General features: G+C 38.8%; 2 non-coding genes across 2 annotated transcripts; both read right to left on the reverse strand.

Annotated features, from left to right (window-relative positions):
* Positions 1-4,781: 4,781 nt before the first annotated feature.
* On the reverse strand, positions 4,782-4,885 carry LOC130937131 (small nucleolar RNA R71). The gene has a single exon (XR_009068363.1). It is a non-coding gene; the product is annotated as a small nucleolar RNA R71 (small nucleolar RNA).
* Positions 4,886-38,996: 34,111 nt separating this feature from the next.
* On the reverse strand, positions 38,997-39,104 carry LOC130938018 (small nucleolar RNA R71). Its single transcript, XR_009069202.1, has one exon. It is a non-coding gene; the product is annotated as a small nucleolar RNA R71 (small nucleolar RNA).
* Positions 39,105-72,089: the final 32,985 nt, after the last annotated feature.

Genomic DNA, 72,089 nt, shown 5'->3' on the forward strand with positions numbered 1-72,089 from the left:
TACCTCCGGGCTTGGTGCTGGCGAGTTTTGAGAGGGCGTCTGCCCGGGCGTTTTGTTCCCGAGGTATGTGCTGGATCTGTATTTCTGAAAAGTGGCGTAATTGTGCCTGTGTTTGGTCCAGGTATTTTTTCAAAGTTAGATCTTTGGCCTGGTAGCTTCCATTTACTTGTGACGTGACGACCTGGGAGTCGCTGAAGATCGTGATTCTCTGGGCTCCGACCTCTTCGGCTAGCTTTAGACCTGCTAGTAGGGCCTCGTATTCGGCTTGGTTGTTCGAAGCCTGGAACTCGTATTTTAGGGATAGTTCTATCCGCGTTCCTTGGTCGCTTTCGAGTATAACCCCGGCTCCGCTTCCTGTTTTGTTTGAGGACCCGTCGACATACAGGTTCCATGAGAGTGGGGTTCCAGGGGTCTCAGTGTATTCTGCGATGAAGTCGGCTAGATACTGAGATTTTATGGCAGTCCGGGCTTCATAGTGGAGGTCGAACTCGGACAGTTCTACCGCCCATTGTAGTATTTGTCCTGCTAGGTCCGTTTTTTGCAGGATGTGTCTCATGGGTTGGTTTGTCCGGACTTTGATGGTGTGGGCTTGAAAGTAGGGACGGAGCCTCCGAGCTGTGAACACTAGGGCGTAGGCGAATTTTTCTATCTTCTGATAGTTTAATTCGGCCCCTTGTAGTGCCTTGCTTACAAAGTATATAGGGTGTTGTCCTTGATCATTTTCGTGTATTAACGCCGAGGCGACTGCTCGATTTCCAACCGAGAGGTATAGTACGAGTTCTTCTCCTTTTAAAAGTCGGGTTAGGATTGGTGGCTGCCCGAGGAATTCCTTGAATTCTTGGAAGGCCTTTTCGCACTCCGGGGTCCATGAGAAGGGTTTCCCTTTCTTTAGGAGCGAGTAGAGAGGTAGTGATTTTATCGCTGATCCTGCCAAGAATCTTGATAGGGCGGCTAGCCTTCCATTCAGTTGTTGTACTTCTTTGACACACGTCGGGCTCTTCATATTGAGTATTGCTTGGCATTTGTCCGGGTTCGCTTCGATGCCCCTTTGAGTCAGCATGAAGCCTAAGAACTTTCCGGCTTCTGCGGCGAAGGTGCACTTTGTCGGGTTAAGTCTCATGTTGTGTTTTCTGAGGGTGCCGAAGACGCTGGCGAGGTCGGTCAGCAAGTTTCTGTCTTCTTGTGTCTTTACCAGCATGTCGTCGACGTACACCTCTAGCTGTAGTCCGATGTGCTTTGAGAACACTTTGTTCATTAGCCTCTGGTAGGTTGCCCCTGCGTTCTTCAGCCCGAAGGGCATTACTACGTAGCAGTAGTTTGCCCTTGGGGTTATGAACGAGGTCTTTTCTTGGTCGGGTCCGTACATCGGGATTTGATTGTATCCCGAGTATGCGTCCATGAAGGAGAGATATCTGTAGCCTGAGGCTGCGTCTACTAAGGCGTCGATGTTTGGTAGTGGATATGGGTCTTTGGGGCAGGCTTTGTTGAGGTCTGTGTAATCGACACACATCCTCCATTTTCCGTTGGGCTTTTTTACCAAGACCACGTTTGCAAGCCATAGGGGGTATTTTACTTCCCTAATAAACCCTGCATCTAGTAGTGCTTGTACTTGTTCTTCTATCGCTTGCATGCGCTCGGGTCCGAGCTTCCGGCGTCTTTGTTGGACAGGTCGGGATCCCGGGTAAACTGATAGTTAATGGCACATCAGGTCGGGGCTTATGCCTGGCATGTCGGAGGCTTTCCAGGCGAAGAGGTCGGAATTCTCCTTTAAGAGGGTTATGAGTTCCTTTTTTAGGTCCGCTTTGAGGTTTGCTCCTACGTTTGTTACTTTTTCGGGTGTGTTCCCAATCTGGACTTTTTCGGTTTCTCCCTCTGGTTGTGGCCGAAGATCTTCTCGGGCTTGAACTCGTCCGAGTTCTATTGTGTTGATCTCTTTCCCTTTTAGGCTCAGGCTTTCGTTGTAGCATCGCCGCGCTAGTTTTTGGTCGCCTTTTAGGGTAGCGATTCCTTTTGCGGTAGGGAACTTCATACAGAGGTGTGGGGTTGAGACTATAGCTGCCAGCCTGTTTAGGGTTGGTTGCCCAATGAGGGCGTTGTACGCCGAAGTGACGTCGACTATAATGTAGTCGATGCTTAATGTTTTAGATTGCTCGCCTCTTCCAAAGGTAGTGTGTAGCGGGATGTATCCTAAGGGATGGATCGGGGTATCCCCTAGCCCGAATAGGTCGGTGGGATAGGCCTTTAGTTCTTTTTCTTCAAGTCCGAGCTTGTCGAATGCCGTTTTGAACAGGATATCTGCTGAGCTTCCCTGGTCAATCAGGGTTCGATGTAAGTTGGCGTTTGCTAGGATAATGGTGACTACCATTGGATCGTCGTGTCCGGGGATTATCCCTTGAGCATCTTCTCGGGTAAATGAGATAGTAGGTAACTCGGGCAGGGGGCTGTCTTCTCGGACATGATAGACTTCTTTGAGGTGTCTTTTTCGCGAGGATCTGGATGTTCCTCCGCCTGCAAAACCTCCATTTATCATGTGAATGTGTCTTTCAGGGGTTCGCGGGGTTTGTTCGGCCCGACCTTCGTTATCTCCCCGCCTTCTCTTCCTGGTCTTTTCTCCTTTCTCTGCTATGTATCTGTCGAGTTTTCCTTCTCTGGCCAGCTTTTCTATAACATTTTTTAGGTCGTAGCAGTCGTTGGTAGAATGACCGTAGAGCTTGTGATATTCACAGTATTCGGACCGATCTCTTCCCGCTCTCTTGTGTTTTAGCGGTCGGGGTGGTGGGATCTTTTCGGTGTGGCATACTTCTCTGTAGACGTCTACCAGGGAGACTCGGAGGGGGGTGTAGTTGTGGTACTTCCGTGGCTTGTCCGAGTTGGGGTCTTCTTTTTTCTTCTGTTCCCGATCCCGATCTCGGGGTGGGTAGGTTGATTCCTTCCTAGAAGAGTCTCTTAGTTGGGAGGTTTCCTCCATGTTGATATATTTCTCTGCTCGCTCCTGCACCTCGTATAGGGAGGTCGGGTAGCGTTTGGATAGGGATTGGCTAAACGGTCCCTCTTTTAGGCCGTTTGCTAGTCCCATGATGGCTGCTTCAGTGGGCAAGTGTTGTATGTCCAGGCAAGCTTTGTTGAATCGCTCCATGTATTCTCGGAGAGTTTCTTGGTTACCTTGCTTGATCCCGAGTAGACTGGGGGCATGTTTTGCCTTGTCCTTTTGAATAGAGAACCTTGTTAGGAATTTTTGGTTAGGTCTTCGAAGCTGGTGATTGATCTTGGTGGCAGGTTGTCGAACCACTTCATGGCCGACTTGGTGAGAGTGGTGGGGAAGGCTTTGCACCGAATCGCGTCGGAGGCGTCGACTAGGTACATTCTGCTTCTGAAGTTGCTGAGGTGGTGACTTGGATCGGTGGTGCCGTCGTAGAGGTCCATGTCGGGTGGTTGGAAGTTTCGCGGCACCTTCTCCTTCATGATCTCTCGTGTGAAGGGATCATGGTTGCCTTCGGAGGTGGTGCCGCGCTCTGTCCGGTCTTTCAGGTTGGCCTCTATTTTCCGTAATTTTTCTTCTAATTCTCTGCGCTTGCGAGCCTCCCTTTTCAGGTCTTGTTCGGTTTCTTTCTGCTTCTTTATGTCCTCTTCGAGTTGTTTCAGTCGGTCTTGTTGTGCCCGGACTGTTTCTAGAATCTCCGAGTTCTTCTCTTTTTCGGAATTTTGTGGATCTTTGTTTGGGAGTGACGTCTTTGGGCGATTCTGTTTGTTTCCCCCTGGAGTGCGTGGTGATAGAGGGCTGTCCGGTCGTTCTCCGGTGTCAATTTCGTCCTCTTGTTCAGATGCGGTGTGGTCATTGTTGAGAGGGTCGTCCGCCATGATAGAGGGATGACTTCCAGGTTCCCCGGCAACGGCGCCAATGTTCCGGGGGTTACCTGAAACGTGCAGCTCGGTCGTCTGGAGAGGCCCGAGGTGGGGGTTAGGGACCCGAGCTTGATATGTAGAGTGGTTGGTGGTTGTACCTGCAATGACACTCCGATGCTTAAGTTAGCATGGGTCCAAGCAGATATGTGTAGAATGTGGAATGTGTGTCATACCTGGGTGCTCCAGTGTATTTATAGTAGTTGGCCGTGATCTTCCCTGGATAAGATATTCTTATCTTATCTTATCTTTCGGGAGTTTTATCCCTATCTTTGTGGAACCGCCTTTGCTAGGCCTTTTCGGCCTTTAGGTTTTGGGCTGCGTTCCTTTTGATGGGCCTTCCTTGCTTTGTTGTCCGAGGTCCGACCTCTAGGCGTGGGCCTTTAGGACGAGGTCGGACTTTTCATAGAATTGCCGAGTTGGAGGAGCCCGGTCAGGGTATGAACAACAATCATGAAGGAGAAGCTCACAACCATGCCAGAGAAGGCCCTGCAAATCATGCTGGGCAAGAGAGGAGAGTTCTAGGCTCTTACATCAATCCAAACTCAAGAAACTGTGGAAGTAGCATCCAAAAGCCCACCATACATGCCAACAACTTTGAACTAAAACCCCAGCTCATCACCCTTGTTCAGAATAACTGCTCATTTGGAGGAAGTGCCCAAGAAGATCCCAATCAATATCTAACCACCTTCCTGAGAATATATGACACTGTGAAGTCTAATGGAGTCCATCCGGATGTCTATAGGCTACTTTTGTTCCCTTTTTCACTTAGGGACAAAGCATCCAAGTGGCTGGAGTCTTTCCCAAAGGAGAGCTTAACAAATTGGGAAGATGTGGTGAACAAATTTTTGGCAAGATTCTACCCTCCTCAAAGAATTAACAGGCTGAGAGCTGAGGTGCAAACTTTCAGGCAACAAGATGGTGAAACTCTCTATGAGGCATGGGAGAGATTCAAGGACTTAACAAGAAGATGCCCACCGGGCATGTTCAATGAGTGGGTTCAACTTCACATTTTCTATGAAGGTCTTTCTTATGAGTCAAAGAAAGCTGTAGACCATTCATCAGAAGAGTCTCTAAACAAGAAGAAAACCATTGAAGAAGCCATAGATGTCATTGAGACGGTAAAAAGAAGCCATAAAAAAACACCTCTCACGCGTCCGCGTCACCCACGCGAACGCGTGCCTCAAAATCGACGTAAAAAGGGTGTATGGCCGAAAGTTGAGCTAGAATTGGGCTGGACTCGTGCTAGTAGCACAAGACCTACCACGCGAACATGTTTCCCACGCGTCCACGCCGTTCTTTAAAACAAGGCCATCCACGCGATCACGTCCACCACGCGATCTTGTCACCCAATTTTTTGGCAAAATAAATTTTTCACCAGAGAGTTGTGCGGCCGCGAGGCTGCACTCACGCGGAAGGCACGAATCACTTCACGCAAACGCGTGGGTCACTTCATCGAAGCGCTACCTACGCAACCGCATGCCCCACGCGCTCGCATCGCCTGCGCCGCACAACTTATCCAGATCAACGCCAATTATCTTATTTTTTCTTTTATAATCCTAGTCTCTTCTATCTTTTCTTCTTTCTTCTTCCTTTTCTTACTTTCTTCTTCTTCATCTCTTTAACTTCTCATCCCTATTTACTTCCATTCTATTTCATTTAATTTATTTGCATATTTTTATTCATTGCATTATTTTCATTGGTTTTAGAAATTTATTTGTGTCATTATTTTGCTTGTGGATTATTAAGAAATTGTTTGACAATTATATATTATTTTTTTAGGGTTGCTTGCATGTTTAATTTACTACTTTCTATACCTTATTTAACATGCATGCTTTGTGTTTGTGAAAACGCCCATATGGCATTGTGCACTATTTTTAGTTTCTTTTAATCTACTACTCTAAATGCTTGCTTTTCACAAAACCCTTTCTCTATTTTATTAATTTTTATATAATTGTTATTACAAGCATATTGTTAGTTTGGAAGACTTGGTAATCTAACTTGGACATTGAATGCTTGATCTATGCTACTCATGCCTTTGCCAGCATGCCAATAAACATCTTGCATTTAACTGTCATCACAGGCACTTGCTATATTTCCATTGCTGACTTTTCACATGTAGTCATGACCATGTGTTAACGTTATTCTTCTTTACTATGCATTGATTACCACCTTCCCCGTTCTCTTCCTTGCTGGAACCCCTAGCTTTACCTGTTACTTTCTTTTTTCCCTTTTCAGGATGGCCACCAAGAAAGATAAAGAGAAAGCTACTCCCAAACCACTAGCAAGGAAAGGAACAAAAAGAGCACTAGCTGCGAAGCCACCCATCCACCTGTACATCTTAGCATGCACCGAGGACGGTGTAATCTTTAAGCGTGGGGAGGTCGATACCGATCTCCACGGGTTAGTTCTTCTCTTCTCAGCACCAATATTCTATTTTCTTTGTTTGTTCATTGTTGCATTGCATAATAGATTGCATGTGTAGTTGATTGTTTGCATTTAAGTACTACTTGGTTGAAAAATAATAAGTTTTTTTTTAAGACCCTATTTTTGGACATTTTCACAAATTTAAATTATAAAAAGAAGTTAATTAAAATTTTTTATGTGTTAAATTTGTTTGAAGATTGTAAATTGGAACATGGTTTTTGAGCTAAAGAACACACAACCCGTGAGATTTTGAGCTTAATTGCATGGTTACATTATTTAACCATAATATTTTATTCTTGTGTGTTTTCTTCTCTATGATTGTAATCTATATTTTGTTCCATTCTATATATCCATTATTTAGTGTATTTACATGCTTGCATATGATTGAGGCCATTACTTATTTTTGCTCACTTATCCCAAATAAGCCTACCATTTTATGTCACCCTTGTTAGCCACTTTGAGCTTTTTAACCCCCTTCTATTTCATAACCACATTACTAGCCTTAAGCAGAAAAAAAAAATAAAAATCTCAAGTTGAATCCTTGGTTAGCTTAAGATAGATATTGTGTATAATTTAAGTGTGGGGAATTTTATGGGAACATGGGATGATAGAAAAAAAAGAAGGGAATTAAATTGAATAAGATATTTAAAAATTTGGGAAGCATGCTCATGTGAAATCAAAATAATTAAATTACCATGTGCATTGATAAAAAAAATTATTAAGTAATTGAATAAGGGGATAAAAAAAATATTACCCCAAATGCAAAAAAAAAAAAGAATCAATGCACATGGGATAAAATTAAAAAATAAGTTTGATACATGAGTATGTAATACAAAAGTGAAAAAAAAATTTGGGTAGCTAGGTAAAGCATTTTAAATTATATAAAGTATGTATATGTTAGGTGAAGCATTTTATATATATATCCTTACCTTTACCTCAACCCCATTACAACCCTGAAAAGACCTCATGGTGTTTGCATTGGTATGCTAAATATTTGTTGATTGGTTGGATGAAGAACAAGGTTTAGAAAGCATGACTAGGAAAGAGTAGAGTGATTGACCCTAGACACTTGAGCGATTAGAGTGATATACACTACCAGTGAGGGTTTAATGCTTGATTCTATGTTCCCTGCTTTCATGAGCTATCTTCTTACAAGTTTACTTGTTTTCACTGTATGATTTGAATTAGTGGAATTTGATTCATATTTGTCTTGGAGAACTTATTTACTTTTAACCATGTAGGTAGAAACATTTTGCATGTAGTTGCATTCACATAGATAGGTTGCATTGCATACTCTCTTCACCCCTTTATAGCTTCTCTTGAGCTTAGCATGAGGACATGCTAATGTTTAAGTGTGGGGAGGTTGATAAACCACTATTTTATGGTTTATCTTGTCCTCAATTGAGTGGTTTTTATCAAGCCTTTGCCCACTTATTCATATGATTTGCATGGTTTTACATTCCCCTTCCTGATTTTGTGCTATGATTGAAAACATGCTTCTTTGGTTTTTATTTTCTTTTATTTAAATCATCTCTTATTATCATTCGATGTCTTCATATGTGTGTTAAGTGATTTCAGGAATTATAGGGCAAGAATGGCTTAGAGGATAGAAAGGAAGCATGCAAAAGTGGAAGGAATACAAGAAGTTGAAGAAATTGCTAAGCTATCTAGCCTGACCTCTTCGCACTCAAACGGTCATAACTTGAGCTACAAAGGTCCAAATGATGCGGTTTCAGTTGTGTTGGAAAGCTAATGTTTGGGGCTTCGATTTGATATATAATTTCCCATAGTGGCCATATAGATAGGCAATGTGAACGCGTGCTCCACGTGGACGCATCGCATCTGCGAAAATCAGCGTGACAGATTTCATAACCAGCGAATTCTGGGCTATTTCCGGCCCAGTTTCAAGCCCAGAAAATACAGATTAAAGGCTGCAAAGTGGAGGAATGAAGGGGAGAGGACTCATAATTCACTTTTCATAATTTAGATGTAGTTTTTAGAGAGAGGCTCTCTCCTCTCTCTTAGGATTTAGGATTAGGATTTCTATTAGGATTAGGATTTATTTCTTCTTCATCATAGGTTCAATGTTCCTTTACTTCAATTTCTCTTCTACTTTTATTCATTCTATTATTTTATTTTAGTTTGCCAAATTGGCTTATGAACCTTTCATGTTAGGATTTTCTTAACTAATGCAATTTGAGGTATTTTTAGATATATGATTTTTATTTAGATTTTTTACTATTGGCTTTGGTTGATTAATTGGTGACTCTTGAGTTATCAAACTCATCGTGATTGATAATTATTATCTTTGCTGATTAATTTAGATTCCTATAACTCTAGTCTTTCCTTAAGGAGTTGACTAGGACTTTAGGTGTTAAATTAATTTTTCCAGTTAACTGACCTTCATAGTTAGAGGTTGACTTAGTGGGAGCAAAAGTATAATTCTCATCACCATTGATAAGGATAACTAGGATAGGACTTCCAGTTTTCATACCTTGCCAAGAGTTTTATTAGTTATTAATTTATTAATTCCCTGCAATCTATTTTTCTCATTCAAAACCTTTTCAAACCCAAAATTACTGTTTTCCATAACCAATAATAAATTATATTTCCCTGTAATTCCTTGAGAAGACAACCCGAGGTTTGAATACTTCGGTTATTAAATTTTATTGGGTTTGTTACTTGTGACAACCAAAACGTTTGCAAGAAAGGTTGATTGCTTGGTTTAGAAACTATACTTGCAACGAGAATTTATTTGTGAAAATTCTAAACCATCAATCTTCAGTTCTTTAGTGCTCTTATCCAAACAGGGCCACCTACAAAGAAGAAGGATCCAGGGAGATTCCACATTCCTTGTGCTATAGGAGAGACAATGTTTGATAAACGGCTCTGTGACCGGGGAGCAAGCATTAACTTAATGCCTCTGTCCCTCATGAAAAAGCTTCAAATCAATGAGCTAACACCCACAGACGTAATCATCAAACCGGCTGACAAAATCCAAAAACAGGCAATAGGAGTGGTTGAGAACGTGTTAGTGAAGGTTGGGAACTACTTCCTTCCCACAGACTTTGCTATCCTGGAAATGGAAGAGAATCCTAGTCACCCCATCATTCTGGGAAGGCCATTCTTAGCCACAGCCAGAGCACTTATAGATGTGGAGCGAGGAGAGGTAGTATTGAGAATACATGATGAACAGCTCACCTTCAATGTTTTCAAACCCTCACAAGAATCAGATTATGATAACAAAAAGTCAGAGGAAGAGCACAAGAAAGAGCTGATGGAAGAGCCAAACAAAGGAGCACAAGCACCACACCACAGAACTCCTATGGTTAACAACCAATGTGATCAGAAGGAGCAATAGCCAAGTGTAACCCAAAAGGAACCAGACCCACCAGAGTCATATGAGACAAGCAACAAAATTTTCCTAAAAGAAAAAACTGCAAGTAGCAAGGTGACAGCAAGGGACAAAAAAAAGGCCCCAAGGGGATGGAAAAATAAGAAAATCCCTACAGAAGATTTCTCTCCAGGAGATGAAGTAGTCTCTGCCTACTTTTAATCTATACCACCTCATCTCCCCACCATTCCATCTCAGCTGCCTCCAGTATACACCATTAACAAAATCTTGTCCTTAGAACTTGTGGAGCTCCTTAACAAAACTAATGGAAACAGGTTCACTGCAAGGGGGGAAGATTTGAAGCACTACCAACTACCCTGACAGAGGCCGAACGTCAAGCTAATGACGCTAAAGAAGTGCTTTATGGGAGGCAATCCATGTTTTACACCCTCTCTCTTTAATCTCTAATAGTAGTAATAAAGCAAATTTTATGGATTCTAAATCAACTTCGACAAACAATATAAGAATCCCTACATGCAGCATATAGTACATGATAAGTTTGGTGTTCAAGGCACACCAAGAGGGCTTGAACACACTCAATGGTATGAGATTCTTTTTGAGTCTTGTTACACCATATGATCACAAACAAGTTTGGTGTTACCAATGTTGCATGCATGGAAAATTGAGTGGTCGATTGATTTGTATTCATGAAAAGCATTTAGTTATTTCAAAAACAATAGAAAAAGATTTTAATAGTAGCTATTTCACACTTTAATTCTTCCCACCAAAAATTCACTTAACCATTTTGCATTCCTTTTGTCATGTATAGGAAATCAAAAAGGGGATTGGTGGTACTTAATAGGACAATCAAAGAAGGGAGATTCAACCACTATACCAAGGAGACTACACACTTGTCTTCAAGGGGAGTATCTTTGGAAGTGTTGCCATTCAACATTGGGAGTTGGATAGCCTTGGAGACCGAACCAAGACCCTCATAAAAAAGGTGATCCTTATGCTCATCCAATGCCAAGCCCCAACCGTCCATCACTAAGCAATACCATCAATCCACACCCTTCAAACACCCACCATCTTTCTATATAAATGATCCTCATTCTACAACCTCTCTGTACATACTTGTTATTCTCATTCATCTCCCTTCCTTCTCTTGAACACACACATTTCATCCTCCACCAAAAGTTCCATACACACCCTCTTAGCCACGTCTTGTGAGCTGCGACCATATCAACTATCACTCATGGCATTGTCTAGCTCTAAAAGGTGAAAAGGGAAGGAACCTATAGAGCAGCCTCCATTTAATGAAAAGAAATTTAGAACCTTTTACCATGCACTACAATTTGGGTGGATGGCTGATAAAGAAGTCATATATGAGTTAGGCTTTCAAGTCACAAAAATTGAGTGCCCCAAAATCATAGAGAAGGTGGAAAAACATCGATGGGAGCTCCTCACCGATTCGATTACAAGGGTGAACACAACTCTGGTAAAAGAGTTTTATGCAAATGCGGTTAGACATGATAAGGCAGATGAATCCAATACAAGTTTCGTGAGAGGGGTAATGGTGGATTTTAGTCCCATGAGCATTATGAGAGTGCTAAAGCTGCAAACCATACCCTTTGTAGAAGAGAGCTATCACTCAAGAATAGATAACAACCCCAACCACGACTAAATTATGAAAGACATCTGTGTGCAGGGAGCGGATTGGACAGAGAGCCCCATGGGAAACCCAGATTTATAAAAAGAGGAGACCTCCTTCCTGAGGCTAAGGGGTGGTTCAAAATTATAAGGAGATCCTCCCAGCCGGAAACAACTCAGAGGTAAATCTTAAGAGAGCAACAATGGTGCAATGCATAATGAAGGGAGGAGAAATCAAGGTTCATGAACTCATAGCCCAAGGTATTCGGAAGTTGGCTGAGAAGAGTGATTCTGGAGGAAGGTTAGGCTACCCCAGCACTATTCTCCGCCTTTGCAACAAGGCTGGGGTGGTGTTCGAAGTTGGAAATCCTGAATGGATCAAAGTTGTCCTTCCTATTACTTTTCGTTGGATGCATGCTGCTGCACCTCCCCTACATCAACGAAGACTAAGAAAGAGGCCAGCCCATCGAGCTGAAGAAGGACAGCATCCACAGGAGCAAGCCCTAGCCACCTTAGACATGCACAAATTACAAGAGGCTATTGATACCTTGTCAAGGCAATGCATGGAAAATCAAGGGGCACAGAAGGAGCTTCAAATGCAAATAATGGTCCGCCAAGAAGAATCACTCTCTAGATGGATGAATCAGCAAAGGGAATGGTAAAAACAATTGATGGAACAGCAATTGGAACAAGGGAGACAATGGAGTGAGTCCTTCCATAACCTGAACCAAAAGAAAGATCAACAACAAGAAGCCATCCAAAATCTAATCAACATCCAAGCACATCAAGGTGCACACATTCATGAGATGCATAGGAAACAAAGAGAACAGGCAGATCTTTTCGATGAATACAGAGTATTTTCAGAAGGGGTTTACATGAGTGAAACTGGATATCATGTAAACACCCAAGCCAGGCTTGGGTACTTAGTCGGAAAACTACCTATATTACATCCTGGGATCACAAAATATGAGGACGTAAAAGATGAATTAGCACGAGTGGAACGAGAAAGGGCCGAAAAGAGTCATGAATCAGTAAGGAAGGCACTAGAAGATTGGAAAATAGCCAGAATAAATCGGATGAAAGGAAGCACAAGTGGACATAAAGAAGACAAGGAAGCAAAAAAACATGAGCATTCCAATAAGTGAAAGGTGGTGGAGTTCCTTCTTAGTTCTATCTCTTTCAAAGCTTTAAATAAGGAAAATCATGTATGAAATAGAACATGCTTCCATAGTAGCTTAGGAATCTTCAATTATGCTTTAAAATTTTGTTGCTTAGGTCCATGCTCACTAGTCTAATTTCCCTAGTGTTCATAGTCATCTTGCTTATATGTATGCTTGTCCTTTAAGCCAATCAAAAAGAAATTGTTAAGAAAAGAACAAGAGTGGAGTTATCTTGTAAAGTGAATTTTGAATGTTTGTGGTAGGGTGATTAATTAGCTAAGTTGGTTCACCAACAAGGTAGGAAGACAACTATCTAACCTGAATCCTATGCTTGAAACACATCCTATGAGACTAACCAAATAATAAAATCCCAATAAGAAAAGAGAAAGACCAATAAAAGTGAAAAGGAAAGAAAAATAATGAGAAATAATGCTAGGTACCAAGGGTTTGAATATTGAGGCATGTGTCTGTGGTGTTCATGTGCAAAGGATATGTTTGGATGAATAAGCTCTTAGGGGTGCCTTATCACCTGGTAACTTGGGTTAACTAATCTGGGATTATCAGCTGAAAGTCCACTATTAAGAGTAACATTTGCTACAGAGCACTTAGCAACCCAAAGAGGTGCTGGATACCAAGGTCTCAAGAAAGAAAAATAACAAACCATGTGTCTATGGTGTGTATGTATGGGGGAAAGAGACTTGAGGGAGTAAGTCCTTAGGGGTGTCTTAACACCTAGCACCTTGAACCAACTGGTTCGGGAGTGTTGGCTGAAAGCTTATCTTAAAGAGTCACCCTCTTACAGAGCACTCAGCCTAAAAATAAATGCAATAAATCCTGGAAGGGAAAGGAGAATCAATAATTAGGAAGTCTCAAAAGATGCAATCAAACAAGTGTTCAAGGGCATGATAAAGGCTTGAAACCTAGTAAAGGAATGAACCTAAGTTGCTATGCATGAAACCCCATAAACCAGGAATTTTACTTTTATCTTGTTCATCTTGTCTCGTTCATTCATTCTTCCTATGTTTTAGTACTTGCTTAGGGACAAGCAAGCTTTAAGTTTGGTGTTGTGATGCCAGAGCATCTAGGCCAGTTTCACTGACCTTTTCTTTACTGTTTTAGGGTAGTTTCATACATTTTCTTAGTGAATAAGGCAAGTTTTGGATGAAAATACACTTACACCTTGATTCAAGCAATTATTGTGAATTTTACATGATTTCATGAGGATTTTTCAAGGATTGAATGACAAATTGATGAGGCATAATCTCATGACTTGGGCTAGAGCTTTGATGCACTTTATTTGCTTGATTTCAGGACAAAGGAAGCAAGAAAGAACCATGTTAGGAGCCACGTTAATCTAATTAACGTGACGACTAACGTGGAACGGGAATGAGCTTGCAACGTTAATGAGAAAGGTGGTCGACAATAACACCTACGAAGCCATCATAAACCCACGTTAATTGCCATGTTAATTACATTAACGTGGTAGTTAACGTGGAGAAAAAGGGAGCTCCAGCGTTAGTGGTAAATGTGAACACCACTAACGCTACAAAGTGGCAATTGGCCACGTTAAGAGTCACGTTAACTTTATTAACGTGAACTCCAACGTGGAAGGTAAGACAATTCCAACGTTAGTGACACTCACCTTTGTCACTAACGTTGGATCAAGCTAGCATTGCCTATTCACGTTAAGACCACTAACGTGAAAGTTAACGTGGAGCTGAGATTGATGAGCCAACGTTAGTGACACTCACCATTGTCACTAACATTGGAGATGGCATTCACTACCACGTTAGTGGCCACGTTAACCTAGTTAACGTGAACTCTAACGTGGGGATGAGGGGCATTTGGAGCCTTAGTGACAAAGGTAAGTGTCACTAACGCTCTCAAAGATAGGCATGCCCACGTTAAGAGTCACGTTAGTTATACTAACGTGAACTCTAACGTAGGGAAAGAGGGGCACAAGGCAACGTTATTGGAAAAGGTGATTCCCAATAACGCTTGCGAAGGATCATAAGGCAACGTTAGTGGTCACGTTAGTGCCACTAACATTGAAGTTAACGTGAATATGAGGTTGGAACGTTAGTGAAAAAGGTGATTGCCACTAACGTTCTCGAACCCACATTCTCACTTAACGTTAACATCAATAACGCCCATGCCTAACTCACACTTTTCTGCAAGCTGAGCCTACTAAAGATTATAACTGCTTCAACTCAAGATCCAAGGCCCACATTCAAGACTCGAAGAACTCACTAGAAGATCAAGAAGAGTAGTATATATAGGAGTAGTTTTGAACTATAGAGAGGCTTGGCATTTTGGAGAACTACCCTCTGTATATTTACTTTTCTGCATTTTTCTAGCTAAGCATGTATTATTTTCTGCCATTTTCCATTTATAGAGCTATGAACAACTAAACCCCTTTCATTGGGTTAGGGAGCTCTGTTGTAATTTGATGGATCAATTATAGTTTTCATTCTTCTTCTTCTTTCTTTTCTCTTGATTTACTAGAAAGCTTTCGATCTTAATTCAATTGGTTTGTTGTCTTGGAAAAGAAGCTCTCCATAATTGGATCTCCTTTGAGCCTTGGAAAAGGGATGAGGAGATCATGCTAGAAATACTTTCTCATGTTGGACCAAATTGGGGTCTGGGCGGATATAGTGACATGTAATCCTCCCAACACTTTGATTCAAAAATACATGTGGTATAATCAGTGACCATACTTCATCTCTTCCCATGAGCAATTAAATCAAGAAATTGGGCAATTATTCAAGCTTAGAGAGATTGGGTTGCCAAGGAATTGGAACTCAATCACTTAACATTGCCAAGGAGATCAATAGATGCTTTGATTGAGGAAAAGATGAAAATGAATTTGATCCAGAGAATACAACATCTCCTGAGCCCAATGAATTCCCCATATCTGATCTTACCCATTTTTTTTACTTTCTGCCATTTATTTCCATGTTCATCTCCCCGATTCCCCATTTAAGATTCTGCACTTTATTTCCTGCAATTTATTTTCTTGCCATTTAATTTCCTCCAACATCAACTACACTCTGTTTAGCTCAACTAGCATATTCTTCCAACTAAGGTTGCTTGACTAATCAATCCCTGTGGGATTCAACCTCACTCTATTGTGAATTTTTACTTGACGACAATTCAGTATACTTGCCGAAGGGAAATTTGTTGAGAGACAAGTTTTCATGCATCAGGGAGGTTGGGGAACATTGGTTGGGATGAAAGTGAATTTTTGTATTTTTGTCAAATTTTGGGAATTGGGTGCATACTCATGCATTGAATGTAAAACCATATGCATTGATACTTTTGTATATACTTTATTGCAAAAAGAAAAAATAGATATATACAAAATAATATATATATATATATATATATGTCAAAAAAATAGAAAAGAAAGAAAAAGAAAAACAATAAGATGGGGACAAAATGCCCCAAGTAAATCTCAATAAAAAAAATCAATGCGTATGTGTAGTGACCAAAAATGGAATGCATGAGTGTGTGAAAAAGTGAAGAATGGGTAGTTAGGTTAGCTTTGAATTGTATAGGTTGTTATATAGGTTAGGTGGGAAGCTTAGGTTAATCAAAGATTCAAATTCTAGTCCACTTGACCATATGCATCCTTACCTTAACCCTAGCCCCATTACAACCTACGGGAAAGCCCTCATGATATTTGTATGCATGCATGAAATAATTGTTGATTGTTAGATGAAAAACAAATCTTGGAAAGCATGATTAGGGGAGAATTGAGTGAATCAACCCCATACACTTGAGTGCCTAGAGCGGATACACATCCGGTGAGGGTTCGATCGCTCAATTACGTGTTTCCACCTATTATCATCTTTTCTTGCAAGTTTGTAAAATCTTTCAATGATTCAATTCAATTGTGGGTTTGCTTTGATTGCTATGCTTTAGCCCTTGTACTTATATGTATTCTTGGAAATTGACTTATTTTGACCAAATAGTTGCATTCATTTAGATAGATTGCATTTAGTTAGTTTGCATTGAATAAATGTTGATACCCGTTACTTCTTTTTTGATTTTAACATAAGGACATGCTTAGTTTAAGTGTGGGGAGATTTGATAAACTCCAATTTTGTGGTTTATTTTGTGCTTAATTTGTGGGAATTTTATCATTTTCCCATATTTGTTCAATAAAATAGCATGGTTTTGTAATTCTCCCTTGAATTGTGCTTAAGTGTAAAAACATGCTTTTTAGGCCTTTAAATTGGTGATTTTAACTCACTTTAATTCCATCTGATACCTTGATATGTTTGTTGAGTGATTTCAGGTTCATAGGTGATGAGCGGATAATTTATATGCTTTTTGGCATTGTTTTTAGTATGTTTTTAGTATGTTTTAGTTAGTTTTTATTATATTTTTATTAGTTTTTAGTTAAAATTCACTTTTTTGTACTTTACTATGAGTTTGTGTGTTTTTCTGTGATTTCAGGTATTTTCTGGCTAAAATTGAGGGACCTGAGCAAAAATTTGATTCAGAGGCTGAAAAGGACTGCAGATGCTGTTGGATTCTGACCTCCCTACACTTGCAGTGGATTTTCTGGAGCTACAAAAGTTCAATTGGCGCGCTCTCAACTGCGTTGGAAATTAGACATCCTAGGCTTTCCAGCAATATATAATAGTCCATACTTTGCCCGAGATTTGATGGCTCAAACCGGTGCTTCAAATCAGCTCAAAACTGCCCGGCGTTAAACGCCGGAACTGGCACAAGAATGGAAGTTAAACGCCCAAATTGGCACAAAAGCTGGCGTTTAACTCCAAGAAAAGTCTTTACACGAAAATGCTTCAATGCTCAGCCCAAGCACACACCAAGTGGGCCCGGAAGTGGATTTTTATGTCATTTACTCATTTCTGTAAACCCTAGGCTACTAGTTCTCTACATATAGGACCTTTTGCTATTGTACTCTCATCTTGGTTCTTCTGGTTCCCTCTCTCGGGCCAAAGCCAATGATCACTATTATCACTTATGTATTTTCAACGGTGGAGTTTCTACACACCATAGATTAAGGTGTGGAGCTCTGCTGTACCTCGAGTATTAATGCAATTACTATTGATCTTCTATTCAATTCGGCTTATTCTTGTTCTAAGATATCACTTGTTCCTCAACTTGATGAATGTGATGATCCGTGACACTCTTCATCATTCTCACCTATGAATGTGTGCCTGACAACCACCTCCGTTCTACCTTAGATTGAGTGGATATCTCTTGGATCCCTTAATCGGAATCTTCGTGGTATAAGCTAGAACTGATGGCGGCATTCAAGAGAATCCGGAAGGTCAAAACCTTGTCTGTGGTATTCTGAGTAGGATTCAAGGATTGAATGACTGTGACAAGCTTCAAACTCCTGAAGGCTGGGCATTAGTGACAGATGCTAAAGAATCACTGGATTCTATTCCAACCTGATTGAGAACCGACAGATGATTAGCCGTGCTGTGACAGAGCGCGTTGAACATTTTCACTGAGAGGACGAGACTGTAGCCACTGACAACGGTGATGCCCAACATACAGCTTGCCATGGAAAGGAGTAAGAAGGATTGGATGAAGACAGTAGGAAAGTAGAGAGACGGAAGGGACAAAGCATCTCCATACGGTTATCTGAAATTCTCACTAATGAATTACATAAGTATCTCTATCTTTATGCTTTATTCATATATCATTTATAACCATTTGAATCTGCCAGACTGAGATTTACAAGGTGACCATAGCTTGCTTCATACCAACAATCTCCGTGGGATCGACCCTTACTCGCGTAAGGTTTATTACTTGGACGACCCAGTGCACTTGCTGGTTAGTTGTGCGAAGTTGTGATAAAGAGTTGAGATTTCAATTGAGCGTACCATGTTGATGGCGCCATTGATGATCACAATTTCGTGCATCAAGTTTTTGGCGCCGTTGCCGGGGATTTTTGAGTTTGGACAACTGACGGTTCATCTTGTTGCTTAGATTAGGTATTTTTCTTCAGAGTTCTTAAGAATGAATTCTAGTGTTTCAAGGTGATGTTCTTATCATCACCAAAGCTGATTGATTCTCATCAATTTAGCTCTTGAATGTAATGTCCTGCTGAAGCTTGGCTAGCCATGTCTAATTTCTTTAGACTAAAGCTTTAGACTAACATTGCATGATTCCTAGAATTCTCATTAAGAATTTTGATATCTTTATTTTTCTTTTCCACTCAATTTTCGAAAAAAACCAAAAAAAATTACAAAATCATAAAAACCAAAAATATTTTTGTTTCTTGTTAAGTCTAGTGTCTCATTTTAAGTTTGGTGTCAATTGCATGTTTCTTTTTTCTTGCATTTTCTTTGAATTCATTCATGTGTCTTTATTGATCTTCAAGTTGTTCTTGATGATTCCCTTACTCTGATCTTTAAATTCTCTTGTCTTGAGTGTTTTGTTGTTTCTCATATGCATTCTCATTTTCTTAGTGTTAGTAGTATACAAACTGCTAAGTTTGGTGTCTTGCATGCATTGTTTATTTGATTGCATTTTGATTATTCCTCATTATTAAAAATCCAAAAAAAAATTTTTAATTTGTGTCTTTTCAAGTCAATAATACAGAGAATTGAAGATTCAGAACATACAGCAGAGGAATTACACAGAAAAAGCTGGGCGTTCAGAATGCCCAGTGAAGAAGGAAAACTGGCGTTTAAACGCCAACCAGGGTGCCTGGTTGGGCGTTTAACGCCCAAAAGGGTAGTGTTTTGGGCGTTAAACGCCAGAATGTATACCGTTCTGGGCGTTTAACGCCAGGATGGCACAAGAGGGGAGATTCTGTTTTTAACTCAAATTTTTTTTCAAGTTTTCAAATTTTTTCAAAATAAAATCTTTTTCAAATCATATCTTTTTAATCATATATTTTCAAAATCAATTTCTATCAATTAATGATTTGATTCAACATCTCAGAATATGTTGCCTTTTCTGTTGAGAAAGGTTTAATGTATGAATCATATCTTTCTTGTTAGCCAAGTCATTAGTTTTCAAAATCAAATCTTTTTTTTTAATTGTTTTTCAAATCATATCTTCTCAATCATATCTTTTTAAAACTATATCTTTTCAATCATATCTCTTTAATCACATCTTTTTCAAAATAGTTTTCAATCATATCTTTGTAATTTCTTATTTCAAAATCTTTTTCAAAAATCACTTGATTACTTTTCCACTCTTAGTTTTCAAAAATCAATTAGTTTTTTTCAACATGTTTTTAAAATCTTTTACTTAATTTTCAAAAATTTCTTCCCCTCTTCTCACATCCTTCTATTTATGGACTAACACTCCTCCTCAATGCACAATTCGAACTCTGTCTTTGGTGATAAGTTCAAATTCTTCTACCTCCTCCTTCTATTTTTCTTTTCCTTTGACACCTTAAGGAATCTCTATACTGTGACATAGAGGATTCCATATTTTCTTGTTCTCTTCTCTTTCATATGAGCAGGAGCAAAGACAAAAGCATTCTTGTTGAGGCTGACCCTGAACCTGAAAGGACCTTGAAGCGAAAGCTAAGAGAAGCTAAAGCACAACTCTCTATAGAGGATCTAACAGAAATCTTCAAAAAAGAAGAACCCATGGCAGCCGAAAACAACAACAATGCCAACAATGCAAGAAAGGTGCTGGGTGACTTTACTGCACCCACTCCCGACTTCTATGGGAGAAGCATCTCTATCCCTGCCATTGGAGCAAACAACTTTGAGCTTAAGCCTCAATTAGTTTCTCTAATGCAACAGAATTGCAAATTCCATGGACTTCCATTGGAAGATCCTCATCAGTTTTTAGCTGAATTCTTGTAAATCTGTGACACTGTCAAGACCAATGAGGTTGACCCTGAGGTCTACAGACTTATGCTATTCCCTTTTGCTGTAAGAGACAGAGCTAGGATATGGTTGGACTCACAACCTAAAGAAAGCCTGAACTCTTGGAAAAAGCTAGTCAATGCCTTCTTGGCAAAGTTCTTTCCACCTAAAAAATTGAGTAAGCTAGAGTGGAAGTCCAAACCTTCAGACAGAAGGAAGGTGAATCCCTCTATGAAGCTTGGGAAAAATACAAACAATTGATCAGAAAGTGTCCTTCTGACATGCTTTCTGAATGGAGCATAATAGGTATCTTCTATGATGGTCTGTCTGAACTGTCCAAGATGTTATTGGATAGTTCTGCTGGAGGATCTCTTCATCTGAAGAAGACGCCTGCAGAAGCTCAAGAGCTCATTGAAATGGTTGGAAATAACCAATTCATGTACACTTCTGAAAGGAATCCTGTGAGCAATGGGACGAATCAGAAGAAAGGAGTTCTTGAGATTGATACTCTGAATGCCATATTGGCTCAGAACAAAATATTAACTCAGCAAGTCAATTTGATTTCTTAAAGTCTGTCTGGAAAGCAAAATGCACCAGGCAGTACTAAGGATGCCTCATCTGAAGAAGAAGCTTATGATCCTGAGAACCCTTCAATGGAAGAGGTGAATTACATGAGAGAACCCTATGGAAACACCTATAATTCTTCATGGAGAAATCATCCAAATCTCTCATGGAAGGATCAACAGAGACCTCAACAAGGTTTCAACAACAATAATGGTGGAAGAAACAGGTTTAGCAATGGCAAGCCTTTTCCATCATCTTCTCAGCAACAGACAGAGAATTCTAAGCAGAGCCACTCTGACTTAGCAACCATGGTCTCTGATCTAATCAAAACCACTCAAAGTTTTATGACTGAAACAAGGTCCTCCATTAGAAACTTGGAGGCACAAGTGGGACAATTGAGCAAGAAAATTACTAAACTCCCTCCTAGTACTCTTCCAAGCAATACAGAAGAGAATCCAAAAGGAGAATGCAAGGCCATTAACATAACCCACATGGCCGAACTTGGAGAGGAGGAAGAGGCAGAGATCGCCACTGAGGAAGACCTCAATGGACATCCACTGGCCTCCAATGAGTTCCCTAATGAGGAACCATGGGAATCTGAGGCTCACACTGAGACCATAGAGATTCCATTGGATTTACTTCTGCCATTCATAAGCTCTGATGAGTATTCTTCCTCTGAAGAGGATGAATATGTCACTGAAGATCAAGTTGCTAAGTACCTTGGAGCAATCATGAAGCTAAATGACAAGTTATTTGGTAATGAGACTTGGGAGAACGAACCTCCTTTGCTCACCAAAGAACTGGATGACTTGTCTAGGCAGAAATTACCTCAAAAGAGACAAGATCCTGGGAAGTTCTTAATACCTTGTGCCATAGGCACCATGACCTTCAAGAAGGCCTTGTGTGACCTAGGGTCAAGTGTAAACCTCATGCCTCTCTCTGTAATGGAGAAGTTAGGGATCTTTGAGGTACAAGCCGCAAGAATCTCACTAGAGATGGCAGACAATTCAAGAAAATAAGCTTATGGGCTTGTAGAGGATGTTCTGGTAAAGATTGAAGACCATTACATCCCTGCTGATTTCATAGTCCTAGAAACTGGGAAGTGCATGGATGAATCCATCATCCTTGGCAGACCCTTCCTAGCCACAGCAAAGGCTGTGATTGATGTGGACAGAGGAGAATTGATCATTCAAGTGAATGAAGAATCCTTTGTGTTTAAGGCTCAAGGATATCCCTCTGTCACCATGGAGAGGAAGCATGAAGAGCTTCTCTCAAAACAGAGTCAAACAGAGCCCCCACAGTCAAACTCTAAGTTTGGTGTTGGGAGGTCACAACCAAATTCTAAGTTTGGTGTTGAACCCCCACATTCAAACTCTAAGTTTGGTGTTGGGAGGTTCCAACATTGCTCTGAGTATCTGTGAGGCTCTATGAGAGCCCACTGTCAAGCTACTGACATTAAAGAAGCGCTTGTTGGGAGGCAACCCAATGTTATATTTATCTATTTTTCTTTGTTATTTTATGTTTTTTGTAGGTTGATGATCATGAGAAGTCATAAAATCAGTTGAAAAAGCAAAAAACAAAATGAAAAACAGAAAGAAAAACAGCACACCCTGAAGGAAGATCTTGCTGGCGTTTAAACGCCAGTAAGGGCAGCAAATGGGCGTTTAACGCCCAGTCTGGCACCATTCTGGGCGTTTAACGCCAGAAAGGGGCACCAGACTGGCGTTAAACGCCAGAAAAGGGCAAGAAGTTGGCGTTAAACGCCAGAAATGGGCACCAGCCCGGCGTTTAACGCCAGAATTGGCATGAAGAGCATTTTTGCTCACTACTTGGTGCAGGGATGAATTTTCCTTGACAACTCAGGATCTGTGGACCCCACAGAATCCCCACCTACCCCACCACCCTCTCTCTTCTTCTTCACCCATTCACCAATCACCTCAACCACTCTTCCCCAAAAACCCCTCACCTATCGAATCCCATCTTTCTCTTCACCACTCACATCCATCCTTCATAAAACCCCACCTACCTCACCATTCAAATTCAAACCACTTTCCCTCCCAAACCCACCTATTCATAACCAAACCCTAACCCTCTCTCCACCCCTATATAAACCCATCTTCACTCCTTCATTTTCACACAATCTAAACACTACTTCTCCCCCTTTGGCTGAACCACAAAGCCATCTCCATCTCCTCTATTTCTTCTTCTTCTACTCTCTTCTTTCTTCTTTTGCTCGAGGACGAGCAAACCTTCTAAGTTTGGTGTGGTAAAAGCATTGCTTTTTGTTTTTCCATAACCATTTATGGCATCCAAGGACGGAGAAACCTCTAGAAAGAGGAAAGGGAAGGCAAAAGCTTTTACCTCCGAGTCGTGGGAGATGGAGAGATTCATCTCAAGGGTGCATCAAAACCACTTCTATGAAGTTGTGGCCATGAAGAAGGTGATCCCCGAGGTCCCTTTCAAACTCAAAAAGAGTGAATACCCGGAGATCCGACATGAGATTCGAAGAAGAGGTTGGGAAGTTCTTACCAACCCCATTCAACAAGTCGGAATCTTAATGGTTCAAGAGTTCTATGCTAATGCATGGATCACCAAGAGCCATGATCAAAGTGTGAACCCGAACCCAAAGAATTGGCTTACAATGGTTCGGGGGAAATGCTTAGATTTTAGTCCGGAAAATGTAAGGTTGGCATTCAACTTGCCATGATGCAAGGAGATGAACACCCTTACACTAGAAGGGTCAACTTTGATCAAAGGTTGGACCAAGTCCTCATAGACATTTGTGAAGAGGGCGCTCAATGGAAGAGAGATTCAAGAGGGAAGCCGGTTCAACTAAGAAGGCATGACCTCGAGCCCGTGGCTAGGGGATGGTTGGAGTTTATCCAACCCTCAATCATTCCCACTAGCAACCGGTCCGAAGTTACTATAGACCGGGCCATCATGATTCATAGCATCATGATTGGAGAGGAAGTAGAAGTTCATGAGGTTATAGCCGAAGAACTTTATAAGGTAGCGGACAAGTCCTCTACCTTGCAAGGTTAGCCTTTCCTCATCTCATCTGTCACCTCTATTATTCTGTTGGAATTGACATAGAGGGAGACACCCTCATTGATTAGGACAAGCCCATCACTAAGAAAAGGATGGAGCAAACAAGAGATCCCACTCATCATGAAATCCCTGAGATACCTCAAGGGATGCACTTTCCACCACAAAACTATTGGGAGCAAATCAACACCTCCCTAGGAGAATTGAGTTCCAACATGGGACAACTAAGGGTTGAGCACCAAGAATATTCCATCCTCCTCCATGAAATTAGAGAAGATCAAAGAATCATGAGAGAGGAACAACAAAGGCAAGGAAGAGACATTGAGGAGCTCAAGCACTCCACAAGATCTTCAAGAGGAAGAACAAGCCGCCATCACTAAGGTGGACCCGTTCTTTAATTTCCTTGTTCTTTATTTTCCTATTTTTCAAATTTTAATGCTTATGTTTATCTATGTTTGTGTCTTATGATCATTAGTGTCTTAGTGTCTATGCCTTAAAGTTATGAATGTCCTATGAATCCATCACCTTTCTTGAATGAAAAATGTTCTTAATTGAAAAAAAAGAGAAGAATTGCATGAATTTTGAATTTTATAACAGATTAATTATTTTGATGTGGTGGCAATACTTTGTTTTTTGAATGTATGCTTAAACAGTGCATATGTCTTTTGAATTTGTTGTTCATGAATGGTTGGCTCTTGAAAGAATGATGAGAAAGGAGACATGTTACTGAGGATCTGAAAAATCATAAAAATGATTCTTGAAGCAAGAAAAAGCAGTGAAAAAAAAACAAAAAAAAAAGAAATAAAGTTGTGATCCAAGGCAAAAAGAGTGTGCTTAAGAACCCTGGACACCTCTAATTGGGGACTCTAGCAAAGCTGAGTCACAATCTGAAAAGGTTCACCCAATTATGTGTTTGTGGCATGTATGTATCCGGTGGTAATACTGGAAGACAGAGTGCTTTGGGCCACGGCCAAGACTCATAAAGTAGTTGTGTTCAAGAATCATCATACTTAACTAGGAGAATCAATAACACTATCTGGATTCTGAGTTCCTATAGAAGCCAATCATCCTGAATTTCAAAGGATAGAGTGAGATGCCAAAACTGTTCAGAGGCAAAAAGCCAAAAGCCCCGCTCATCTAATTAATACTGATCTTCATAGATGTTTTTTGAATTCATTGCATATTATCTTCTTTTTATCTTATTTGATTTTCAGTTGCTTGGGGATAAACAACAATTTAAGTTTGGTGTTGTGATGAGCGGATAATTTATACGCTTTTTGGAATTGTTTTTAGTATGTTTTTAGTATGTTTTAGTTAGTTTTTATTATATTTTTATTAGTTTTTAGTTAAAATTTACTTTTCTGGACTTTACTATGAGTTTGTGTGTTTTTCTGTGATTTCAGGTATTTTCTGGCTGAAATTAAGGGACCTGAGCAAAAATCTGATTCAGAGGCTGAAAAGGACTGCAGATGCTGTTGGATTCTGACCTTCCTGCACTCGAAGTGAATTTTCTGGAGCTACAGAAGCCCAATTGGGGCGCTCTCAACTGCGTTGGAAATTAGACATCCTGGGCTTTCCAACAATATATAATAGTCCATACTTTGTCCGAGATTTGATGGCCCAAATCGGCGCTCCAAATCAGCTCAAAACTGCCCAGCGTTAAACGCCGGAACTGGCACAAGAATGGGAGTTAAACGCCCAAACTGGCACAAAAGCTGGCGTTTAACTCCAAGAAAAGTCTCTAAACGAAAATGCTTCAATGCTCAGCCCAGGCACACACCAAGTGGGCCCGGAAGTTGATTTTTATGTCATTTACTCATTTCTGTAAACCCTAGGCTACTAGTTCTCTAGATATAGGACCTTTTGCTATTGTACTCTCATCTTGGTTCTTCTGGTTCCCTCTCTGGGGCCAAAGCCAATGATCACTATTATCACTTATGTATTTTCAACGGTGGAGTTTCTACACACCATAGATTAAGGTGTGGAGCTCTGCTGTACCTCGAGTATTAATGCAATTACTATTGTTCTTCTATTCAATTCGGCTTATTCTTGTTCTAAGATATCACTTGTTCCTCAACATGATGAATATGATGATCCGTGACACTCATCATCATTCTCACATATGAACGTGTGCCTGACAACCACCTCCGTTCTACCTTAGATTGAGTGGATATCTCTTGGATCCCTTAATCGGAATCTTCGTGGTATAAGCTAGAACTGATGGCGGCATTCAAGAGAATTCGGAAGGTCTAAACCTTGTCTGTGGTATTCTGAGTAGGATTCAAGGATTGAATGACTGTGACGAGCTTCAAACTCCTGAAGGCTGGGCGTTAGTGACAGACGCAAAAGAATCACTGGATTCTATTCCAACCTGATTGAGAACCGATAGATGATTAGCTGTGCTGTGACAGAGCGCGTTGAACATTTTCACTGAGAGGACGAGACTGTAGCCACTGACAACGGTGATGCCCAACATACAGCTTGCCATGGAAAGGAGTAAGAAGGATTGGATGAAGACAGTAGGAAAGCAGAGAGACGGAAAGGACAAAGCATCTCCATACGCTTATCTGAAATTCTCACCAATAAATTACATAAGTATATCTATCTTTATGCTTTATTCATATATCATTTATAACCATTTGAATCTGTCTGACTGAGATTTACAAGGTGACCATAGCTTGCTTCATACCAACAATCTCCGTGGGATCGACCCATACTCGCGTAAGGTTTATTACTTGGACGACCCAGTGCACTTGCTGGTTAGTTGTGCGAAGTTGTGATAAAGAGTTGAGATTTCAATTGAGCGTACCATGTTGATGGCGCCATTGATGATCACAATTTCGTGCATCAATAGGGCAAGTATTGGATGGAAGAAATGAGAAGAAAAGCATACAAAGTGGAGAATGCATGAAGAAACCAAGAATTGGGAATGCATCAATGGGCACGCACGCGTACAAGGCGCGCGCGTAAAAGTGAGTTCGCCTAAGGATACTCGCACGTGACTCACTTAAAGGCAAATTGCTGGGGGCGATTTTTGAGCAGCCCAGGCCCAATTCCAACCTGTTTCTGAGTGTATTTCATGCAGAATTGAAGCCCAAGCAAGGGGGAGCAATTGGTTGAAGTGGTAGCATCATGTAGTTTAGTTTCTAGAGAGAGAAGCTCCCTCTTCTTTCTAGAATTAGGTTAGGTTAGGTTAATCTCTTCTAGATCTAGGTCTAATTTCATGTTTCCATCTCATTTCCTTTATGATTTCTTGCTTCTACTATTTTATTCTCATGGTTTGTAGTGTTAATTTTCCTCTTTTCTCTCTTTTATAATCATGCACTCATGATGGATTTGGTTTATTTTTAATGCAATTTAATATTTGATGTTCTTTTATTGTTCATTTGAATTGTGATTTTATCTTTCCTTACAATTGGTAGTTGGTAGATTTATATTTCTTGCACTTTTACTATGCTTTCCTTGTATGCCTTCCAAGTGCTTGACAAAATGCTTGGAAAGATGTTAGAGTAGAATTTTATGCTCTTGGTTTGGGAAGGTAACTTAGGAACTCTTGAGTTACTAATGTCCAAGTGATTGATGATTGGGATCCATTGACCTTAGATCTCACTAATTGAATTGGTGGAGAACTAGGACTTATGGACTTGGATTGACATAGCTCATTTGACTTTCCTTTTATCATTTAGAGGATGACTTAATGGGGTTGATCCTTGCTAATTCTCATGTTGTGGTTAGTGATAAGGATAGAGATCCTTGACCACCAATCCTTGCCAAGGCCTTTTTGTTATTTGAATTTCCTTATCATTTACTTTTCATGTCTTATATTCCAAAAACCCCAAAATATTCCCTGACAGCCAATAATTGACCATTTCATTGCAATCCTCGTGAGACGACCCGGAGTCCAAATACACCGGTTAAATCTTATTTGGGGTTTGTTCTTTGTGACAACCAATTTTTTGCATGAAAGGATTATAGTTGGTTTAGAAACTATACTTTACAACGAGACTTCATTTGTGAAATTCTAGACCGTCAAAAATTAGTTCATCAAGAAGCTCTGTTTATTCAAATGAATTGATAGCTTTTCTTTTGTTATCAATTCAAGTGGGTTTCTCCAAGAGGAAACTCTTGTTCTTCACAGATCCAATCACTACCGAGAGGGGGTTGGATCTATTTGAATTTTGTGATGAACTTGAGAAAGGAGTCATAGAATTCACTTTAGAGTTCATCTTTTCGTAATTCTCTTGATTGATATACTTTGGGTTGATATGTGAGATGTAACCACCCTTGGTTGAGATCTTGAGAATTGTGTGGCATGAAGGATTAGCTATTGAGCTTTATCTCTTCTCATGAACAATTAGATCACAAGAGTGGCAATTGATTATGTTGAGAGAAATTGAGCCACCAAGAGATTGGGGCTCAATTATTCACAATCCGCCATGGATCTATCCCCATGATTGAGAAGGAATTGATCATCATCAATTCATGAGAATTTACACCTCTGATCCTTAGTGATCTCTACCATCAATTCTCATTTCCTTTGTTCTTTAGTTATTTTGAATGCCTACTACCCAATTCCCTTTTATAATCAAGCAATTTAACATTCCTACTCTTTAAATTCAGCTTTCAATTACTTGCACTTTACTTCTTTTCTCTTTAAAAATTTTCACTCTATTTTCTTGGAATTTACTCTTGATGTCATTTAAGTTTCTTGCCATTTAAGTTTCAGTTATTTACTTTCAGTCAGTTAATTTGCTTTCCTTACTTTAGTTCTTTTGATTACTTGTCATTACATTTCCAGCAATTACATTCAAGATATGAATTCTCATGAAACAAAACAATGTTTGCCTAACTAAACTACCATTTAACCGAAGTTGCTTAAGCTACCAAGCTCCGTTGGATCGACCTCACTCCGGTGAGTTTTACTACTTGATACAATCCGGTATACTTGCCGGTTACGTGAAGAATCTTAATTTTCAATGATTAAGTGAATGGTAGTCTAGATTAGGCATTTTCCTTTTCTTTGTTAAGCCCACTAACTGTTTAAGATTTTGTTTCACTAACTTTAACTTCACTCTAGCAATAGAGTGCTTCACTTGTGTTGTTGATTTGTGTGTGTTGTATGTCAGAGGCAAGGAGAGAAGCATCCAATTTTTTTGACCCTGAACCTGAGAGAACCCTCTGGAGACTAAGAAGGGAAGTAAGAGGAAAGAGGGTAATTGGTGAAGAGGACTCAGAAGGAGAGGACCAAGTCATGGAGGGTAATTTGCATAACCCACCTGAGGGAGTTGCCAACAATAATGGCCCACCTCAAAGGAGAGTTATAGCTTCCTACACATTCCCAAATCCAAGAAACTGAAGGAGTAGCATACTCACTCCTAATGTTCATGCAAACAAATTTGAGTTGAAGTCTCAGCTCATCACTTTGGTACAAAACAATTATTCTTATGGAGGGGGCCTCTTGAAGACCCTAATCAACACTTGTCTGTTTTTCTGAGGATACCTGATATTGTTAATACAAATGGAGTACATCCAGACATTTACAAGTTGTTGTTATTTCCATTTTCTTTGAGGGACAATGCATCTCAATGGCTGGAGACATTCCCCAAAGAATGCATCAACACTTGGGATGATTTGGTGAACAAGTTCTTATCTAAGTTCTATCCACCCCAGAGGATCATCAGATTGAAGATATAGGTGCAAACATTCACTTAAATGGATGGAGAATCATTTTATGAGGCATGGAAAAGATACAAATCTTTGATTAGAAAATGCCCACCTGAGATGTTTAGTGAATGGGATAGACTTCAGAATTTCTATGATGGTTTGACTCTAAAAGTTCAAGAGTCCTTGGATCACTCTGTAGGAGGCTCACTACAATTGATGAAGACAGCCGAGGAAGCCTAGAATCTCATAGACACTATGGCCAACAACCAATACTTCTATGCACAATAGAGGCAATGCCAACCAGTTCAAAAGAAGGGTGTGTTGGAACTAGAAGGAGTGGATACTATCTTGGCACAAAACAAGTTGATGCACCAATAAATCCAACAGCAGATAGAGTTGATGGCGAAAAAAATAGATGACATCCAATTAGCCTCAGTGAGCACAACAAGTCAACCTTTAATTGAATGGAGTCAAAGTGAAGCAAGCAACATTGAGCAGTGACGAACGGGTTTTTACTAGTAAAGAATTTTACAAATAAAGTCTCATTGGATTTTTGAAAGGTTTGAACATGGAATGTAAATGATAAGGAAGTAAACTAATTATCATGAAAACCCTTGCAAGGTATAAGAACTGGACGTCCTATCCTAGTTATCCTTATCAATTGTGATGAGAATTGGCTTTTGCTCCCACTTAGTCAACCTCTAACTATGAAGGTATGTTAAGTGGATAAATCAATTTGATTCCTCAGGTCCTAGTCAATTCCTAAGAAAAAACTAGAGTTAGGGGAATTCAAATTAAATAGCAAAGAATTCCAATTTTCAATCAACAAGGAGTTTGATAACTCATGTGTCTCCAATAACTCAACACAAGCTAAGAATGTAAAAAGCTAAATTAAAATCATGAATATGAAATACCTCAAACTGCATTAAATAGAGAAATCAAATTAAACATGAGAATTCATAAACCAAGTAGCAACATCAAATAATCAACAAAGGAAAATCATTAAACTAGAGTACTAGAAGAATTAAAAGTAGAAGAGAGATCCTAATCCTAAAACCTAAGAGAGAGAGTAGAGAGTCTCTCTCTCTAAAAACTACATCTAAAACCTAAAATTGTGTGAATAATGAATATTCTCCCAATGAATGGATGCATTCCCCCACTTTATAGCCTCTAATCTGTGTTTTATGCGCCAAAAATTGGGTCAAAAATAGCCCAAAAATCGCCTCCAGCGATTTCTGATACGTCCAGCACGTGGCAAAGTCACACGTACGCGTCGTCCACGCATACGCGTAGATTGAGTTTTCTCCAAGTCACGTGTGTGCGTGATCCACGCGTGCGTGTTGCTTATCTTCAGAGCAGCTATAGCAAATTATATATCGTTGCAAAGCCCCGGATGTTAACTTTCCAACGCAACTAAAATTGCATCATTTGGACCTCTGTAACTCAAGTTATAGTCGATTTAGTACCAAGAGGTCAGGTTAGACAACTTTAGCAGTTTCTTCAGTTTCTTGTATTCCTACCACTTTTGCATGCTTCCTTTCCATTTTCTAAGCCATTCCTGCCCTGTAATCACTGAAATAACTTAACACAGATATCACGGCATTGAATGGTAATAAAAGAGGATTAATATTAGCAAATATAAGGCCAAAGAAGCATGTTCTCAATCATAGCACAAAGTTAGGAAGGGAAAATGTAAAACCATGCAAATAGTATGAATAAGTGTGCAAAGGCTTGATAAAAATCACTCAAATTAGCACAAGATAAACCATAAAATAGTGGTTAATCAATCTCCCCACACTTAAACATTAGCATGATCTCATGCTAAGCTCAAGGAGACAAAAGGAATGAATGGGGGAAAGTAAGACTCATGAAATGCAACCTATATATGAATGCAACTATATGCTAAGATGGTTCTATCAACTTGGTCAAAAGTAAACAAGTTTTTCAAGACAAAAATAGATTAGGTTCCACTAATTCAAATCATACAATAAAAGACAAGTAAACTTGTAAGAGGATAGCTTATGAAAGAAGAGAACATAGAATTAAGCATTGAACCTTCACTGGTAGTGTATATGCACTCTAATGTCTCAAGTGTCTAGGGTTGATCACTCTATTCTTCTCTAGTCATGCTTTCTAAAACTTTGTTCTTCATCTAACCAATCAATAAATATTTAAAATACCAATGCAAACATCATGAGGTCTTTTCAGGGTTGTAATGGGGCAAAGGTGTGGGTGAGGATATATGTATGGCTAAGTGAGCCAAAATATGAATCTTTGACTAACCTAAGCTTTCACCTAACACAGACACATATTCTATGTAACTCTAAAATCATGCCTAGCTACCCATAATTTCCACTTTTGTATCACATACTCATGTACCAAATATTTCTTTTGATTTTATCACATATGCATTAACCTTTCATTAAACTTAACATTGGGATAATTTTGTCCCCTATTTATTTTATTTTGTATATATATATTCTTTTTCTTTTTATTTCTCTTTTTCTTCTTTTTTGGTCTTTTTTTTAAGGAAAATAAACATAACTTATTAATGCATATGAGTTTTTAATTTTTCTGGTCTCACATGAGTAGGTACCCAAATTCCCAATATTTTATCAAAGTAAAAAACATAACACATTCATTTACTAATCCATGTTCCCACTTTTTTCCACGCTTAGTTGATACACAATCTCTGTCTTAAGTTAACCAAAGATTCAATTAAGGTTTTTAATTATTTTTCTGCTTAAGTCTAGTGATCTGCTAAAATATAGAACAAATGGGGATTAATAGGCTCAAAGTGGCTAACAAAGGTAAATGTAAGGGTAGGCTATTTGGGATAAGTGAGCTAATAATCAAATAATGGCCTCAATCATATGCATGCATATAAATACACTAAACATTGGACATCTAAGATGGAACAAAATATAGATTACAATCATAGAGAAGTAATCACACAAGAATAAATTTTTATGGTTAAATAATGTAACCATGTACTTAAGCTCAAATCTCACAAGTTGTGTGTTCTTAGCTTAAAATCATGTTCCAATTTACAATCTTCAAACAAGCTTTTAACACAAAAATTTTTAATTTAAATTAGTGAAATACTATAAAACGGGTCTTGAAAAGAAACTCATTACTTTAACCAAGCAAAACATACATGCAAGCAATTATTAACATGCAATCTATCCTAACTAACAAAAGAAAAACTAAAAATGTTGGTGTTAAGAGAGAAAAGTTACCTCCAGAAGTCAGGTACTGACCGACCTCCCCGCACTTAAAGCTTGGCACCGTCCTCGGTGCCATCAGTCAAGAACAAAGGGGGGCTGGTAGCAGCATCTCCACAATCGGGACCGTCATGGCTCCCGGTGCTGGTAGGTAAGGTGGAGTCCGGAGTGTCCTTTGGTCTTCCTTAGGTGGGTGGTTGCCAACAATCAGCTCCTTGAGGTATGTAAATTGGCACTTGTTACGGTGCTCCATTCGCTTTACCTACCGGTCCAGTCAGTCCATCCTCTAAAGTATCTGAGGGAGCAGTTGATTTGTTGAAGGTGCTTGTGCTTTTTGTTTTTTTCCTTGCTGGTGACTTGTTAGAGGCTCTCTCTGTACCCTTCTTGGTGACCATCTTGAAAAGGGGAAATAGAAAGGGACATGAATTCAAAGGGATAGAGCAAAGGATAGGGCAGTACGAATGATAATCATGCCAAGGTAAAGAAGAATGTCGTTAACACATGGTCGTGACTCCATTTAATTAGGACATCAATGGAAATATAGCATGATATATTGAGGCAATTAAATGCAAGATGTTTATTGGCATGCTGGCAAACGCATGAGTAGTATAGATCAAGCATGAAAGGCCAAAATGTATTATTAGTCGTAACAAAACTAACAATAACGTTTGTATTGACAATTATATTTAATTAATAAAATTTTGGAAGGGTTTTGTGAAAAACAGGCATTAGAGTGAAAGGATAAAATAATTAAGAGTTCATAATGCTTATACGGACTTTTCACAAAAACTTAGTATGCGTGATAAATATGTTATTGAAAGTATTAAATTTGAACATGCAAACAATACAAAAATAATTAGTGATTATTGTCAAACAACTCCTTAATAATCCACAAGTAATTATAGAAGAAAACAATCACCCAATTAGATTTCAAACACCAAGTAAAATAATGTAAAAATAAATAAATAATAAGAAGAGAAGAAAGAAAATAGAAAGAAAAAAAAACCTTGAGAAGAAGGGGACAAAGAGAGTAAATGGAGAATATGAGATGAATAAGATATGATGGAAGGGGGAAGAAGAAGAAAAATTAAAGGAAGAAAAAGGAGAAAAAGAATGGATAATAAAGAAGAAAGAAGAGAAAGAAAGAAGAAAGAAATAAGGATTAGAAAAGATAAGATAAGAAAAGTGGCGGCGCAGGGATCTGATGGTGTTGCGCTAGTGACGCGCACGCGTACTCCACGCGTACGCGTGGGTCGCAAAAATTGGAAGGTGACGTGTGGGCATTGGTCACGCTTACGCGTGACCGTGTTTGTGCTACTCGCGCAAAGGCATCCTTGCCCGCGCACAACGCTCTGTTTGTCTTGGGGTGTGTGCCAAAATAACATGTGATGCGTGGGCATCATTGAAGCGTACGTGTGAGTGGTCAGAATTTGAAAATGGCGCATACGCGTCAGGGACGCGTACGTGTGGGTGAATTTGTGCCTTGGGCACAGTGCCCGCACCAGGCCAGCACAACTTTCGGCCTGACACCTCTTTACGCCGATTTTCCTAGGTCACGTGTGCGCGTCATTGACGCGTACGCGTGAAGTGCCAAATTTTCAAAATGACGCGCACGCGTGACGGACGTGTGCACGTGGTAATGCTTGTGCGATTGGCACACTTTTTGCATTGCTCCCACGCAACTCTCTGCCGCTTTTTTTATGCAATATGCAGATGCGAATGCAGAATGCATGTGAATATGCAGAAATTATGATTGAACACTAGTAAAAATAAAATAAAATAAGATTAAGAATAAAAAGGAAAGATTATACCATGGTAGGTTGTCTCCCACCTAGCACTTTTAGTTAAAGTCCTTAAGTTGGACATTTGGTGAGCTCCTTGTCATGGTGGCTTGTGCTTGAACTCATCTTGAAATTTTCACCAATGCTTGGACTTCCATAAAGCTCTATCTATTCCAAGTAAATTCCTCATGCTTTGATGGAGTTTTTCACAAGCTTTGAGATCCCAAAATTGATCTACATATATTCCCGGATCCCAAATCTTGACTCTACACCAGTCTTCAGGTTGATCATCATGATTCCTTCCAGGTGGTAAGCGATCTGACTTCTCACTAAGGCATCAAAACAGCTTCCTAGACCCATTCATTGGAGCTCTACACCAACCATTGCATTTAGATTTTGAGCTCCCAACCACAACAAACCTAGGATTGTGTCGCCAACAACTAACCATATCTCTCTTACTCTTAAAGCCACAAAGAGCTCTAAGCTGATCATCTGTCTCAAGTAAACCATATTCAAGTGGGAAAGTAAAGATCAAGTATAAGAATTTTACCCACTTGAATGTTGTATTGGATGGTAATGGCTTTGGGAGAGTTGTTTCTAATGATCTTGCAAGCTTGATGAGCGGATAATTTATACGCTTTTTGGCATTGTTTTAGTATGTTTTTAGTATGTTTTAGTTAGTTTTTATTATATTTTTATTAGTTTTTAGTTAAAATTCACTTTTTTGGACTTTACTATGAGTTTTTGTGTTTTTTCTATGATTTCAGGTATTTTCTGGCTGAAATTGAGGGACTTGAGCAAAAATCTGATTCAGAGGCTGAAAAGGACTGCAGATGCTGTTGGATTCTGACCTCCCTTGCCCCTATCGAATAGTCTATACTTTGCCCGAGATTTGACGGCCCAAACAGGCGTTCCAAGTCAGCTCAAGAATTCTGGCGTTTAACGCCGGAACTGGCATAAGAATGGGAGTTAAACGCCCAAACTGGCACAAAAGCTGGCGTTTGACTCCAAGAAAAGTCTCTACACATGAAAGCTTCAATGCTCAGCCCAAGCACACACCAAGTGGGCCCGGAAGTGAATTTTTATGTCATTTACTCATCTTTGTAAACCCTAAGCCACTAGTTATCTACAAATAGGTCCTTTTGCTATTGTATTTTTATCTTTCAATCTTAGAAGCCTTTTGATCATGTTTTTATGATTGAACCCTCTTTGGGAGGCTGGCCATTTGGCCATGCCTAGACCTTGTTCTTATGAATTTTCAACGGTTTAGTTTCTACACACCATAGATTAAGGTGTGGAGCTCTACTGTACCTCGAGTATCAATGCAATTACTATTGTTCTTCTATTCAATTCGGCTTATTCTTGTTCTAAGATATCACTTGTTCCTCAACTTGATAAATGTGATGATCCGTGACACTCATCATCATTCTCACCTATGAACGTGTGCCTGACAACCACCTCCATTCTACCTTAGATTGAGTGGATATCTGTTGGATCCCTTAATCGGAATCTTCGTGGTATAAGCTAGAATTGATGGCGGCATTCAAGAGAATCCGGAAGGTCTAAACCTTGTCTATGGTATTCTGAGTAGGATTCAAGGATTGAATGACTGTGACGAGCTTCAAACTCGCGATTGTGGGGCGTTAGTGACAGACGCAAAAGAATCACTGGATTCTATTCCGACATGATCGAGAACCGACAGTTGAATAGCCGTGCTGTGATAGAGCGCGTTGAACATTTTCACTGAGAGGACGGGACTGTAGCCATTGACAACGGTGATGCCCAACATACAGCTTGCCATGGAAAGGAGTAAGAAGGATTGGATGAAGACAGTAAGAAAGCAGAGAGACGGAACGGACAAAGCATCTCCATACGCTTATCTGAAATTCTCACCAATGAATTACATAAGTATTTCTATCTTTATTTTTATGTTTTATTCATCTTTTAGTCATTAATCCTCCATAACCATTTGAATCCACCTGACTGAGATTTACAAGATGACCATAGCTTGCTTCATACCAACAATCTCCGTGGGATCGACCCTTACTCGCGTAAGGTTTATTACTTGGACGACCTAGTGCACTTGCTGGTTAGTTATGCGAAGTTGTGATAAAGAGCTGAGATTGCAATTGAGCGTACCATGTTGATGGCGCCATTGATGATCACAATTTCGTGCACCAAGTTTTTGGTGCCGTTGCCGGGGATTGTTCGAGTTTGGACAACTGACGGTTCATCTTGTTGCTCAGATTAAGTAATTTTATTTTATGTTTAAGCCTTTTTACTTTTTATTTTCGAAAAATTCCAAAAAAAAATTATTTGTTCTTCAGAGTTTTTAAGAATGAATTCTAGAGTTTCATGATTATTTGTTGAAGCCTGGCTAGTTGTGAAACCATGTCTAATCTTTTGGACCGAGGTTTCAACTTATCATCACGAGAGCTTGTTGATTTCTATCAATTTTGCTATTGAAAGTAATGATCTGCTAAAGCTTGGCTGGCCATTAGCCATGTCTAGTGTTTTGGACCGGAGCTTTCCTTGAAAGCTTGGCTGGCTAGTAAGCCATGTCTAATTCCTGGACCGAAGTTTTAGACTAACATTGCAATGATTCCTGGAATTCTCATTAAAAACTTTGAATCTCTTTATTTTCTTTTCCATATAATTTTCGAAAAAGCACAAAAAAAATTTATAAAATCTTAAAATAAAAAATATTTTATGTTTCTTGTTTGAGTCTAGTGTCTAATATTAAGTTTGGTGTCAATTGCATGTCTTTATTCTTCTAATTTTCGAAAATACATGCATTATGTACTTCATTGATCTTCAAGTTGTTCTTGATGATTTCCTTGTTCTGATCTTTAAATTCTCTTGTCTTGAGTGTTTTGTTGTTTCTCATATGCATTCTCAATTTGTTAGTGTCAGTAGTATACAAACTTCTAAGTTTGGTGTTCTGCATGCATTGTTTATTTGATCTTAGTGGCATTTTGATTATTCCTCATCATTAAAAATTCAAAAAAAAAATTAATTTAATTTGTGTCTTTTCAAGTCAATAATATAGAGAATTGAAGATTTAGAGCATACAGCAGAGGAATTACACAGAAAAAGCTGGGCGTTCAAAATGCCCAGTGAAGAAGGAAAACTGGCGTTTAAACGCCAGCCAGGGTACCTGGCTGGGCGTTTAATGCCCAAAAGGGTAGCATTTTGGGCGTTAAACGCCAGCATGTATACCATTCTGGGCGTTTAACACCAGGTTGGCACAAGAGGGAAGATTTTGTTTTTAATTCAAATTTTTTTCAAGTTTTCATAATTTTTCAAAATCAAATCTTTTTCAAATCATATCTTTTCAATCATATATTTTCAAAATCAATTTCTTTCCATTTTCAAAAATACTTGCTAACAATTAATGATTTGATTCAAACATTTCAAATATGTTGCCTTTTCTGTTGAGAAAGGTTTAATGTCTGAATCATATCTTTTAAATTTCTTGTTAGCCAAGTCATTAATTTTAAAAATCAAATCTTTTTAAATTGTTTTTCAATCATATATTTTCAATCATATCTTTTTTAAAACTATATCTTTTCAATCATATTTATTCAATCACATCTTTTTCAAAATTAATTTTCAATCATATCTTTTTGATTTCTAATTTCAAAATCTTTTTCAAAATCACTTTATTTCTTTCCCAACTTTAATTTTCGAAAATTCTTCCCCTCTTCTCACATCCTTCTATTTATGGACTAACACTCCTCCTCAATGCACAATTCGAACTCTATCCCTCTTGATAAGTTCGAATTCTTCTACCTCCTCCTTCCATTCTACTTTTCCTCTGACACCTCAAGGAATCTCTATCCTGTGACATAGAGGATTCCATACTTTCTTGTTCTCTTCTCTTTCATATGAGCAGGAGCAAAGACAAAAGCATTCTCGTTGAGGCTGACCCTGAACCTGAAAGGACCTTGAAGTAAAAGCTAAGAGAAGCTAAAGCACTACTCTCTGTAGAGGACCAAACAGAAATCTTCAAACAAGAAGAAGACATGGCAGCCGAAAACAACAACAATGCCATCAATGCAAGGAAGGTGCTGGGTGACTTTACTGCACCTACTCCCGACTTCTATGGGAGAAGCATCTCTATCCCTGCCATTGGAGCAAACAACTTTGAGCTTAAGCCTCAATTAGTTTCTCTAATGCAACAGAATTGCAAGTTCCATGGACTTCCATTGGAAGATCCTCATCAGTTTTTAGCTGAATTCTTGTAAATCTGTGACACTATCAAGACCAATGGGGTTGACCCTGAGGTCTACAGACTTATGCTATTCCCTTTTGCTATAAGAGACAGAGCTAGGATATGGTTGGACTCACAACCTAAAGAAAGCCTGAACTCTTGGGAAAAGCTAGTCAATGCCTTCTTGGCAAAGTTCTTTCCACCTCAAAAATTGAGTAAGCTTAGAGTGGAAGTCCAAACCTTCAGACAGAAGGAAGGTGAATCCCTCTATGAAGCTTGGGAAAGATACAAACAATTGATCAGAAAGTGTCCTTCTGACATGCTTTCTGAATGGAGCATCATAGGTATCTTCTATGATGGTCTGTCTGAACTGTCCAAGATGTCATTGGACAGCTCTGCTGGAGGATCTCTTCATCTGAAGAAGACGCCTGCAGAAGCTCAAGAACTCATTGAAATGGTTGCAAATAACCAATTCATGTACACTTCTGAAAGGAATCCTGTGAACAATGGGACAAATCAGAAGAAAGGAGTTCTTGAGATTGATACTCTGAATACCATATTGGCTTAGAACAAAATATTGACTCAGCAAGTCAATATGATTTCTCAAAGTCTGTCTGGAATGCAAGCTGCACCAGGCAGTACTAAGGACGCTTCATCTGAAGAAGAAGCTTATGATCCTGAGAACCCATCAATGGAAGAGGTGAATTACATGGGAGAACCCTATGGAAACACCTATAATCCTTCATGGAGAAATCATCCAAATCTCTCATGAAAGAATCAACAGAGACCGCAACAAGGTTTCAACAACAATAATGGTGGAAGAAACAGGTTTAGCAATGGCAAGCCCTTTCCATCATCTTCTCAGCAACAGATAGAGAATTCTAAGCAGAGCCACTCTGACTTAGCAACCATGGTCTCTGATCTAATCAAAACCACTCAAAGTTTCATGACTGAAACAAGGTCCTCCATTAGAAACTTGGAGGCACAAGTGGGTCAGCTGAGTAAGAAAGTTACTGAACTCCCTCCTAGTACTCTTCCAAGCAATACAGAAGAGAATCCAAAAGGAGAGTGCAAGGCCATCAACATGGCCGAATTTGGAGAGGAGGAAGTGGCAGTGATTGCCACTGAAGAAGACCTCAATGGACATCCATTGGCCTCCAATGAGTTCCCTAATGAGGAACCATGGGAATCCGAGGCTCACACTGAGACCATAGAGATTCCATTGGATTTACTTCTGCCATTCATGAGCTCTGATGAGTATTCTTCCTCTGAAGAGGACGAAGATGTCACTGAAGAGTAAGTTGCTAAGTACCTTGGAGCAATCATGAAGCTAAATGACAAGTTATTTGGTAATGAGACTTGGGAGGACGAACCTTTGCTCACCAAAGAACTGGATGACTTGACTAGGCAGAGATTACCTCAAAAGAGACAGAACCCTGGGAAGTTCTCAATACCTTGTACCATTGGCACCATGACCTTTGAGAAGGCTCTGTGTGACCTAGGGTCAAGCATAAACCTCATGCCTCTCTCTGTAATGGAGAAGCTAGGGATCTTTGAGGTGCAAGCTGCAAGAATCTCACTAGAGATGGCAGACAATTCAAGAAAACAAGCTTATGGACTTGTAGAGGATGTTCTGGTAAAGGTTGAAGACCATTACATCCCTGCTGATTTCATAGTCCTAGAGACTGGGAAGTGCATGGATGAATCCATCATCCTTGGCAGACCCTTCCTAGCCACAGCAAAGGCTGTGATTGATGTTGACAAAGGAGAATTGATCACTCAAGTGAATGAAGAATCTTTTGTGTTTAAGGCTCAATGACACCCCTCTGTAACCATGGAGAGGAAGCATGGAGAGCTTCCCTCAAAGCAGAGTCAAACAGAGCCCCCACGGTCAAACTCTAAGTTTGGTGTTGGGAGGCCACAACCAACTTCTAAGTTTGGTGTTGGGAGGTTCCAACATTGCTCTGAGTATCTGTGAGGCTCCATGAGAGCCCACTGTCAAGCTACTGACAATAAAGAAGCGCTTGTTGGGAGGCAACCCAATGTTATATTTATCTATTTCCCTTTGTTATTTTATGTCTTTTATAGGTTGATGATCACGTGAAGTCACGAAAACAATTAAAAAAGCAAAAACAGAATGAAAAACAGAAAGAAAAATAGCACACCCTGGAGGAAAACCTTGCTGGCATTTAAATGCCAGTAAGGGCAGCAAATGGGCGTTTAACGCCCAGTCTGGCACCATTCTGGGCGTTTAACGCCAGAAAGGGGCACCAGACTGGTATTTAACGCCAGAAAGGGGCACCAGACTGTCGTTTAACGCCAGAAATGGGCACCAGCACGGCGTTTAACACCAGGATTGGCAGAAGGAGCATTTTTGCTCGCCACTTGGTGCAGGGATGAATTATCCTTGACACCTCAGGATCTGTGGACCCCACAGGATCCCTACCTACCCCACCACTCTCTCTCTTCTTCACCCATTCACCAATCACCTCAACACCTCTTCCCCAAAAAACCCCTCACCTATCAAATCCCACCATTCTCTTCACCACTCACATCCATCCTTCATAAAACCCCACCTACCCCACCATCCAAATTCAAACCACTTTCCATCCCAAACCAACCCATAATGGCCGAACCTTACCCCTCTCTCCACCCCTATATAAACCCATCTTCACTCCTTCATTTTCACACAACCTACACACTACTTCTCCCCCTTGGCCGAAAAATAAAGCCACCTCCATCTCCTCTATTTCTTCTTCTTCTACTCTCTTCTTTCTTCTTTTGCTCGAGGACGAGCAAACCTTCTAAGTTTGGTGTGGTAAAAGCATTGCTTTTTGTTTTTTCATAACCATTTATGGCATCTAAGGCCGGAGAAACCTCTAGAAAGAGGAAAGGAAAGGCAAAAGCTTCCACCTCCGAGTCATGGGAGATGGAGAGATTCATCTTAATGGTGCATCAAGACCACTTCTATGAAGTTATGGCCATGAAGAAGGTGATCCCCGAGGTCCCTTTCAAACTCAAAAAGAGTGAATATCCGGAGATCCAACATGAGATCCGAAGAAGACGTTGGGAAGTTCTTACCAACCCCATTCAACAAGTCAGAATCTTAATAGTTCAAGAATTCTATGCCAATGCATGGATCACCAAGAACCATGATTAAAGTGTGAACCCAGACCCAAAGAATTGGCTTACAATGGTTCGGGGGAAATGCTTAGATTTTTGTCCAGAAAATGTAAGGTTGGCATTCAACTTGCCCATGATGCAAGGAGATGAACACCCTTACACTAGAAGGGTCAACTTTGATCAAAGGTTAGACCAAGTCCTCAGAGACATTTGTGGAGAGGGCACTCAATGGAAGAGAGATTCAAGAGGGAAGCTGGTTCAACTGAGAAGGCATGACCTCAAGCCCGTGGCTAGGGGATTGTTGGAGTTTATCCAACGCTCAATCATTCCCACTAGCAACCGGTCCGAAGTTACTATAGACCGGGCTATCATGATTCATAGCATCATGATTGGAGAGGAAGTAGAAGTTCATGAGGTTATATCCCAAGAACTTTATAAGGTGGCGGACAAGTCCTCTACCTTGGTAAGGTTAGCCTTCCCTCATCTCATTTGTCACCTCTGTAATTCATTTGGAATTAACATAAAGGGAGACATCCTCATTGATGAAGACAAGCCCATCACTAAGAAAAGGATGGAGCAAACAAGAGATCCCACTCATCATGAAATCTCTGAGATGCCTCAAGGGATGCACTTTCCTCCACAAAACTACTGGGATCAAATCAACACCTCCCTAGGAGAATTGAGTTCCAACATGGGACAATTAAGGGTGGAACACCAAGAATATTCCATCCTCCTCCATGAAATTAGAGAAGATCAAAGAATCATGAGATAGGAGCAACAAAGGCAAGGAAGAGACATTGAGGAGCTCAAGCACTCCATAAGATCTTCAAGAGGAGGAACAAGCCGCCATCACTAAGGTGGACCCGTTCTTTAATCTCCTTGTTCTTTGTTTTTCTGTTTTTCGAATTTTTATGCTTATGTTTATTTATGTTTGTGTCTTATGATCATTAGTGTCTTAGTGTCTATGCCTTAAAGTTATGAATGTCCTATGAATCCATCACCTTTCTTAAATAAAAAATGTTCTTAATTAAAAAAGAGAAGAACTGCATGAATTTTGAATTTTATAACAGATTAATTATTTTGATGTGGTGGCAATTCTTTGACTTCTGAATGTATGCTTGAACAGTGCATATGTCTTTTGAATTTGTTGTTCATGAATGTTGGCTCTTGAAAGAATGATGAAAACAGGAGACATGTTACTGAGGATCTGAAAAATCATAAAAATGATTCTTGAAGCAAGAAAAAGCAGTGAATACCAAAAAAAAAAGAGAGAGAGATTATGTGCGAAAAAAAAGAGAGAAAGCAAGCAGAAAAAGCCAATAGCCCTTTAAACCAAAAGGCAAGGGTAAAAATAAAGTCGTGATCCAAGGCAAAAAGAGTGTGCTTAAGAACCCTGGACACCTCTAATTGGGGACTCTAGCAAAACTGAGTCACAATCTGAAAAGGTTCACCCAGTTATGTGTCTGTGGCATGTATGTATCCGGTGGTAATACTGGAAGACAGATTGCTTTGGGCCACGGCCAAGACTCATAAAGTAGCTGTGTTCAAGAATCATCATACTTAACTAGGAGAATCAATAACACTATCTAGATTCTGAGTTCCTATAGAAGCCAATCATTCTGAATTTCAAAGGATAGAGTGAGATGCCAAAACTGTTCAGAGGCAAAAAGCTAAAAGCCTCGCGCATCTAATTAATACTGATCATCATAGATGTTTTTGGAATTCATTGCATATTCTCTTCTTTTTATCTTATTTGATTTTCAGTTGCTTGGGGACAAGCAACAATTTAAGTTTGGTGTTGTGATGAGCGGATAATTTATACGCTTTTTGGCATTGTTTTTAGTATGTTTTAGTATGTTTTAGTTAATTTTTATTAGTTTTTAGTTAAAATTCAATTTTTTGGACTTTACTATGAGTTTTTGTGTTTTTCTGTGATTTCAGGTATTTTCTGGCTGAAATTGAGGGACCTGAGCAAAAATCTTATTCAGAGGCTGAAAAGCACTGCAGATGCTGTTGGATTCTGACCTCCCTGCACTCGAAGTGGATTTTCTGGAGCTATAGAAACCCAATTGATGCGCTCTCAATTGCGTTAGAAAGTAGACATCCTGGGCTTTCCAGAAATGTATAATAGTTCATACTTTGTCTGAGATTTGATGGCCCAAATAGGCGTTCCAATTCAGCTCAAGAATTCTGGCGTTTAACGCCGGAATTGGCACAAAAATGGGAGTTAAACGCCCAAACTGGCACAAAAGCTGGCGTTTAACTCCAAGAAAAGTCTCTACACATGAAAGCTTCAATGCTCAGCCCAAGCACACACCAAGTGGGCCCGGAAGTGGATTTTTATGTCATTTACTCATCTTTGTAAACCCTAAGCCACTACTTATCTACAAATAGGACCTTTTGCTATTGTATTTTTATCTTTCAATCTTAGAAGCATTTTGATCATGTTTTCATGATTGAACCCTCTTTGGGAGGCTGGCCATTCGGCCATGCCTAGACCTTGTTCTTATGCATTTTCAACGGTGGAGTTTCTACACACCATAGATTAAGGTGTGGAGCTCTGCTGTACCTCGAGTATCAATGAAATTACTATTATTCTTCTATTCAATTCGGCTTATTCTTGTTCGAAGATATCACTTATTCCTCAACTTGATGAATGTGATGATCCGTGACACTCATCATTATTCTCACCTATGAACGTGTGCCTGACAACCACCTCCGTTCTACCTTAGATTGAGTAGATATCTCTTGGATCCCTTAATCGCAATCTTCGTGGTATAAGCTAGAATTGATGGCAGCATTCAAAAGAATCCGGAAGGTCTAAACCTTGTCTGTGGTATTTTGAGTAGGATTCAAGGATTGAATGACTGTGACGAGCTTCAAACTCACGATTGTGGGGCGTTAGTGACAAACGCAAAAGAATCACTAGATTCTATTCCGACATGATTGAGAACCGACAGATGAATAGCCGTGCTGTGACAGAGCGCGTTGAACATTTTCACTGAGAGGACGGGATTGTAGCCATTGACAACGGTGATGCCCAACATACAGCTTGCCATGGAAAGGAGTAAGAAGGATTGGATGAAGACAGTAGGAAAGCAGAGAGACGGAAGGGACAAAGCATTTCCATACGCTTATCTGAAATTCTCAGCATTGAATTACATAAGTATCTCTATCTTTATTTTATATTTTATTCATCTTTTAGTCATTAATCCTCCAAAACCATTTGAATCCACCCGACTGAAATTTACAAGATGACCATAGCTTGCTTCATACCAACAATCTCTGTGGGATCGACCCTTACTCGCATAAGGTTTATTACTTGGACGACCCAGTGCACTTGCTGGTTAGTTGTGCGAAGTTGTGATAAAGAGCTGAGATTGCAATTGAGCGTACCATGTTGATGGCGCCATTGATGATCACAATTTCGTGCACCAAAGCTCCACTCCCTTGTGCTCTTCTCTGACAACTTCTACCTCTTTGCAAGCTTCTTCAATATCAACCTCTTCTTGTTGGTAGCTTTCTTCCAATTCAATCTCTTCTTCATTGCTCACCAAGGGCATGGGAGGTTGTGCTTCTTCTTTTTTAATCTCCATCTCTGATGCATGAAAACTTGTCTCTCAACAAATTTCCCTTCGGCAAGTATACCGAGTTATCGTCAAGTAAAAACTCACAATAGAGTGAGGTCGAATCCCACAGGGATTGATTGGTCAAGCAACTTTAGTTGGAAGAGTATGCTAGTTGAGCTAAAGAGAATGTAGTTTGAGAATTGCAGAAAATTAAATGGCGGGAAAGTAAATAGCAGAAAATAAAGTGCAGAATCTTAGATGGGGATTTGGGGAAATGAGCATGAAAATAAAGAGCAGAAAGTAAAGAGAATGGGTAAGATCAGAAATGGGGGATTCATTGGGCTCAGGAGATGTTATATTCTCTGGATCAAATTCATTTTCATCTCTTCCTCAATCAAAGCATCTATTGATCTCCTTGGCAATCTTAAGTGATTGGGTTCCAATTCCTTGGCAACTCAATCTCTCTAAGCTTGAACAATTGCCCAATTCCTTGATTTAATTGTTCATGGGAACAGATGAAGTGTGGTCATTAATTATACCACATGTATTTCCAAATTAAAGTGTTGGGAGGATTACATGTCACTATATCCGCCCAGACCCCAATTTGGTCCAACATGAGAAAGCATTTCTAGCATGATCTCCTCATCCCTTTTCCATGGCTCAGAGGAGATCTAATTATGGAGAGTTTCTTTTCCAAGATAACTAATAAATTGAATTAAGATCGAAAGCTTTCTAGTAAATCAAAAAAGAAGAAAGAAGAAGAGGATGAAAACTATAATTGATCCATCAAATTACAACAGAGCTCCCTAACCCAATGAAAGGGGTTTAGTTGTTCATAGCTCCAGAAATAAAAAATGGCAGAAAAGAATACATGCTTAGCTAAAAGAGCAGAAAAGTAAATATACAGAGGGTAGTTTTCCCAATTGCCCAGCTTCTCTATAGTTCAAAACTACTCCTATATATACTACTTCTCTTGATCTTCTAGTGAGTTCTTCAATTCTTGGATGTGGGCCTTAGATCTTGAGTTGAACCAGTTACAATTTTTAGTGGGCTCAGCTTGCAGAGAATTATGAATTAGGCATGGGTGTTAGTGAAGTTAACGTTAAGTGACATTGTGGGTTCGAGAACGTTAGTGGCACCAACGTGACCACTAACGTAGCCTTGTAAACCTTCGCAAGCATTATTGGGACTCACCTTTCCCAATAAAGTTGCCTTATAAACCTTCGCAAGCATTATTGGAACTCACCTTTCCCAATAACGTTGCCTTGTGCCCTTTGTCCCTACGTTAGAGTTCACGTTAGTGTAACTAACGTGGATCTTAACGTGGTTATGCCACACCTTCGAGAGCGTTAGTGACACTTACCTTTGTCACTAACGCTCCAAGTGCCCCTATTCTCCACGTTAGAGCTCACGTTAACTAAGTTAACGTGGCCACTAACGTGGTAGTGAATGCCATGTCCAACGTTAGTAACAAAGGTGAGTGTCACTAACATTGGCTCATCAATCTTAGCTCCACGTTAACTTTCACGTTAGTGGTCTTAACGTGACCACTAACGTGGGCAATGCTAGTTTGATCCAACGTTAGTGACAAAAGTGAGTGTCACTAACGTTGGCATTGTTCCTCTCTTCCACGTTAGAGTTCACGTTAACTAAGTTAATGTGACTCTTAACGTGGCTTATTGCCAAATCTTGGAACGTTAGTGGTGTTCACGTTTACCACTAACGTTGGAGCTTTCTTTTGTCTCCACGTTAACTACCACGTGGGCTTATGATGGCTTCGCAGGCGTTATTGGTGATCACTTTTCTCATTAATGTTGCAAGCTATTTACCATTCCACGTTAGTGGTCACGTTAACTAGATTAATGTGAGTACTAACATGGTTCTTCCTTGCTTCCTTTGTCCTGAAATCAAGCAAATAAAGTGCATCAAAGCTCTAGCCAAAGTCATGAGATTATGCATCATCAATTTATCATTCAATTCTAGCAAAAATCCTCATGAAATCATGTGAAATTCACAATAGTTGCTTGAATCAAGGTGTAAGTGTATTTTCATCCAAAACTTGCCTTTTTCACTAAGAAAATGCATGAAACTACCCTAAAATATTAAAGAAAAGGTCAGTGACACTGGCCTAGATGCCCTGGCATCACAACACCAAACTTAAAGCTTGCATGTCCCTAAGCAAGTACTGAAACATAGGAAGAATGAAAGAAAGAACAAGAAGATAAAATAGAAGTAGAATTCCTGGTTTATGGGGTTTCATGCATAGCAACTTAGGTTCTTTCCTTTACTAGGTTTTAGGCCTTTATCAAGTCCTTGGTCACTCTCTTCATTGCATCCTTTGAGACTTCTTAATTGTTGATCCTTCCTCCTTTCCAAGGTTTATTACATTCTTCTTTTGGCTAAGTGCTCTGTAAGAGGGCGACACTTTATGATAAGCTGTTGATGACTACGCATCATGTTATGTTTTTCTATGCTTTTTCATATAAAAATCAATTCATAATGCTTAATTATGGGAGTGTTTTGGTGATTAAATTGAATATTGCTTTGATTGCTTGAGTTAATAAATTTTGTAGGAAATTATGGAAAATGAAGCAATAAAAGCACTAATAGAGGAAGCACACTCCCAAGGTGGCAAAAAGTTGGAAACAAACTCAAAGAGAAGCAAAGAGGATTTGCAACCCTGACCTCTTCACACTCCAACAAGAATAACTCGAGCTACAAAGCTCCAAATGAAGTGATCTCAGTGTCATTAGAAAGTAGACTTCTAGAGCTTTCCAACCATATATAACACTTTATAGTTGACACTGATTTGAGGGGACAAATTGCTATTCGTTTAGCTTCACAATTTCAGCGTAAAACAAGTCCCTGCAGTTCGCCAGACTGACCTCTTCACCTTCAAAAGATCATAACTTGGGCTAGAGAAGTCCAATTGACATGCTTCCAGCGGCGTTGGAAAGCTGAGATCTAGGGCTTTCCAAAGATATATAATAGTCTATAGTGGACATTCAATTTGGAGACCCAAACAGACCAATACTTCAGCGTGTAAGGTTTTTCCAAACCTTCAAAAGCCCAAAATGCCACTTCAATGACACTCCACATTGGGCCACTTCCAAATACTCCAATCCCTTCATTTATTCTTCAATGTTTCAAGCTTCTATGAAGGGAGTTAAAAGTTCACAAGCCCAAGTCAAGCCACAAGTAACAATCAATCAAGGCCACAAGAATCATCTAGAAGTAATTAGGAAATTTGCATTTGATTGTAATTTCATTTGAATTTGTAATTTAGGTAGCTTATAAATAGGGCCTTAGATTCATCATTTGAGAGACACCATGGAGGGGTGGAGGTGACTCCACTCCCCTTTCACTATCATTCTCTTCTCTTCTTCCATTTTCTTTCATTCACACTTTTGTAAATATTTTTGTTATGATGAGTTTCTAATTTCCAACATTTGGGAAAGAGAGCTCTATTGCAATTTAATGGGTTGATTTATTTTCATTCTTCATCTTCAATTCTTCTTTCATTGTTTCTTTAGAGAGAGTCTTTGTGCTTCAAAGATCTAATTACTATCGAGAGAGGGATTAGATCTATTTAAATTCTATGATGAACTTGAGAAAGGAGTCATAGAATTTAGTTTGAGGCTCTTCTCTCACAACTCTCTTGATTGATAATTCTTAGCTTGATATGTGAGATGTAATCACTTTGAATTGAAATCTTGAGGGTTGTGTGGCTCTAAATTAGAGACCATTCTTCATCTCTTCTCATGAGCAATTAGATCAAGAGATTGGCAATTGATCAAGTTAAGAGAAATCAAATCACCAAGAGATTGGGGTTTGATTACTTATGATTTGCCAAGAGATCAATGATTGCATGATTAAAGTGGAGATGAGAATTGTTGATCTTGAGAATGCAATATCTCTTGATCCCAATGTTAATTTCATTCTTAATTCTTGTTATTTAATTCTTGTCATTTAATTGTTCTCTTTAAATTCTTGTCATTTACTTATGCACATTTATGGCTTTCTTTACTTTGGCACATTTATGCCTTCCAAGTGTTTGTAGAAATACTTCACTTGGTTTTACTTTCTAGTCATTTACTTTCTTGCACTTTACTTTCTTGTACTTTCTATTCCTTGCAATTTACATTCTTGCACTTTAATTTTTAGCACTTTAATTTCTTGTCATTTACTTTCCTTGCACTTTATTGCTTTTATTTAATTTCAAGTCATTTACATTTCTTGTTGCTTATCACTCAAACATGAATCGTCTAACTAGAACAATTAATTAACTATTGCTTGCTTAATCCATTAATCCTCGTGGGATCGACCTCACTCTAAGTGAGTTTTACTACTTGATACGACCCGGTATACTTGCCGGTTGTACGTGAAATCTAATTTTTACGTATCAAGTTTTTGGCGCCGTTGCCGGGGATTAATTGTGATTAACAAACTACCGGTTGATTAATTTTCTAGATTAGACATTTTTTTCTGTTTTTACTTTATTTTTTTATTTTATTTCTCTTTTCTTATTGCAAGTTAAGTGTTTGTGTTATTGCCTCACTAAGAATTCTTTAGTTGTGACACAAGGAATTTCAATTTTTCTTGGTGGTTGTGTTTGATACAACATTTTTCAATTAAAATGGAATTTACCTCACATGTTGATCAATCATATTACATGGGATATTGCCCACCACCACAAAATGATTCATGTCATTATCCTCATGGTGGATGGGAATATCAACAAGAAATGATGGATCATAAGCAATCAACCCAAATGGGACATGCCCCTAGGTTACACAATGATCAAGCAAGTTACATGGGGTATTTTTCACCACCACAAAATGATTCAAGTTACTATACTAATTGTGGTTGGGAAAATCAAGATCAAGGAATGATGGGGTTTGAGCAATCAAACCAAATGGGATACTTTCCAAGAACACAAAATGATTCATACTCCTATGAATGGGACAACTATCCAAATTGTGATTGGGAAGGACAAAACCAAAGAGAATTCAATATTTCCTATCCCATCCATCAAGAGCCCTCACCTCTTAATTATCCAACCTCATCTCCAAATTTTTCATATCAAAATTCTTCACCACTTGAGTTTGCCTCAACACAAAATTCTTTCCAAAATCCATACAATTCAATTCATCAACCACAAAATTCATTTCACAACTCACAAAACTCCTTCCATACTCCCCAAAATGACTTCACCACAACACATCCATATCCACAAAATTACTCCCAACCTTCATCTTTGGAGCTAATAGTTGAGGATCACCTTCAATGGTCTAGAGAAATATTAGAATCTTGGAAAGAACAAGAAATCCTCTGCAAGAAAATAGATGGGCACTTAGAGCAAATAAGGAAACACTTCGGGTTGCCAAGCAGTGAGGATGAAGACCAATTTGTGGGTGAGGAAGTGGAAAAAGAAGAACAAAAGGTCCATGTGTCAAGTGAAATTTCAATGAAGAATGAGGTGATTGAGAATGAAATTGAACTTGAGGTGATAAAGGAACATGAACATTCACAACCCTCACAAACTTCCCTTGAATTTGTGATCGAAAAATATGAAGAGGAGATGAAGAAATCTTGGGAAGATCAACAAACCTCCTCCATAGAAGAGCTATTAAAGCAAATGTTTAGTGTAAAAGAGGAATTGGAAGTGCAAGAAAAAGAGGCCCCTATACCAAGTAAAATCCCAATGAAGAATGAGGTTGTAAGGGAGGAAAACAACCAAGGGAGTCCACACTCCAATGAAGTAGAAAGTTGTATGGAAGATGATTTAATTGAACCATCAATCCAAGAGGTTCTTGATGAAGAGGACACTCCAACCATCACACAACACCTAAGTCTTGAAATCAAGGAAGTGAAGGCAATCAATAAAAACATTCAAAGAAGGATTGTGACCAAGAAACAAAAGACAACATCCATGAAAAAGAGAAGGTCAACAAAAAGCAATCCAACCCCCACCCCAACAAGCAAGAGGAATCAAGCTAATAACAACAAAAGAAGGCTTGTTAGGAGACAATCAAATCAAGGGGCATCAATTTTCTCTTCTTCTCCCTTGAAGTCATTTCTTTTAACCAATTGGAAGAAGAGGAAGAAAATTAAGAACCACATGTCAAGCTAATGACATTAAAAGAGCGCTTGTTGGGAGGCAACCCAACTGTTGGTAACATTTTCTTTCCTTGCTTAGTTTACTTTCAATAATTTGGCATATGATTGCATTCTAAGTTTGGTGTTGCATGCAACAATTTGATCTTCAATCTTTAGTGGGTACTTGCATCATTCTAAAATGAAAGTGTCACACTAAGTTTGGTGTTGCCACTTACCTTTCATGCATAGTACCATGCACAACTCACTTATTGATGTAATCATATTGTCTCTTTTCTTTGTGCCTTGATTGTCATCTTTAATTTTTGCTTGCTTAAACACATGCATTACTTACATCTCTTTCTTGAAGACATTCATGATTAATCATAAATTCCACCACCATTATTTTATTTGTTGCTTGAGGACAAGCAATCATTCTAAGTTTGGTGTTGGGGAAGGAAGGAGTAGGAGGAAAATGACAATAACAAAGATGAAGATCTACAAGGTGGTTAAGTTCTTTTTCCTCTTATTTATCTTCTATACTTTCAATTGCATGATTGTCTTCCATTTCTTTTATATGCATGCGTGTTCTTCTTTTTGGAAAAGCATAGCTTGATATTTGAATTGCAACATGTTGCTTTTACATCATAACTACCATTTTGAATTTTGTGAGTCAAAGTAATTAAGTATCATGATCATAAACAAACAAGGTAATTATAGAAGAATCTAGCATGAGCATATAAGTATTGGAAGGCTAGCATGACTATTGTTGCTCAATTACATTTGAATTTGTTTAATTGAAGTTTTCATCTAGGACATTTTATGAAATGTTTGAAATATTGAAAACCTTGAACAAGCAAATCAATTAAAAGATTGAGAAAGAAAAAGGGAAAAATGAGAAAGTTGAAGACTCTGAGTACCAATGACATTTCATTAGTCAAGTACTTGTGGTGTTTATGTATCAAGCAAAAAGCTTGAAAATAAAACACTTAGAGTCAAGACTAGGCTCAAGTGCAAAGCACTCCCTCAAAGCTCAAGGCTCTAAGCACCAATGATTAGAAGAAAAGTAAAGAAAAGGAATAAATGAGCTTAAAAAGTCCTCTAATTAAATGCTTGTGGTGCTTATGTATCAAGTGGTAATACTTGAAAACAAAGCATTTAGAGTCAAAGCTTTTAACTAATGGTGCAAAGCACCCAAGAAGCTAAGCTAAGAAAAAGATGAAAAGCTTGTTTCAAGTAAGGAACATAAAGAAAAATATTTCATAAAATGAGCTAGATAGAAGCATCAATCATTTGAATTTCTTTTGAGATTGTAGCATGCATAATAAACTAGCCAACCATGAACATTTAATTGCTATTCTTCTCACCTTGGATTGTCAATCTTTATTGAATGATTCTTTGTTTGCTTGAGGACAAGCAAAGTTTAAGTTTGGTGTTGTGATGACTACGCATCATGTTATGTTTTTCTATGCTTTTTCATATAAAAATCAATTCATAATGCTTAATTATGGGAGTGTTTTGGTGATTAAATTGAATATTGCTTTGATTGCTTGAGTTAATAAATTTTGTAGGAAATTATGGAAAATGAAGCAATAAAAGCACTAATAGAGGAAGCACACTCCCAAGGTGGCAAAAAGTTGGAAACAAACTCAAAGAGAAGTAAAGAGGATTTGCAACCCTGACCTCTTCCCACTCCAACAAGAATAACTCGAGCTACAAAGCTCCAAATGAAGTGATCTCAGTGTCATTAGAAAGTAGACTTCTAGAGCTTTCCAACCATATATAACACTTTATAGTTGACACTGATTTGAGGGGACAAATTGCTATTCGTTTAGCTTCACAATTTCAGCGTAAAACAAGTCCCTGCAGTTCGCCAGACTGACCTCTTCACCTTCAAAAGATCATAACTTGGGCTAGAGAAGTCCAATTGACATGCTTCCAGCGGCGTTGGAAAGCTGAGATCTAGGGCTTTCCAAAGATATATAATAGTCTATAGTGGACATTCAATTTGGAGACCCAAACAGACCAATACTTCAGCGTGTAAGGTTTTTCCAAACCTTCAAAAGTCCAAAATGCCACTTCAATGACACTCCACATTGGGCCACTTCCAAATACTCCAATCCCTTCATTTATTCTTCAATGTTTCAAGCTTCTATGAAGGGAGTTAAAAGTTCACAAGCCCAAGTCAAGCCACAAGTAACAATCAATCAAGGCCACAAGAATCATCTAGAAGTAATTAGGAAATTTGCATTTGATTGTAATTTCATTTGAATTTGTAATTTAGGTAGCTTATAAATAGGGCCTTAGATTCATCATTTGAGAGACACCATGGAGGGGTGGAGGTGACTCCACTCCCCTTTCACTATCATTCTCTTCTCTTCTTCCATTTTCTTTCATTCACACTTTTGTAAATATTTTGCTATGAGTTTCTAATTTCCAACATTTGGGAAAGAGAGCTCTATTGCAATTTAATGGGTTGATTTATTTTCATTCTTCATCTTCAATTCTTCTTTCATTGTTTCTTTAGAGAGAGTCTTTGTGCTTCAAAGATCTAATTACTATCGAGAGAGGGATTAGATCTATTTAAATTCTATGATGAACTTGAGAAAGGAGTCATAGAATTTAGTTTGAGGCTCTTCTCTCACAACTCTCTTGATTGATAATTCTTAGCTTGATATGTGAGATGTAATCACTTTGAATTGAAATCTTGAGGGTTGTGTGGCTCTAAATTAGAGACCATTCTTCATCTCTTCTCATGAGCAATTAGATCAAGAGATTGGCAATTGATCAAGTTAAGAGAAATCAAATCACCAAGAGATTGGGGTTTGATTACTTATGATTTGCCAAGAGATCAATGATTGCATGATTGAAGTGGAGATGAGAATTGTTGATCTTGAGAATGCAATATCTCTTGATCCCAATGTTAATTTCATTCTTAATTCTTGTTATTTAATTCTTGTCATTTAATTGTTCTCTTTAAATTCTTGTCATTTACTTATGCACATTTATGGCTTTCTTTACTTTGGCACATTTATGCCTTCCAAGTGTTTGTAGAAATACTTCACTTGGTTTTACTTTCTAGTCATTTACTTTCTTGCACTTTACTTTCTTGTACTTTCTATTCCTTGCAATTTACATTCTTGCACTTTAATTTTTAGCACTTTAATTTCTTGTCATTTACTTTCCTTGCACTTTATTGCTTTTATTTAATTTCAAGTCATTTACATTTCTTGTTGCTTATCACTCAAACATGAATCGTCTAACTAGAACAATTAATTAACTATTGCTTGCTTAATCCATTAATCCTCGTGGGATCGACCTCACTCTAAGTGAGTTTTACTACTTGATACGACCCGGTATACTTGCCGGTTGTACGTGAAATCTAATTTTTACGTATCAGCTGTCAGCCAACACTCCCGAACCAGTTGGTTCAAGGTGCTAGGTGTTAAGACACCCCTAAGGACTTACTCCCTCAAGTCTCTTTCCCTCATACATACACACCACAGGCACATGGTTTGTTATTTTTCTTTCTTGAGACCTTGGTGTCCAACACCTCTTTGGGTTACTAAGTGTTCTATAGCAAAGGTCACTCTTGATAGTGGACTTTCAGCTGATAATCCCGGATTAGTTAATTCAAGTTACCAAGTGATGAGGCACCCCTAAGAGCTTATTCATCCAAGCATATCCCTTGCACATGAACACCACAGACACATGCCTAAATCTTAAAATCCTTAGTGCCTAGCATTGTTTCTTATTGTGTTTCTTTCCTTTTCACTTTTATTGCTCTTTCTCTTTTCTTATTGGGATCTTATTATTTAGTTAGTCTCATAGGATGTGTTTCAAGCACAGGATTCAGGATAGATAGTTGCCTTTTTTCCATGTTTGGTGAACCAACTTAGCTTACTAATCACCCTACCACAAACATTCAGAACTCACTTCACAAAATAACTCCACTCTTGTTCTTTTCATAATATTTTCTTTTTGATTAGCTTAAAGGACAGGTGATAGGCAAAATTGTGATTTCTGATAATGGCAGTCATGTTCGTTCTCTCCCTGGTAATGGCGCCAAAAACTTGGTGCATGATACCATGGTCCAAACATAACTTCACAACTTTGCACAACTAACCAGCAAGTGCACTGGGTCGTCCAAGTAATAAACCTTACGTGAGTAAGGGTCGATCCCACAGAGATTATTGGTATGAAGCAAGCTATGGTCATCTTATAAATCTCAGTTAGGCGGATAATAATTGGTTATGGAGTTTTTGAATAATAATAATAAATAAACAGAAAATAAAGATAGAAATTTAGATAGGCGTATGAAGATGCTGTGCTCCTTTTGAATCTCTGCTTTCCTACTGCCTTCATCCAATCCTTCTTACTCCTTTCCATGGCAAGCTGTATGTAGGACATCACCGTTGTCAATGGCTACATCCCAACAATTGCGAGTTTGATGCTCGTCACAGCCATTCAATCCCTGAATCCTACTCGGAATACCACAGACAAGGTTTAGACTTTCTGGATTCTCATGAATGCCGCCATCAATTCTAGCTTATACCACGAAGACTCTGATTAAGGAATCTAAGAGATATGCGCTCGGTCTAAGGTAGAACGGGGGTGGTTGTAAGTCACGCGTTCATAGGTGAGAATGATGATGAGTGTCACGGATCATCACATTCATCATGGTGAAGTGCAACGAATATCTTAGAACAGGAATAAACTGAATTGAATAGAAAATAGTAGTAATTGCATTAAAACTTGAGGTACAGCAGAGCTCCACACCCTTAATCTATGGTGTGTAGAAACTCCACCATTGAAAATACATAAGTAATGAAGGTCCAGGCATGGCCGAATGGCCAACCCCCAAAATGTGATCATAGGATCAAAAATACAATCCAGGATCCAGTATTTCTAATACAATAATAAAATGTCTTATTTATACTAGACTAGCTACTAGGGTTTATAGAAGTAAGTAATTGATGCAGAAATCTACTTCCGAGGCCCACTTGGTGTGTGCTTGGGCTGAGCTTGAGCTTTACACATGTAGAGGCTTTTTTTGGAGTTGAACGCCAAGTTGTAACGTGTTTCTGGCGTTCAACTCTGGTTCGTGACGTGTTTTTGGCGTTTGACTCCAGAATGCAGCATGGAACTGGCGTTGAGCGCCAGTTTACGTCGTTGAATCTCGAATAAAGTATGAACTATCATATATTGCTGGAAAGCTCTGGATGTCTACTTTCCAACGCCGTTGAGAGTGCGCCATTTGAAGTTCTGTAGCTCCAGAAAATATATTTCGAGTGCAGGGAGGTCAGAATCCAACAGCATCAGCAGTCCTTTGTCAGCCTTCTTATCAGAGTTTTGCTCAGGTCCCTCAATTTCAGCCAGAAAATATCTGAAATCACCGAAAAACACACAAACTCGTAGTAAAGTCCAGAAATGTGAATTTTACATAAAAACTAATGAAAACATCCCTAAAAGTAGCTAGATCCTACAAAAAATTACCTAAAAATAATGCCAAAAAGCGTATAAATTATCCGCTCATCACAACACCAAAATTAAATTGTTGCTTGTCCCCAAGCAACTGAAAATCAATTAGGATAAAAAGAGGAGACTATACTATAAAGCTCAGAATATCAATGAATATTAATTCTAATTAGATGAGCGGGACTTGTAGCTTTTTGCTTCTGAACAGTTTTGGCATCTCACTTTATCCTTTGAAGTTTAGAATGATTCGCATCTCTAGGAACTTAGAATTTCAGATAGTGTTATTGATTCTCCTAGTTAAGTTTGTTGATTCTTGAACACAACTACTTTTATGAGTCTTGGCCGTGGCCCTAAGCACTTTGTTTTCCAGTATTACCACCGGATACATAAATGCCACAGACACATGACTGGGTTAACCTTTTCAGATTGTGACTCAGCTTTGCTAAAGTCCCCAGTTAGAGGTGTCCAGAGCTCTTAAGCACACTCTTTTTGCTTTGGATCACGACTTTAACCACTCAGTCTTAAGCTTTTCACTTGGACCTGCATGCCACAAGCACATGGTTAGGGACAGCTTGATTTAGCCGCTTAGGCCTGGATTTTCTTTCCTTGGGCCCTCTTATCCATTGATGCTCAAAGCCTTGGATTCTTTTCACCCTTGTCTTTTGGATTTAAGGGCTATTGGCTTTTTCTGCTTGCTTTTTCTTTTTTTTTTTCTATTTTTTTCACCACTTTCTCTTTTTTTTCGCAAGCTTTTGCTATTCACTGCTTTTTCTTGCTTCAAGAATCATATTTATGATTTTTCAGATTACCAGTAACATTTCTCTTTGTTCATCATTCTTTCAAGAGCCAGCAATTTTAACATTCATAAACAACAAGATCAAAAATATGCACTGTTCAAGCATTCATTCAGAAAACAAAAAGTATTGTCACCACATCAATATAATTAAACTAATTTCAAGGATAAATTCGAAACTCATGTACTTCTTGTTCTTTTGAATCAGGAACATTTTTCATTTAAGAGAGGTGAAGGATTCATGCAATTATTTATAGCCATAAGACATAGTTGATGACAAGTCATCATATACCCATTTTTCAAGCTAATTTTACTTGTTTTGTTAGTCTTTATGCACTTTCTTGCATCCTAAGTAAGTGATTTGGAATGAAAATGCATAACTTCTTTAAATCAAACAACCACCATGAAATTAATGTTAACTCATGAGGTTTAAGCTAAATTTAATTGAATTTTAAGTGATTTATAAGCCTCTTGAATTTAGTGATACTTTGAGTGGTTGTTTTGGTTTATTGTAGGTGAAGAAAAGAAAAAAAGGAAAAACGTGGCCTAAGGAAGTGTGGCCCAAGGAGAAGAAAACGTGGTCAAAGGAAGGAGAGGTGTGGCGTATGAAGGAGGAAGGCAAGCATTGCCCTCCACAAGGGCACACTGCCCTCTAGGAGGGCAACATAAGGGAACAAAGCTTGCTAGGCAACTCTGCCTTGCCCACGACAAGGGCAGAGCACAAAATTGTGCCTTGGATCAAAGGAAGGAAAAACCTTGCCCTGCCCTCCACAAGGGCAGTATCGGGCCTTCATGGAAAATAAATCAAAGGAAAAATGTCACCCATGCATGCCACAAGAGTCGAACACGGAACAAGGAAGAAGCAAGGAACTATGCTTGATTATGGTGCCAAGAAAGCCAAGGAAAATGAGTAGCGTGTGTGCCAGCCGTGTCTCGAACGCGGGACTTCAGTTTGGAAACACTGCCCTCCGCAAGGGCAGGGCAGCATTTTGTCGTGGCACATAGGCGCACCAAATTGGCGCACCAAGGGCATCATTCGGCAGCACCAGCAGCGCACCAAGGCACCAATCTGGCGCACCAAACTTTTCTGCCCTGCCCTCCGCGAGGGCAGGGCAGGGCAGCATCCTGCAGCACACACCAACGCACCACGCCCGCACCATAGTCGCACGCACCAAATCCTGCCCTGCCCTCCACAAGGGCAGGGCAGCCTCCTGGAAGCCAATTTTTCATGGGCCAAAAATTGAATTAAAAATCCAATTTAATTCAATTCTTCACCAAATCAAAAGCCCATCCAAATCCCAAGATCCAAGAATAGAAAGTGTATAAATAGGAGTTAGTTTGATGTAATTAGGACTTTTACTTTTCACCTTTTACTTGACTTTTGAATTTGGCACTTTCTTTGGAGCTTTGAATTTTGCAACTTCTCTTGGTGACTTCACTGAGATTTCAGAGAATTGGGGAGGAGAATTGATCTCTCTTCTTCCTCGTTCTTGCTTGGGCACTTTTACTTTTCTTGTTTTGAGTTTTGGGTGTGAAGAATTGAGGAAATTCTGTCTCAATCTCCATTCAAAATCTCTTTGATTTCATTTCTGCATAATTGAATTAAAACACATTTCCTTTACTGCTTCTTCTTAAATTTCTTGTTAATTGATTTGTGACCTTGGATCTGGGAAGGCAATTGAGATCTAGGCTTAGCTACCTAGTCTCTGGAGTCCTGAGGTCTCAATTTACTCTTGGTTCTTCTGTGAACCTTTACTGCATTTAATTTCCTTCTGTTTGAGTTCTAATTGCTTCTAATTCAATTTCTGTTCTATTGATTGTTGCAATTCAATTTCTCTTTCTTAAATTCTGAAATCCCTGTCCTCAAATCCCTTTTACATTCAAGCAATTTATATTCCTTGCAATTTAAGTTACTGCAATTTACATTTCTTGAACTTTAAGTTTTAGTCATTTACTTTCTTGTTCTTTAAGATTCAGCACGTTTACTTTCCTGTCCTTTTATTTACTGCAATTCTCCCTTCTCCCTTTACATTTTCTGTCATTTACTTTCTGCTAAATACAAACCACTCAACCAATATTTGATTTGCTTGACTAAATCAACCACTAAACTAAAATTGCTCAATCCTTCAATCCCTGTGGGATCGACCTCACTCATGTGAGTTATTATTACTTGATACGACCCGGTACACTTGCCGGTGAGTTTTGTGTCAGATCGTTTTCCGCACATCAAGTTTTTGGCGCCGTTGCCGGGGATTGAAATAGATTGACAATGATTAAGTGAAGTGGAGGTCTAGATTAAGCATTTTTTCTTTTCCGTTTCTCTAACACACTAACTATTTGAATTTTTGCTTAAACTAACTAAAACCTCATTCTAGCAATAGATTGAAGTTTTAGTGATTTTCTGGATCTGTGTGTTTATTGTTGTGTGTTTGTATGTCAGGTACATGAAGATCTTCCCCTATTCTCTCTGAAATTGACCAAAGGACTCTTCGAAGAATAAGAAGAGCCGAAAGAGGAAAGAACGTTATTGGAGAGGAAGAATCTGAGGAGGAATTCCAAGAGATGGAAGGAGATCCATCAAATCCCAATCAACCAGAAGGAGGAGCCAATAATAACCAACAACAAAGAAGAGTACTGGCTTCCTACACATTTGCAAATGCTAGACACTGTGGGAGTAGCATTCTTCCCCCCAATGTCAATGCAAACAATTTTGAACTAAAGCCACAACTCATCACTTTGGTTCAAAACAACTGTTCTTTTGGAGGAGGACCATTGGAGGACCCAAATCAACACTTATCCACCTTCTTGAGGATTTGTGACACTGTTAAAACCAATGGTGTGCCTCCTGACAGTTACAAGTTGTTGCTCTTTCCATTCTCTCTCAGAGACAAAGCCACTCAATGGCTAGAAACGTTCCCAAAGGAAAGCATCAACACTTGGGATGATTTGGTGAGCAAGTTTCTTGCCAAATTTTATCCCCCTCAAAGAATCATAAGATTGAAGACTGAGGTGCAGACATTCACTCAAATGGAGGCTGAGAATTTATATGAAGCATGGGAAAGATATAAAGCTCTATTGAGAAAATGTCCACCAAAGATGTTTACTGAATGGGATAAGTTGCAGAATTTCTATGAAGGACTTACCCTGAAGGCTCAAGAAGCACTTGATCATTCAGCTGGAGGCTCATTACAACTCATGAAAACTACAGAGGAAGCTCAAAACCTCATTGATATGGTGGCCAACAACCAATATTTCTTTGCTCATCAAAGACAACGCCAACCATCACAGAGAAGAGGAGTAATGGAGTTGGAAGGAGTTGATTCAATTCTAGCTCAGAACAAGATGATGCAGCAGCAGATTCAACAACAGTTTGAGCAAATGGCCAAAAGAATTGATGGCCTGCAAGTAGCAGCAGTGAGCACCACAAGCCAACCATCAACCACATGGGTGCAAAGTGAAGAAACTCAAGAGGAGCAACAGCAAGAGCAAGTCCAATACATGCACAACCAAAATCCTGGAACAAATGAAGTCTATGGTGATACTTACAATCCATCTTGGAAGAACCATCCCAACCTCAGATGGGGAGACAACCACAATCAAAGCCAACAACCATGGCAAAGAAACTCAAGTCAGAACAATTGGAAAAGCACAAACCACAATCCCCAGCCAAACACTAACCAAAACACATACAGAAAACCACAAAATAACTACCCCAATTCTAACCATCACCTATCCAATAACCACCCAACTAACCAAAGCACTTACCATCATCCATCAACACCCCAAAACCAACCCATCTCACAAGAATCTCAGAGGATCACTAATCTAGAGCTGCTCATGGAAAAAATGATGAAGAACCAAGAATTGACAACAAAGAATCAAGAAGCTGCCATGAAGAACCTAGAAAGGCAAATTGGACAAATCTCCAAACAGATTTCTGCTGAAAAACCATCAAGCTCACTACCAAGTGACACCATTCCTAACCCAAAGGAAGAATGCAAGGTCGTGCAACTAAGAAGTGGAAAGATGTTAGTGGATGGTAACCAAGGAGCAACCAAGAAACCTATGGAGAATGACAATGAGCCAACAAAGAATGATGAAGCCATCAACAAGGACATAACAAGCAAGAATATCCCAGGAAAACTCACAGAGGAAAATAACCAACCACAGAATCTGAAGAAGGGAAAGCAATTCATGGAAGAACTGACTCCAAGACAACTTCAAGGGGAGAAAAGCTTGACACCCCCAATACCTTATCCACAGAGATTCCACAAAGAAACAAAAGATCAGTATTTCCACAAATTTCTTGAAACTTTCAAGAAGCTGGAAATCAACATACCTTTGGCTGAGGCATTGGAGCAAATGCCTCTGTATGCCAAGTTCTTAAAGGAGCTCATCAACAAGAAGAGAAGTTGGAATGAGAAGGAGACTGTAATGCTTAGTGAAGAATGCAATGCACTCATCAAAAAGGGACTCCCTCCCAAGCTTGAAGATCCTGGAGGTTTCTTCCTACCCTGCACTATTGGAAGCCTATTCATCAACAAGGGGATGTGTGACTTAGGAGCAAGCATAAATCTAATCCCATCTTCTTTAGTGAAAAAGCTTGGCATAGAGGAGGTGAAACCAATACAGATATCCTTGGAGTTGGTGGATCAATCAGTAGTATATCCTAAGGGGCTGATTGAGAACCTTTTAGTTAAGGTTGACAAGTTCATCTATCCGGCAGATTTTGTGATCCTGGATTCTTCAGAAAATGGAAATGACTTCATAATACTTGGTCGACCATTTTTGGCCACTGCTAGAGCCATTGTGGATATAGAGCAGGGAGAGCTAACCCTCAGGATGCATGAGGAGAGCATCACCTTGAAGGTCTTTCCAGAATTACAAAGGAATGAAGAAACAAGCAAGACAAGTGGTGACTTCCTTCCAAGGCAAGCAACCGATAAGGCAGTAGAACAGAAAAATAAGCATCTGCAAGAAGAAGAAGAAATTCAAAAAGAAGCTGGGATGATAAACAAGAAGGAAGGTGTCGCAACCCATGTCACTGCCAAGAAAGAAAGATCAACAAGAAAGAAAAAGAAGAAAAACAAGAAAAAGGCTTACAAAGGGTGGAAGAATAAGAAAATCCCAACTGAAGGATTTGCCAAAGGTGACAAGGTGCAACTAGTGTATCAACAGCTGGGAACAAAAGATTATTACACTGTCAACCAAATACTTTCTCTTGAGCATATGGAAATTGAGCATCAAGGCACACAGAGAAAGCTTACAGTGAGAGGTGACAAGTTGAGACATCACCAACATCAACCACCCTAAAGGGAGTTCAATGTCAAGCTAGTGACAATAAAAGAGCGCTTCATGGGAGGCAACCCATGATTTAATATTTCTGTCTTCTCTTTCATCTAATAAGCTATGATTTCCTGAGTATGATTTTGAACTTTCATATTTGATAAATGTATACATTGTTTTGAAGCACATGTCAAACTTCTAAGTTTGGTGTACCTTAAGGCACACCCAAGTTCATTTTTCAAAAAAGGGGATTATTCTTAGAACATATGCATAATCCTTTTGATGGAGCATATGACCAAACACTAAGTTTGGTGTCTGCATATGTAACAATGTTCAGAAGATCATTACCCAATCATGGAATCAAAACCATACAGAAAGGGATCATGCATCAAATTATTTTTAAAAATACATCAATTGTGAAGAATGGTTTGCATTGCTAAGCCGTCCCCTCAATAAAAGATAAGTTTGGTGTTCACCAACTTTTAGCATCTTTAATTAAGGGACACAATTGACCATAAAAAAAATTTAATAATAAATAATAATAAACAAAACAAAACAATTCTTTTCCTTTAGTAACAAATCAATTGCCACGACTACATTAATGTTTTAAGGCTAGTTGTTTTGGTTCATGCAGGAAAAAAAAATTTAAACAAACACAAGGAGGGGCCACGGCTAGGATCAGCTATTTGAGGATAGTCACATGTGCCTGGAAGAATGCGCTCATGGGGAAACAGAATTTGCATGCATGCATCATCGAACACCTAAATGCATGCAGCCAATGGGAAGAGGATCCTCGTCAAAGCCTCAACAATGCATGCAGACCGTCCATTTCATGAATCCCTTAGATGAACAACTCAATCTCTACCCTTCATGAGCACCAACGAGCCCCTTTCTCACTCATTATGGTTTTGTTGGAAAGCTTGAAGAATCCACCTATAAATAGCCGTTGGCACCAAAACGGTCTACACACTCATTCAAGCCACTTTCATATGAAAGCCATAATCTCTTCTACTCCCAAAACCAAAATAATTCCCTTAGCTCACACAACAGAACCGAACCAAAACTCATCCCAAACACAAAACACACCTCTTCTATTCTCACTTTTGTAGAACCTATGCACAATTACTCAAGAGGGGGGTGAATTGAGTATTGCAACAACAATGAATCTTTTTGCGAAAGTTAAAGACAATATACAAAAGTGTTATTGTACTAGTATTTTTCCAAGAGCTTAACTCAATTGCTAAGCATTTATAAGGAGCTTTTACTTTCCAATAGACACCAACTCAAATAAATTGATCAAGCTTTTCACCAATCGGACTTAAGCTATTCCTTAAGTACTTACGAAGCTACTTTTCGATCACAATTTATTTGCTCAAAGGTAAAAGACAATAATATTGAAGAGATGAGTTTGGAGAGATGCAAACGCTATTTAGAGTGGTTCGGCACAATCCTTGTCCTACGTCCACTTTCTTTCTCAATCGCTATTGAGAAGTTCCACTATTGCCAAGCTTTAAGGTGCTCGCGCAAAACCTTTTACAATCCGAGTCCTTAGTTTCTAACACCTCACGGTATATGATCACCACTCGTATACTAACCCACTCCACTTAGAGATACCTTCTCTAAGATTTGCCTTGAGTACTTAGTATACCTCTTTGGTATCCTCACCGACTATAGTGTTTATAACTCTTGACTCAACCTTAGAGATCACACTCCAATTTACAAAGTGTACAAGAAAACAATTCTCAAAGAATTGTTGAGACGAAATGAGTACTCTCTAGAAGAGTGTATGATTACAAGTTTAGCACTATTGAACCAATTGATATTGCTCTCTCAAATTGTGTATTATAACACCTTAAAAAAAATGTGTAGAATGAAAGAATATGAACAAGATAGTTTGCAAATACTCAAGTATCTGAAATAAGGCTTCAATCCATCTATTTATAGACTCCCCAAACCTTAGAAACGTTGGGGAGTTAATGGGATGGATCCTTTTTGTCAAAACTAGCAGTTTTTTATGTTTTTGAATCATTTGCATCGATGCATAACACTTTGCATCGATGCAAATGTGTCTTTGAAGCTGAAATTTGAATTTTCAGCTAGGTTGCATCGATGCAAACATCTTTGCATCGATGCAACAAGTCATCGCATGCTTTGCATCGATGCAAGATGAGTGTGCATCGATGCAAACCTTAAAGAATAGCTTAAAATCACTTCAAAATACTTAGGATTGATCTCAAACTTGTTGGAGTCAATTCCTATGCTTTTGTACCTTTGAAAACAAGTTTTAAACCATTTGGCTAGCATCGAATTGCAAGATGTGCATCAAAACATTTTGTGAGTGTGTGTTGAGAGATTTAGCAATTGGTTCTTAACAAGAAGTTACCTAAGTCCTAAGACACTATACTTGTCTTCAAATGTTGTGGACTTGAGTTTCTTGTTGTTGTTGTGTTGCTTTCAACTCTTCATTCCTCAACATTGAATGTTGGTTGATCTTTCAACATGCTTGTTCATTCAAGTTGTTTGTTGGTTTGTCTTTCATGTCGTTTGTTGGTTTGTCATTCATCAAAACCTACGAATACAAACTTCGCATACAAGCAACATGATTTACAATTTCCCCCTTTTTGATAATGACAAACCAATTTTGAGGATATGCATTTATAAATGATTTTGAAAGCAACAATAATGCACTTTGTTTTATAGAACGCTTTGGAGAAGACTTCACAAAAAAATTTTGCAGGAGTTCCCCCTAAATATGTGCATTTGTTCCCTTAAAGGGCGTTTATCAAAGAAAACGATTTAGATATCAAAGTTTTTGCTTAGCGGAAGTCTTTTTGAAATCATTGTTTCGCAAACTTATTTCTTCTTTTCAAATCCTCAAACTTCTTCTTTTTCAAAAGTTCAAAACTTCAAATATCCTCAAACTTTTCTTCCCCCTTTTGACATTATCAAAAAGAAAGGAGTTTGAAATGTGTCATAGAAGCATGCATAAAACAATGAATTTTTTAAGTTCAATTTCTCTATTAATCTCAAGGATGAGATATTCCCCCTTTCAAAAAGAATTTGATTTCCTCTTTTTATATATAACAAGCATGCATAATTTCCCCTAAAGAAGTGAAATATATCAAGGCATGCACATTAACTTAAAATAGGGGTACCAAGCCTATTTTGAGTTATTCACCAAATAAGCATACAAGCATTAATCATTAAACAAAATTATGAAGGAAATATCAAAGTATTTAAACCATAATAGAAATCCTTAGCTTACTAGGAGTTAGTTTAACAATTCATATAATCAAATAAACATAAAGCAATAAAAAGTGACTTGATGAAGAGGAGACAATCAATCTTGGTCTTCATCATCATCATTATCCTCTTCATACGGTAGGTGGATGCCGAAATGCTCATATAAGTCATCAATACGACGATCCAAGCGACCCGTGCGATGATCTACACGAGACACACGACGATTAAGTGCTTCAAGTTGCCTACCATGCTCTACTTCAATCCTTTGGATGTTTTGGTTGATGGATTGTAATTCTCTCATTACATCAACCAAGGAGGGTGGTTCTTGAGCTTGAGGTGCTTGTGGAGGAGCTTGCTCTTGAGGACCTTGTTCATCAACATTTCTTCTTCCTATTTTGTTGAGAATATGAGTGTTGATACAAGATTGAGGTGGTACTTCCTTGGCAATCTCATTTGATACATCAATACCAACATAATCAAAGACTTTAGACCATAGGCAAAGGAATCCTAATCCACCATTCCTATCCTTCATCTTGAGCCTAATCATATGTTGTACTATAAAGTATGGCCAATTAATCTTAATCCCATTCATCATAGCCCACATGACAATCAAATCTTCATCATTTACATTCGCATGCCCGGATATTCTAGGTTGCAATACATAGGTGACTAGATATAACAAAGTTCTATGTTCCGCACTCATTGAGTTGCAACTAATTTTGGAGTGAGCTCCTTGTACAAGGTTGAACAAATGCATGGCATTGTCCTTTGAATAACCCCATTCATCAATTGGGGTTTTACCACCTTGAAACAAGTCACCTTGATTTGGCAACTCCCAAATGGTGGCTAACTCATCACCATCTAGCCTATAATCCTTTCTTCCTATCTTGAAGAATAATGTAAAATTTGATTCATCTTCCTCATCAATCTCAATCATGAGTGTACTATAGGCTATGGCAACTAAATCCGGATAATATTTACTCTTAATTTGAACAAAATCCATGAGGCCTTGATGAACTAGAATAGCCTTAAGAGTATCAAACTTATGAATGACAAGAAGGGTCGGATCCAAATACCTCGGAGGAATTTCCTTTCTTCCGGCGAGCCTTGCCTCATAGAATTGAAGATCTTCATTAGAAGCAAAGTACCTTGCCAAAGGATGATCATTTGGAGGTGGAACCACACTTGAAGAGCCTTTTGACTTCTTGATGGTTCTCTTGATTCTAGGCATTGTGGATGATTTTGTTTTATGGGTTTTGTAGAGGAGAATGTGGGGACTTCAAATATGTAATTTGTTTGTAGTGGGTATCTAAGTTTTGTGAGTTGTATGAAGCTATATGTGAGCTTGTTTTGGAGGTTATGGAGGTTTGAATGTGGGGATATGAGTTGTGAGGTTGAAGATGATGAAAAAGTGGGGTTTTGTTGCTCAAAAATGCCAAATTCACGTGTTTTTGTGCAATTTGGTCGTGTTTGCATCGATGCAATAGGCTTTGCATCGATGCACATAGCACGTTGTGTGATTTGCATCGATGCAAAGCTTGGGTGCATTGATGCAACATGCATCATTTTGCCCAAAATCACCAAATTTTCATCCTTTGGTGGTTCTTTCTTTAATCCTTTGAGTTCCATCATGTATATACTCACTTAAACCATTATAAACTTCAATTTGTTGATCCTCCATTGTTTATAATCTTCAAATTCTTCAATCTACCTCAAGATTAATCACTCATTCATCAACTCATAAACCTACAAAACAATGGCTAATTGGATATCTCCAATGCTTAAGTTAGTAAGAGATACAAAAATAGCAATATAAATACAATGAATTCAAACAAATCATATTAGATTAGAATCCAAGATACCAAGTTCATTTCGGATGTTAAAAAAACTTTCTTTACATAAAGGTTTAGTGAAGATGTCCGCTAGTTGTTTACTAGTTTCGACAAATTCAATAACCACATCACCCTTTTCAACATGATATCTTATGAAGTGATGTCTAATCTCAATATGCTTGGTTCTAGAATGTTGAACCGGATTCTTGGTTAAATTTATTGCACTAGTATTATCACATTTGATAGGAATATGATCAAGCATGAGTCCATAGTCCACAAGTTGTTGTTTCATCCATAAAATTTGGGCGCAACAACTACCGGCGGCTACATACTTGGCTTCGGCGGTAGACAAGGCTACACTTACTTGTTTCTTACTATGCCATGAAACAAGAGAGTTTCCTAGCAAGTGACAAGTGCCGCTAGTGCTTTTCCTATCCAATTTGCAACCGGCAAAATCGGAATCGGAATAACCAATCAAATCACAAGTGGATCCTTTCGGATACCACAATCCAACATTTAATGTTTCTATGAGATACTTCATAATCCTTTTCACCGCACTTAAGTGAGATTCCTTAGGATTAGCTTGGTATCTCGCACACATGCATACACTAAACATGATATCTGGCCTACTTGCCGTTAGATAAAGTAATGATCCTATCATGCCTCTATACTTCTTTACATCTATGCTTTTACCTTGTTCATCTTTGTCAAGGTAGCAAGTAGTGCTCATTGGTGTGTCCATTGCCTTAGCATTGTCCATTCCAAATCTTTTGAGCAGTTCCTTGCAATATTTGGTTTGGCTAACGAAAGTTCCTTCTTTTCCTTGTTTGATTTGAAGACCAAGGAAGAAGTTGAGTTCGCCCATCATGGACATTTCAAATTCACTTTGCATGAGGTTTGAGAAAAACTTGCAAAGTGATTCGTTAGTTGAACCAAATATTATGTCATCGACGTAAACTTGTACCAAAAGGATATTTTTGTTTTCAATCAAGATAAATAAAGTTGTATCAACCTTCCCTCTTCTAAAACCCTTTTCTATTAAAAACTTGCTCAAACGTTCATACCAAGCTCTTGGAGCTTGTTTAAGACCATAAAGAGCTTTCTTGAGTTTAAAAATATGATTAGGATTTTCATAATCCTCAAAACCGGGAGGTTGTTCAACATATACTTCTTCTTGAATGAAACCATTAAGAAAGGCACTCTTAACATCCATTTGATAAAGTTTGAAGTTATAAGAGGATGCAAAAGCAAGTAACATCCTAATTGCTTCTAATCTAGCTACGGGAGCATAAGTTTCGTCATAATCAATGCCTTCCTCTTGATTATAACCTTTGGCTACTAATCTAGCTTTGTTTCTAACAATTGTACCATTTTCATCGAGTTTATTTCTAAAAACCCATTTTGTTCCTACAATTGTTTGATTACTTGGTTTAGGCACCAATTCCCAAACGTCATTTCGTTTGAATTGGTTAAGCTCCTCTTGCATTGCCATAGCCCAATGTTCATCATCAATTGCGGACTCAATGGTAGATGGTTCAATTTGAGAAACAAAAGCACTATATGCAAATAAATTTCTAAAAGTGGATCGAGTTGTTACCCCTTTCGAAACATCACCAATGACGTTGTCTAGAGGATGATCCTTTGAAGTACGCCAATCCTTTGGAAGTGCATTTATTTGTGCTTGTGATGGTTCAATTTCTTCAACTTGAACACTATCCTTTGTTGAGCTTGTAGAGGCTTCATTTAAATCTTTTTCTTTGTCTTCACCATTCAAATTTAGTGAATCAAAGTTTTCTACATTTTCATCAAAATCTTTTCTAGCACAACAACGGTTAGTTTCATCAAAAGCGACATGAATACTTTCTTCCATAGTCATGATGCGTTTATTATATACTCTAAAAGCTTTGCTAGTTAAAGAGTAGCCTAAGAAGATTCCTTCATCAGCCTTAGCATCAAATTTGCCTAAGTTATCTTTTCCATTATTTAGAATAAAGCATTTACAACCAAAGACGTGAAGGTGGGAAATATTTGGCTTTCTTCCTTTGTACAATTCGTACGGTGTTTTCTTAAGAATAGGTCGAATGATAATCCTATTCATAACATAACACGCGGTACTAACCGCATCCGCCCAAAAGTACTTAGGAATATTAGCCTCATTGAGCATAGTTCTCGCCATTTCTTCTAAATGACGATTTTTCCTTTCAACCACACCATTTTGTTGTGGTGTTCTAGGAGAGGAAAAATTATGCTCAATGCCATTTTCTTCACAAAAAGTTTCAAAAATATTGTTTTCAAATTCTCCACCATGATCACTTCTAATAGATGATATATGCAAATTCTTTTCATTTTGAATAACTTTGGCTAATCTTTTGAATGCTCGAAATGCATCACTCTTGTTTGCTAGGAACAAGGTCCATGTAAATCGAGAGTAATCATCAACAATAACTAAAGCATAGTAATTGCCACCAAAGCTCATAGTCCTAGAAGGACCAAATAAATCCATGTGCAAAAGTTGTAATGGCCTTGTTGTTGAAACAATGTTTTTGGATTTAAAAGAGGCCTTTACTTGTTTTCCCTTTTGACATGCGTCGCAAAGGACGTCTTTTTCAAAACGTAGCTTTGGTAAGCCAATTACTAACTCTTTAGAGACCAATTTGCTAAGATGGTCCATGTTAGCATGAGCTACTCTACGATGCCATAACCAAGTTTCATCATTTTTACTAACAAGGCATTTCACATCATTTGAGGAAACTTCATTTAGATTAATCATGTATACATTGTCAACACGGTGCCCAATTAGCACAATTTCATTAGTGTCTTGCCTTTTTATCAAACAACATTTTGAATCAAAGGTGACTAAGTTTCCTTTGTCACAAAGTTGGCTAACACTAATGAGATTATGTTTGAGACCTTTGACAAGTAGAACATTATCTATGGAGGTAGAAGAATTTTTACCAACTTTTCCAACGCCGATTACTTTGCCGGTGTTGTTGTCTCCATAGATCACGTTTCCTCCGTTTGTAGGCTCTATTGCGGTGAACTTTGATTCATCGCCGGTCATGTGTTTGGAGCATCCACTATCAACATACCAATTTGTATCCTTAGCTCCAACACGTACCTACAAAACAATTAAAATTGGGATTTAGGTACCCAAGTGAATTTGGGTCCTTGATGGTTAGTATGAGCATAATGCCCATAAGGTGCCCATCTCGTATCTTGACTACGAAAGTTTATATGTTTAATTCTAGTAAAGCATACGGGTGCTATATGACCTACTTTATTACAATAATGACATATGACATTTGGATTATGCATCCTATGCATGTTTCTAAATGGTTGCCTAGGTTGTTTCCTAAATGCAACATCTTTTGATCTATATGCATTGTGATTATAATTTCAAAATGAAGCATGTTGAGGAGGATGTTTAAAGGCTTCATTCCTTTTAGGCATGCTTGCCTTTTGGGCTTGCGGTTGCCTAATAGGAGTTTTAGTATTTTTAAATTTTCCTTTTTCAAAACCTAAACCTTCCTTATTATGAACATGCTTTTGGTTTTTCAACATTTTATCTAAGTTCTTTGAAGATTCATTGAACTTAGCTAAAGTGTTCTTAAGATTTGTAATTTCATTTTCATGCATTTTACAAGATTTGTATGGATCACTACTTGTGCTACACTTATCTTTTCCAAGATTGATATTCTCGTTTTTCAACATCTCATTTTGTTTTAAAAGATCCATATTCTTTTTCTTTAGGAGAGAATAATCTTGGGTAAGTTTTGTGTACACCTCAAGTAAGGCATCATATTCATCTTGTAAATTAAAAGAAGTGGAGTTGTCATCACTAACCTTTTCTTCGCTTGCCATTAAGCAAAGATTTGCAACCTCGTCGTCAT

The sequence above is a fragment of the Arachis stenosperma genome, chromosome 6 (assembly GCF_014773155.1).
Source record: "Arachis stenosperma cultivar V10309 chromosome 6, arast.V10309.gnm1.PFL2, whole genome shotgun sequence".
Lineage (NCBI taxonomy): Eukaryota > Viridiplantae > Streptophyta > Magnoliopsida > Fabales > Fabaceae > Arachis > Arachis stenosperma.